This window comes from Leptodactylus fuscus, chromosome 7, assembly GCF_031893055.1.
Source record: "Leptodactylus fuscus isolate aLepFus1 chromosome 7, aLepFus1.hap2, whole genome shotgun sequence".
In the NCBI taxonomy this organism is placed as follows: Eukaryota; Metazoa; Chordata; class Amphibia; order Anura; family Leptodactylidae; genus Leptodactylus; species Leptodactylus fuscus.
The window spans coordinates 121,285,093-121,354,690 of record NC_134271.1 but is presented as its reverse complement, the minus strand read 5'-3'; the positions used below and the strand labels follow the sequence as shown (position 1 = coordinate 121,354,690).

General features: G+C 43.8%; 1 protein-coding gene across 1 annotated transcript; it reads left to right on the top strand.

Annotated features, from left to right (window-relative positions):
• Nucleotides 1-14,124: 14,124 nt before the first annotated feature.
• On the top strand, nucleotides 14,125-52,327 carry GPR176 (G protein-coupled receptor 176). The gene is made up of 3 exons (XM_075282996.1): nucleotides 14,125-14,759; nucleotides 45,035-45,287; nucleotides 50,418-52,327. Exons 1-3 carry the CDS (start codon nucleotides 14,564-14,566, stop codon nucleotides 51,526-51,528), a joined length of 1,560 nt encoding a protein of 519 aa, XP_075139097.1. The 5' UTR covers nucleotides 14,125-14,563; the 3' UTR covers nucleotides 51,529-52,327.
• Nucleotides 52,328-69,598: the final 17,271 nt, after the last annotated feature.

The window sequence follows — 69,598 nt, the reverse complement described above, 5'->3', positions numbered from 1 at the left end:
TCTTCATCCCAGACAAGACGTCAGGAGCTACAGCCTCTTCCGACCGCTCCTGTTCCGGCTGAACCTCTACCGATCCAGGCGGGATCGCAACACGGTGAGTACGCCTGCCGTTCGGCTTGGGCACCTCACTCCACACCTACACTCGCTCCAGGACAGGATATGTCTTCTTTTCTTAGGCAGTTATTAAGTGTCTCTGAAAGTTCTAAGGCTAGGAAGGATTCAGAGGTGGTTGCTGTACCTGGGGGGGTTGCTCCTGCCCCGGCCGTAGATGTAGCCTCAGCTTGTATGTTTAGGGATTCGATGTTTTGTGGCGTTGCTCCGCTGGGGACTCATGTCCCGGCGGAGACTCGTGATAAAATAGTCAAGGGTGAGTACGTGGATATATGGTCCTTGTTGTCGGCCGATCATATCGCCGTTGACAAGGAACGGAGTTTTGAGAAGGGACCGGAGCGTAGGCAAAAGGTGGCCAAGACTTTCGGCAATTGGCTGCAGGCCTTCGCCACCTTGGCTTACATCACTTGTCAGGCTTATCCGGCGAAGGGCCCTGAGCTCTTCGTTTACATGGATACAGTTTATAGTGCCCATAAATTGCACGGGGGCACAGCTTGGTGGCGATATGATGAGGAGTATCGTCGCCGCCTGGCTCTTTCCCCGTCAGTCGGTTGGGCCTCTAAGGCCACCGACGTATGGATCCAGCTGATCCTCTCCCAACGCCCTCAGCGGCCATTTCTGTCCGGGGCCGCCGGTGCGGGGCAGCAGCCCGCGGCGACCGCACCGAGACAAAGTGGATCGTGCTGGCTCTACAACGAGGGTCACTGCCGTTTCCATGCATCCTGTCGTTTCCGACACGAATGCTCTATCTGCGGAGGGGGACATTCGGCATTGCGATGCTTCCGCCGTAATTGGCAGGGTAGCAAGCTAGGTGTTGCCGGCTCCGCAGAGAACGCCAGTGAACGTACCGCTGTTGGGGCGGTGGCTCGCGTTGTATCCCAAGAGGCGGGAGGCAAGCCTGCTCCTTGAGGGATTTTCCGTAGGTTTTTATATTCCCCATGTCCCTTCTCCTGCTATGTTGCTTTCACCCAATTTAAAGTCGGTTAGGGATAACGAGGACGAGGCCTGGGAGAAGGTCATGAAGGAGGTGACTTTGCGCCGGATGGCTGGCCCTTTTCCGGACCCTCCTTTACCGAACTTGAGGGTATCACCTTTGGGTTTGGTTCCTAAGAAGGAGGTGGGCAAGTTCCGGCTCATACATCACCTCTCGTACCCTCCCGGGTCCTCTGTTAATGACGGCATCTCAAAGGAGGATGCGGCAGTGTCGTACACCTCCTTTGACAAGGCTGTGTTGTTGGTAAGACAGGCGGGTCCGGGTGCTCTCCTAGCTAAATCCGACATTGAGTCGGCTTTTCGTTTGCTTCCAGTGCACCCGGATTGTTTTCATTTGTTGGGCTGTAGGGTTAGGGATAGTTATTTTGTCGATATGTGCCTGCCCATGGGTTGCTCCACCTCTTGTTATTATTTCGAATTGTTTAGTTCTTTGTTGGAGTGGTTATTGAGATATGAGACGGGCATCCCATCGGTGATACACTATCTCGACGATTTCCTGTTTGTTGGCCCGGGTGGTTCAAGCGTCTGTGCTTATTTATTGTCTACTTTTCGGTCTTTGATGTCCCGCCTAGGTGTTCCCCTCTCAGCCGAGAAGACGGAGGGCCCCTCTACTCGGCTGTCATTCCTGGGTATTGAGATAGACTCGGTCGAGATGGTGTTCAGGCTTCCGCCTGACAAGCTTGACCGTCTCCTATGCTTGGTGAGGGATTTTCTTGTAGCTAAAAAAGTTACGCTGCATCAGATGCAGAGTCTCCTTGGCCTTCTGACATTTGCCTGCAGAGTCTTGCCCATGGGTCGTGCCTTTTGTCGTCGGCTGTCGCTGGCGACAAAAGTTACGGTCGGATCACTTTATCAGAGTGACGCGTCCTCTTAAGGAGGATCTCCGAGTTTGGCTGTCTTTTCTTTCCAATTTTAACGGTTTGCCAGAAGGCCGAGGTGTCAAATGCAGAGCTTTCCCTATTCACGGACGCAGCGGGTGGCGACGGCTTCGCGGCCATATTCGGGGATGATTGGTGTAGGGGGTCCTGGCCGCTGATGTGGTCAGAGTCAGGGTTGGTTAAGAACTTGGCCCTGCTGGAGCTATTCCCGATTGTGGCCGCTGTCGTGCTTTGGGGTGATAGGATGTCCAACCATAGAATTATTTTTTGGTGCGATAATTTGTCGGTAGTGCAGGTTATCAACAGCCAGTCCTCTTCCTCCCCCCGGTGCTGGCGCTGCTTAGACATTTGGTTTTAGTTTGTTTGCAATACAACATTTGGTTCAGGGTGCATCATGTCCCGGGGGTGCGTAATAGGATGGCTGATGCTTTGTCCCGCTCGCGTTTACAGGACTTCCGTGCCCTGCATCCGTCGGCGAGACCGGAGGGATGGAGTTGCCCCGTTTCATTGTGGGACCTGGTAGGGAACAGCTTCTAGAGCTTATCCGAGGATCGGTTTCCGCGGCTACCTGGAAGAGCCACTACAATGCCTGGGTCCTTTGGCTATCCGTGTCTGGCGGCATTGTACCCGCGGACGTACATGGCTTGTTGGATGTATCCTTGGAGTTTTTAGCTAAATTGCGCAGTCAGGGGTTGTCGTATTGTGTTGTCGCTAAAAAGGTAGCGGGTGTTGCTTTTATGCTTAAGCTCTTTGGTAGGTTTGATGTCACTAAACATTTCGCGGTTAGACAGGTTTTGAAGGGGTGGAAGAAGGAGAGGGGTCCTGGGGATCGGCGTCGGCCGGTCTCGGCGAGCTTGTTGGAACGTTTGTTGCGGGTGTTAGCCGTGGTTTGTGTGGATGGCTATGAGTTGGTTTTGTTGAGGGCCGCTTTTGTTTTAGCCTTTTTTGCGGCCCTCCGGGTGGGGGAGTTAGTCAGCCCCAGCAAATCTAGGCCCGGGGGTCTTGGTGCGGGTGATGTGGTGGCCTCTGACGATGAGATCAGGATTTGTATTCGCCGCTCGAAAACGGATGTTTTCGGGCGGGGAGCTTGGGTGACTATCAGGCGCACTGGGTCTGAGTTCTGCCCGGTGGACTTGGTTAGGGGTTATATTGCTCGGCGATCTACGGGCGATGTTTTCTTGCTGCATGAGGCGGGAGCGCCTCTGACCCGTTTTCAGTTTTTGTCTGTTTTCAGAACCTGTTTAGTGGAATTAGGTCTGGAGCCTCGGGACTTCGGCACCCATTCGTTTCGCATTGGGGCCGCCACAACGGCTGATGCGTGCGGTTTGGGCAAAGAGGCGGTGAAGCGCTTGGGGCGCTGGAGGTCCGACTGCTTCAGGTCTTATATTAGGCCCGACCTGATGACTCCCTGATCCTTGGCGTCCGCTGAGTGTGATGGGGTGCTGATTCGGGCACTTAGACCGTATTTTGTTTTTTGCGCCCTCTCCTGTTTTGCTATGTTTTTCTTCCTTTGTTTTCTTTTGTTTCTAGATGGCGGTCCGGTTGTTGTATGGCTGATTGGGCATTCCTTCCTGTATTGGGCGGAGAAGAGGGCGGAGGTTCGGCCTGGCAGTCGGCATTTTGGCTTGGAGGGCGTGGATGTTCGCTGGCGTGGCTCTCGCGGGCTCCGTTGGCGGCAAGTCTTGCCGGATATAGTGGCAGCTAGTCGTTTGACACCCGGCCCGGCGGTGGTGATAGTCCATGCCGGGGGAAACGACCTGGGTCACGTCAAGTTGGCGGAGCTTATCACCATGATAAAACAGGACCTTCGCCGGGTATATGACTTCTTCGGCCAAGTAGTACTTGTCTGGTCGGAGATTGTGCCTCACATTTGTTGGCGGGGTGCTCGCGACCTAGCCGCTATCAAACGGGCCAGGAGAGTGCTGAACATTAGAGTCTCTAAATTTGTCAAGTCTTTGGGGGGTGTGACGGTGCGCCACTTGGAGTTGGAAGGGGAAAATCAGAAGTTGCTTCTGAAAGACGGGGTGCACCTCAACGCTATTGGTACCGATATATTTCTAGCAGGTATTCGGGATGGTTTGGAAAGGGCGCTAGTGCTGTTGGGTGGGGGGGCCAACAGGCAGGTGTAGGGTGGGGGCGGTACACTGCCTGTTTGGATGGCGGGAGGGTCCATGCCCAGATACAGGAAACATTGGCCTACATGCTCGCTGGATCGCAGCGGAGCATCCAGGAGGAAGAGGAAGAGGTACTCGGAGGAGGGGCATGGACACACACATTTACATATGTTTGTTTATTTTTCTGGTTTATTATTCAAATAAAGCTGTGGCCTACCCCACTTATACCACAGATACGTTTTTGGTCATTCTTTGGTATTAAGGAGTAAAGTCACCAAGCTTAAGGTTTTACATTCATATAATTATATACGGGTCCAATGAGTCGAAATAGCCCTAAACTGAATAAGGAAAGGGCTGCTGACTCATTGGCTAAGATTTTGTATATTTGATAAATATGGTGACGTTTTGGTAAGTCCATATATAATAGAGGGCACGTAGGCGGGAAACTCACCTTCTACCAGCGCTGGTGAGAGGAACACCCACCCACCCTGCCCTTCTGGTTTTTGTCATGGACCGGTTTCTGGTTTTGTTTTTATGTCTTGCAGGTTCGTTGTCACAGCTGGCGGGAGGGTCCATGCCCAGATACAGGAAACATTGGCCTACATGCTCGCTGGATCGCAGCGGAGCATCCAGGAGGAAGAGGAAGAGGTACTCGGAGGAGGGGCATGGACACACACATTTACATATGTTTGTTTATTTTTCTGGTTTATTATTCAAATAAAGCTGTGGCCTACCCCACTTATACCACAGATACGTTTTTGGTCATTCTTTGGTATTAAGGAGTAAAGTCACCAAGCTTAAGGTTTTACATTCATATAATTATATACGGGTCCAATGAGTCACTTTGCTCCCCGGAGCTTCCTCTCCTCCTCAGGGCTGCAGACGGCAGGAGCTCCTCGTCACGTGTAGCAGCAGGTCCAGGGAGCCCTTATCCTGTGCAGTGAGAGGCTCACCTCTGATTGGTGGCAGGGAGAGAAGGGGGCGTGTCCTACACAGCAGCTCTACCAGAGCACTGAAGGGACGCTCTCTCTATCTCTCTCTCTCTCTCTCTCTCTCAATTTAGTGTATGAAGGATGCGGGCTGGCTGCCGTGCCAGCAAAATATGCCTCGCGTGCCACTCTTGGCACGCGTGCCAGGGGTTGCCGACCCCTGGAGTCTATAGGAATCATATATAAGACCAGGCTGATATCTACAGTCTGCAGGAATCATATACAGACCTGGCTGCCCATAAGCAGTTAAATAGAAAGTTTTTTTCTTTCCAACACTGAACTGAAAGTGTCAGTAATTGCAATAAACTTAGGTGACTCATTTAGCTCTTCACAAGAGCATGAAATGTACTGAATGTGTCACCCACTGGGAGAGTCTGACATTGCTTACAATATTCAGGCCACTGTTCAGCAAAGAACATGAACAGAAAGTGTAGACTGTAAATTTTCTCTAAAATTCAGACAGTGAATGTTTTTGACTCTATGGAGTGTAGGAAACTTGTTAAGTAGTATATAGGTGGGGGGATATACTGACCTACCTACACCAGTTTTCTGCAAGTGCAGTGCATCTTTAGCACATGGCCTTTTTTATTGCACCAAAGATATTCAACATTTTTTCTTCTGCGCCTCTTTTGCTGCTTAAAGGGGTTGTCCCATAACAAGGATCCCATCTATACTGCTAGTTTATGTGGATATAAGACTTTTTCTAAATACATTGCTTTATCAAAACTGCTTTGTTTGGCCGCTATCTTAATTTATTCACTTCATTGTTTACATGCATTTCTTTGACCACGGCCCCGGACCACGGGCTTATCTGCTCAGTCCCCAAGTGACGTAGCTGCCTGCTCTCAGGGGGGGGAGGGGCTGAGTGCTAGGAGCAGCTCTGAGCTGTGTATGTCTCTGCCACAGAAAAGTAACGGAGCTCCTCAGATAGGGGAGGGGGGAGGTGAGAGCTCCAGGATTTCTGAGCTCTTATCTCCTGCTCTTCCACTTATCAGTTGGTTTAATTGAATTTGGCTGATAAGGGCTGATATAGGGAGTCTGGTACCTCTGTATGTATTACAAACTGACTCAAATCCAGCTCTGCTACATCAGCCTCTACATCAGCTTCATACTGTGGTAATTTATTTACAACCAATCCCTCATTACTGACTGCAAACATAGCAGATAGCAGAGCAAGTGAAACCCCGTCCACCAATGTACCGAGAAAACCAGGAAGTGAAGAGAGCACACAGCATGCAGGTTGGTGAACAAGCGTGATGGGAATACCCCCTTAATGTTTGCTGGGTAACTTGTTCTTCATAATGCTACCATTTATTATTCTGTACAATGTACTTGGAAGCTGGAAAAAAAATCAGAATGTTGTAGAAATGGAGAAAAAGTGCATTTGTGCGACTTTCTTATGGGCTTCCTTTTTACGGCATTCACTGTGCAGCCAAAATGACATGTTCCCTGTATTCTATGTTTCTGTACGATTCCGGGGATACCAAATGTATATGGTTTTATTTGCATTTTAACCCCTTAATAAAAATCCAAAACTTTAAAGTCACCATAGTCCAACACCTGTAACTTTTTTATATTTCCATGCATAAGGAGACTTTTTTTGTGGAACCCGGTGTACTTTTTAGTTATACGATTTTGGTTGAATGTCTATTGCTTTCATCACTTTTCATTCAAATTTTTATCTAAGGCAAAACTGTGAAAAAACTATAGTTCAGCACTATAGTTCACCATACGGGGAAAATATTTTTATAAGTTTGCAGACACAGAATACCTAATGTGTTGGTGTTTCACAGTATTGAAGTACTGTTATATGTTTTCTAGGGAAAGTGGGGTGTTTTGAATTTTTCATGTTTTTTTTTAAATATTGCATTTATTAGACCCCTAGGGGTCTTGAACGCCAGGGGATCTGATCAATTCTCTACAATGCCTATGTATTACAATGCATTGCAAAATATCAGCATTTGTATGACAGGCAGCATAGAGCAGCCTGTTATACAAATCATAGCCAGACAACCCAATCGTGTCAACAGATTGCTGGCCCTGGATCTTGGGAAAATGGCACCAGGGGCTTTAGTGCATTAGCACCGGGTCTCAGCTTTATAATACGCCATATTTCGATCATATTATGATCAAAGTTGGAAAAGTGTTATCTGGTTTCTAGTATTGATGGGAACACCTGCAGACCACCACAGCGGCCAAATGTAGGTACTGCAGCACTTTCTCATAGACTTCAATGGAACAGAGCTGCAGTATCTACACTTACCGCTATAGTTTGTACAGCGACTGAGTAGCCCATCTTGCAGTAGGTTAATATTACTGAGGGCCATGATGTCTCAGTAGAGGTGATCTGCGGGTGTCCTGGGTGAAGACCCCCACAGATCTAATATTGATGCTAGAGACTGGATAACCCAGAGCTTATTAATAATTCAGTAATAGCTGCTGTATTTTTCTCAGCAGTATTTCTTTCCCTATATAGGGAAACCACTTGCTGCATTTTTCAAAATGCGTAAAAAATGCATCGTTTTACAGTACCAGCAAAGTGAATGAGATTTTGGCTAATCGATTCCCATATTGCAGAAACAAAATGCTGTAGAAAATGCAGAATCCCACTTATACTAGCAAAAAAACACTCACATTTCCCTTATAGGTTTAATAAGGGAAGAAAATCTGCAGAGAAAAACATATCAAAAAAGCAATGAAAAACGCTGTGGGTAAATACACAATGCATTTCTGAAGCATTTTTTTCCGCAACATTTTTGGGGTATAACAGTCCGTAGAGTCTCATCTTCCTCTTAGTTGGTGGCCGCTATATGGGGAGGTGGGGGGTGGTTTGGGGTATAACAGTCCGTGGAGTCTCATCTTTCTCTTGTTTGGTGACAGCTGGACACGTATTGGGCAGCGATCTCCACAGTGGCCTCTTCTTCTCCCAGTAGGATGTAGAGTTTCCTCTTCTCGTCTGCAGATATGAAGTCTGGGATGTGGGCAGAGAGTCTTTGGTAGTAGACGGCCCTCACAGCTGAGTATTTGGTGCAATGTAGCAGGAAGTGGGTCTCGTCTTCTAGGGCCCCCTGGTCACAGTGCTGGCACAGTCTATTCTCCCATGGTTTGTACGTCTGCCTGTGTCACCCCATCTCCAGGTTGTGGGCGCTCAGTCTATACCGGCTCAGGGTCTGTCTGTGTTTAGGGTGGCGTATTCTCTCCAGGTAGGTGGCCATGGTGTAGTCCCTTTGCAGTGACTGGTACACAGTGAGTTTCTTTTAGTTATTTATTGCGCTTCTCCATTCCTCGATGTACCGCTCTTTGTCTCTCTCAATGACTCCTTTTATTTGAGCCTTGTTCAGGGCATGTTGGGGGTTTTGGCTTGGCAGATGGCTGATGCTTGGTTGGGGGGTATCAGTTTTTCTCAGGGCTCTGTGGCTCAGCCAGGCTTGGTGGTGGTAAGAGCCAAGACTGCTGCCTGTGTGTCCAGAATGATAGCGCCCTCTTCTGCATGGTGAGCCATAGGGGGAGTCTGCCTAGCTCTGCCCTGCAGGCCATGTTGGAGGTGCTGCGATGGATATGGAGCAGGTACTTGCAGAACTCCAGGTGGAAGGTCTCTATTTGGCTGGAATCCCACTTTGACTGGTCTGGGTAGGTCGCTGGGCCCCAAACCTCGCTGCCATAAAGAAGGATCGGGGAGATGACAGCGTCAAATATCTTCAGCCAGACCCTCACCGGTGGTTTGAGGTGGTACAGCCGTCTTCTAGTGGCGTAGAAGGTTCTGCAGGCTTTTGCTTTCAGGGTTTCTATTGCTGCTTTGAAGCTTCCTGATTGGCTGAGCTCCAGCCCCAGGTAGGTGTAGCTGTTGGTTTTCTCCAGTGTGGAGCCATTCAGTATGAATTGTGGGGTGGGGGCTTTGTTGTGGCCCTTCTTCTGAAATACCATGACTTTGGTCTTCTTGTGGTTGATGGGTAGAGCCCATGTGGTGCTGAATTTTTCCAGCACTGACAGGCTTTCTTGGAGGTCTTTCTCGGTGGGGGACAGGAGTAGGAGGTCATCGGCGTATAGCAGGAACTTCACCTCCCTTTCATGAGGCAGATTCTGTGGCTGATTCAGCCGTGGACGTCCACGGCGCAACACTCCCTCCCGACTAGGCCCATTCATTTGGGCCTAATCCAGAGCAGAATGCCGCGACTGGATGCCGTTGCACCGGCACCCAGTCGCGGCTAGCCGTTTCTTGGACCGCATCAAAATCCAGTCCAAAAAACCCTTGTGTGAACTTGGCTTTACAGTCACTGGTCCTGATCATGTGCCAGAGGAGATGGAGAAGATGAGCAACTTGTGCAATGGATGTGAATGCTTGATCTTCAGCATCAAGCAGGGTCCTGCTCAAGGGGTGTTTGCATAGAGCATTTTTTGAAATCGGAAATCTGCATGCGTTTATGAACAATGTATGCTGTTTTTAACCCCTTCCTACATTAGCCATTTTTCACTCGAAACTACACGACTCCCAAATACCATAAAATACTATCAGACAAAACCTATTATTCACCATTAAGTACAAATCCGTCTGCACGACATCTACTTGAGTATAATCATCTTATAGAAGAAGCTTTCTCCAAGAATATAATTACCAAACATGAAAAAGCATTTTTAACCATTACACACCCTTCAGTAGCCTTGTTTTATCATATTCCGAAAATACACAAAGATCCACTAAAATCACCAGGGAGACCCATTATTTGGGGCATTCATGCACTTACATGCAACTTATCGCAGTATATTGATACTCTGTTGCAAAAATATGTGGTAGAACTTCCTACGTACCTAAGGGATTCTTCTGATGTCATTAGTAATGTACTAGCCATGGAGTGGAAGGCTGGATATAGATGGGCGACACTTGATGTAAGTGCTTTGTATAGCAATATTGAACATGAATTGGGAATTGCAGCTATTAGGGCTACCCTTGAAAAGGATAGCCTCATACCTGATATCCAGAAGGATTTCATTTTAAAGGGGATTCGTTTTATTCTGACTCATAATTTATTTGAATTTGAATCTAAGCTATATCTTCAGACCCGCGGTACCGCTATGGGTACACGGTTTGCGCCAGCCTATGCGAATCTCTTTATGGGCATGTTCGAAAATACATATATCCTCAGTAATCATCCTTGGCGCAAGCAAATTATATATTTTAAAAGGTACATTGATGATTTATTATTTGTGTGGGAGGGAGATGATTATAGTTTTGTGGAATTCAAAGAGTATTTAAATATGAATCAGATGGGAATTCAATTAACGGGAAAATCCGCAGCTCACGAAATTGATTTCCTAGATTTGGTCCTGATGGCCCATGACAACATTATAACAACAAAGACACATTTCAAATCGGTAGACTGCAATAGCTTCTTAGATTTCAATAGCTTGCATTATCCCAAATGGAAATCAAATGTACCTTATGGCCAATTTAGACGGGTAAGGAAAAACTGTACCCATCTTAAAGATTATCAGGATCAAAGCAAATTATTGGCCCAAAGATTTTATGATCGTCACTATCCTAAGGACCTTGTAAACTCAGCACAGATTAAAGCGGGTTTATTGTCCCAAACAGAGTGTCTTCAGTCAAAAGTAAAAGCTAATGATGACTGTCACCATTTGAATTTCATTACTTCTTATAGTTCCTTACATGGCTCAATTAGGCAAATACTTAATAAACATTGGCCAGTAGTCCAGAATGATCCGGTACTAAAGGGGGTGTTACCATCCAAACCAAACATTACATTTAGGAGGGCGCAATCTTTAAAGACCATTATTGCACCAAGCAGACTGAGATCTGTTAATAAATTTCCCAAAATGTGTCCCAATAAACCGATTCTGGGAAGTTTTAAATGTAATCATCCAAAATGTAAATGTTAATGATACTATTAAGAATCGATGTAATACTTTTAAAAGTAATGTAACTGGAGAAACATTCCATTTGAAGCATTTTTTAAATTGTTCCTCAAGTTATGTTATATATCTAATGGAGTGCAGTTGTGGTTTACAGTACATCGGACGCGCCATAATGTCCCTTAGGGAACGTATTAATAAACATAGGTCAAACGTAACTAATGGATATTTAAAACACAGTGTGTCCAGACATGCCACACAGTTTCATTCTTGTAAATTAAGTGAATTCATGGTGACCCCGATTGATCAGATACCTGAAACCACACCCAATCGGTACGGAAGCCTGATTAAACGTGAGATATTTTGGATCTATAAGATCAACACTTTGACCCCTTTAGGCCTCAATGAAGCCTTAGAGGATATAACGTACTTATATTTTAAAAAATAAATCTATTGGAAGGCTATAAGCTGATCATTGGTCTTGTGCGCACTTTTCCCTATACCTCCACGCCTGATTGGGTTAAGACCCTGAGGGACTCTATTTTTCCACTACTGCTGTGTGCCTTGGTTCACAAGAAGGGAGACAGGTGCTGCCATTACGGTCAATATCATTGGTTTAATTTGATGTTGTGACATCTCACAACGTGAGAAGGTAAGAGGCCAATCGGTCTTCTGCACGAAAAAAAATTTCCACGTGTGAGAATACTACACTATATTTGGCGCTCGGTGTTTCTCTTTCTGTTTTCGTTCCAAATACCATAACTTTTTTATTTTTCCATTCACAGAGCTGTATGAGCGCTTAATTTTTGTGGGACAAATTGTGCTTTGTAAGGGCACCATTTAATATTCCATATGATGTGCTGGAAATCTTTAATAAAATTAGAATTGGAGAAAAACTATGTTTGTGTGACTTTCTTACAGGCTTTGTTTTTACTGCATTCACTGCGCAGCCAAAATGACATGTTACCCGTATTCTATGGCTTGGTATGACTCTGGAGATACCAAATTTATATATTCTTTTTTACCCCTTTAAAAAAAATTCAAAAATTTGCAAATTCAATGCACTATAATGCTAATCCATTGCAACTTTGTTGCAGATTTTGCTGCGTTTTTTGACCTAAAGCCAGGAGTGGAGGTAGAAGTATAAGAGCTTCCTATATATTTTCCATTCCTTTTGTAGCCATTCTTGACTTTGGCTTAAAAATATGCAGCAAAATCTGTAGCAAAAACAACAAAAAAAGCTGCGTTTCCACAATGTGGGGCCTTAGCCTTACTCAGTTCTGCCACTACAGAGATTTCTACATGCTCCTCCATTCTCTGTGTAACAGTTACAAAGAGCTAGTTGATGGGGGTTGTGGGTGTTAGACCTCCACAAATCTGATATAAGTGATCTGAGCTGGGATTCAAGTTTTTTAATAGGTTCTAGGTGGGAGGGTGTTGTACAAAGTGCAGTATTCGCATTTTTGCTGGGCAGGGTGTGTGCACAGCAATGCACGAAAATTTCTAAAGGGAGGAAGAAGGGGGAGCATTCAGCACATACACTTGCTAACACAAAATCATGCCCCCTTCTGGAGCCTAGACAGTGCCTCCTGTCACTCAGTGTTCTCTACCCCACTTATATAAAGTATGCTCTCGTCTATGAAATGGCTTATCCACCTTTGTAATATTGGTGGCCTATCCTTAGGATACGCCATCAATATTACATCGGTGGGTGTTGAACAGCCAGGACCTCTAAACAAGAAGGCTACCAATAATTTTAATGTGAAGGGAACCGTGCTGCTCATCCGCCATACAATCCGCAATGCTTCTGGGCCTCCACTTATTATACTCTGGAGACACCAGAGTATAATAATAGCTTGTGAGTGGTGAACCCCCCAAAAATTGTATGGGCCACTATACTGTGTTGAGGGACCAATATGGGACATTGTAGTATGTGAATGGGCCACTGTGGATTATTATACTGTGCAGAGGGGCCACTATGGGACATTCTAGTATTTGTAGGGGCCACTATGCGACATTATAGTATTTGTAGGGGCCACTATGGGACAGTATAGTATTTGTAGGGGCCACTATGCGACATTATACTTTGTCAAGGTGTCGAGGAACCACTGTGAATCATTACACTGTATGAAGGCCATTATGGGACATTATATTGTGTGCTCTATGAAACATTATTCTTAAAGGTGTTTTCCAGGAATTGAATAAACTCTGAGGAGGCTGAGACAGGAATAACATAAAAAAAAAAACATACTCACCTATCCCTGGCACTCTGATGTCTGCCACTGGGCCTGTTCGGTCACGCACCTTGCCTCATTCCCCAGAAGCTCTGTACCTCACTTGTACCTGACTGCTGAGTTCGCTTATTGGCCTTAGCGGTCACATGGGGCACAGGGCTTCCAGGGACCGAGGCATGGTACGTGACCGAATGAGCTTTGGCGGCAGACACTGGAGTGCTGGAGGGAGGTGAGAATGTTTTTTTAAAAAAATGTTACACCTTCGCAACACGATTAATAAAGTTTCTGTTCTATTCAATTTTTAATGATTGGATCGGCAGAACCAGGGAGAACCGGCTCCATCCCATCCCTGTTAGTGACCTAACATTAAGAAAGGTCATCAGGATTTTTAGTCCAGAAAACTTTAAGATGGCTATAGATATGGTGATAAGTTTACTGCTATACAACACCACCAATGGTAACAATCTAGTTGTTCATGTAAGTGGATATTTATCCCGTCACTCCTGAAACTTTAGGGAATCCTTAAAACCTGATCTTCATCACTTCTCATCTGCAGGGTTATACCGCATACATTAGAAGATACATATAGCTACATATAGGATAATATATCTGACAGTGGACCATGTTCATAAACATGTCTGCCTTTAGTATAACATATAGAAGGCATGCAGAAACACTAAAGCTAATGGGTGACAGCTAGACGCTTCTTAGGGAAAACAACAAGGTCAGGATCTGATTTTGGCTTTCTGCTGAAAACTGACACATTGGATTTCTCGTGACTCCCAAGGCATTTTGGAATTGAGTCTCCTCATCATACAAGGCATAACAAAACTGTGGAATGGAAGCGTCTATCCCCATGAATTGGACCTAGATGTAGGCAGTCTGCATACTGTGTGTGCCTGCTCATGTGATCACTGCCTTGCTAGTCTAGGTGGAAAGAGACATCACATCAAGGATTCTCTGTCTTTGTTTGCCAGGAACAGTCTTTGTGACTGATTCCACTTTTCCTCTTTTCCATTCGGTATCACAGACTGTAAGAAGAAAATAGAGGTGGAGAGCTCGTGCCAGAGATTCACAGAGAGGGGCCAGAGAAGCAATGAGATTCAGGGTCAGCTCCCCCCCTCCTTTTTCACAGGCGTCTGACATGATCTTGTATTGGAGATGTTTGTTGGGGGTGAAGAGCAGAGAAAGAGGCTTGTGTTCTCCTTGTCATGCAAAGAGCCAGACAGGCTAAAGCAAGGATGCATCCTATGTGGACATGTCAGGTAATTATTCGGAGATGGGCGCACAGAGCCAGGGAACCTACAGAGCTCAGGGTTTCAGACCCTTGATTCCTAGAGGAGAGTCAGTGCAGCAAATGCAATAGGTGCATAAGAATGGCCATGGGTTATAATGGCAGCTTGATCTTCAGAAATAGGAGTGAAATCGGCTTCTTCCAGGCTGGAGCCTTTGAAATCAGGAATGTATCTCATTCACAAGTCCTATGGAGCAACCGCAGCAACAGTGATGGGCTGAGCTACAGACATTTTACCACAAGCGTCCAAGTTATCATTTTCATTGGGTCTCTGCTGGGTAAGTTCTGTGTTTAAAATATATATATTGCATCTGAATACATCCAGATCTATATACATCATGCAAACGGTGGCAAAAAATGCAAAAACAATTCTGCCTACCCGACCGTGATTTACGGAAATCTTAGTATTTGCATTCTTGTTCCAGTTGTTACCAATACAATCAAAGCAATAAACTCTATTTAAGTGAGAATTTGCAATGGAAGTACCTTATTTATTGCAGTGGGTTGTTACAGGACCAATGCTTATTACTGTATGATTATAAGATGATTCATCTGGTGGGGAGGGGGTTACATTTTTACCGGTATGCACACCTTTGATCTCCATGACCTGTTACATTTTTTTGGATTATTGCACAAGCATATGAATGTGATACTGGATTGCTGCAGTTTTATGTTTCTTGCCATCTCCGAATCCTACAAAATTGCTCTAGAGATTTCTGTAGATTGTATCCAGAGCTATTGTGAAGTCTAAATGTTCAGATTAAGCTTTAGAACAAAAACGGAATCAGTCCAATGTCATTTGTGGCACCAGCGCTTTGTCCCTAGACTGATCCTGTCTTTTGCCATCTGTTTGACTACTTGAGAATTTAACTGCATCTTTATTACACAGATCAAAAAGACTCTCTGTCTTTACAGAATTTAATCTTTCCAGGCTTAGAAGTGATCTCTTTCACATCTGACTTTACACATTAGATCAAAAGGGTTATCCCGCTGAAGCCGGCCATATACGGGATACGCCAAAGATCTGCAGATAAATATCTTATGTGTATGCCCACTGGACCACTGCGATCATGAGAATGAGTGAATTTACAAGTGACCCCGAGTACCCCATCTGAATGGAGCACATGCATGGCACCACTTTATTCACTTCTATGGGACTTCCATTATGGAGATTTCCAGCAGTCCCTTAAAAGTGACAGCAGTAGGACCGTACATCGAGACAGCAGTGCATACCGAAATACAAAAAGTACATGCAGAAAAAGTGCTCAACTTCTGTGATGGTGTACAAATTAGAGGTCTGAAGTATTTTTGGTAAGGATACAGCTACCTCAGTGCGGGGTCTCGGGTATAATTCAGATACCCTCAATGAAACAATAGATAAGTATAAAGTGTACAGGCTCAGCCCTAGTTGCTTGAGAAATGGACCGCATTCAGCCAGCCAGGTTATTCATTGTAGTAAAAATGGATGACCCTGTATGGGGAACCCATAGTACTAATGGAACATAATATAATATAGACTAGGCCCTAAAAATACCTCCACGTGCCTATTTTTAGTCTGGGGTATATGGAGGTAGAGTGTAGGGGCTGTAACAGCCTATGCACACCCATCACATACTTGCAAGTCAGACAGTGGGTTACAGTAAAACACCTGCTGTGGTTTTCCAAAATTTTAAAATTATTTCCAGGAATATTTTCTGCTATCTCCAATTCTGTAGGAACAGTCAAAGGATTAAGACAATTTTCTTTAATCCAGAGGTAATGGGGCTCATGGAGAAGAATTTATCAAGCCTTGTGCACTCGAATTCTGATATTATGAAATTGATAAATAAGGGAGTTTTGGGGCTTTTTGTGCAAAAATGTTGCCTGTCGAGCTGATTTATTCTGGATTTATTAAATATGAATTTTCAAGAATTTTCATATATTGTGCTTCAGTAGGGCAGTGGCATAGAACGTGGCCTTACAGAACTGCCAGAATTAAAAATGCATCAAATATCATGCAACTTGATAAATTTGGTGTAACTTACAGCAGCTCAGACTCCGACAAATTCTCCTCATGAGTAACCTCCCCATGTGGCTTCTTACGGTGACATGCATCCCTCCAGGTTCTTTGGTTCCGATGTTGTCTGCCGCTCAGTAGCAAAAAAAATTAAAATCTTCTACTGAAATATGCTGCATTATATTAAAATTCTGTTAGATACTTCATAGCAACAGACTACAAAACAAGTCCTTTATTTCTTAGCAGGAGAACACTGCAAATTGCTTATGTTCAGACGACATTAACATTGAGAAGTGAAAGGGGGCAGGCCCTTAACTTAAAAAAGGGGGGTAAGTAGCTGCATCCTGGCTTTAGTACCTAAGGGGGTTCAAAGGTCTTTTGAGGCCAAGGCTCCTTGTACTGGGCCGCAACAAAAAAGTGCTGTGGGAAAAACTACAGCAACAATGTATCACATCGCTTTTTGCAGGAAACCTCTGTGGAATTTCTGCTTCAATTATACCTATAGGGAAACTGCCATTGTTTCCGTAGGTATAATTGACATGCTGCGATTCTACGTGTCTGCGTTGTGTAGTTTTCTGTAGAGTTTGGAAGGGATTCGCTTTGCTATAACTATAAAATGCAGCGTTTTATTCTGCGGCGATTCCACCGAGGCCGAACCGTGGCATTTCCGCCACATGTGGCTTTGGCTTAAAGAAGTTTTCTGTCTCCAATGTCTTTTTTTAGACTAATGATATCTGATTGGTGTCACTCTGACGCCCAAACGCCGCACTAATCTGGATGCGTAGGATGGGGCCAGAAGTAGATCCGATCCTATCCAATTAACAGATGCAGAGCTGCAGTACCCCACCCCAGCACCAGAGGACTGGGCTGCACCTACAGAGATATATGCTTTATGTCCTCTGTGGCAGCAGAGTGTGCGCCTCAATTCCAAAGAGGCACACCCTCCACATAAATGAGGCACACCTCCACATAAATGAGGCACACACCTCCACATAAATGAGGCACACACCTCCACATAAATGAGGCACACACCTCCACATAAATGAGGCACACCTCCACATAAATGAGGCACACCCTCCACATAAATGAGGCACACCCTCCACATAAATGAGGCACACCCTCCACATAAATGAAGCACACCCTCCACCAGGCTGCACGTCTAGAATGAAATCTATGCCAACTCATAGCTAGCGTAGATTTCCAGAATTATTTCTCCAATTTTTGGTATAGATGATGATTAATCTGAAGGGATGATGGCCTCTCTCCTGCCACAACAAAATGCTGGTTGAGACAATTTATGCCAGAAAACTAGGGTAAAATAATAAATCCGACCCATTGAATAAGGAGGACTTATCTTTTCTGGTTCATTGTAAAGGAAGCAACATTCATCAAGTAGAGCCAACCTGGTTTGCCATACATAGCAGGGGTGTAACTACCCGGGTAGCAGCAGTAGCAGCTGCCACAGGGCCTGGGACATTAGGGGCCCGGCGACAGCCGCTACCACTGTGTTCTTTTTTTTTTTTTTTAATAGACCGTTACCGGTTGGAATTACTCCAGACGGTAAAGGGCCCCAATTATTTACAGATCCTGGTAGGGGCCAGGATCGGTAAGTGACACCGCGGGCCCCACAAACACTGTTATTATACTCAGGGGTCTTTTCATACCCCCGAATATAATGATCGGAGGCACAGGAGAGGTAAGTGAACATAACAAACAGTGTTACTTACTTCTCTGGGCTCCAGACTAGCTTCAGCCCTACTTGTGTGATATCCCTGACGCAGGCTCCGGTCATGTGACATCCCAGATGTCATTGAAGATGGCCAAAACCACCGAGGGGTGCAGCGGAGCCAGGGAGAGGTAAGTAACTGTGTTTTTTTATGTTAGTATCCCGCCTCGGTCTGCGATTATTATACTCTGTGGCCAGAGTATAATAATTGTTCATGGGTGTCTACAGTGGGGCATAATACTTTGTCCGGGGCCACTATGGGGCATAATAGTGTGTGCAGCAGCCACTATGGAGCATAATTGTATGTGCAGGGGCCATTATGGGGACATAATACTGTGTGCAGGGGCCACTATGGGGCATTATACTGTGTGCAGGGGCCACTATGGAGCATAATAGTACGCGCAGGAATGCGGGGGAAGCAGGGGTCGGTCGGTCAGGGTTTTTGGCGTCGGTCAAAAGTTCGCCACAGGGCCCCACCATTCCTAGTGACGCCACTGATACATAGCTAGGATTATTAATTGGTTTATGGAAACATCCCTGTGGCCTAGGGCAGAGAAGAAGGTTATATACACCTTGTTACTTGTATATTGGGGTAAAAAACACCTTTGTAATAGGTTTTTATTTAATATAGAATGGCCTTGTTTGGCTCCTGCAGTCGCTATGTTTTATACTACACTGCCAGCAGCAGAATGGCATTTAGAAGCAAATCCATCAACCATTCTCCAGCCCCTCCTTCTCTTCTCTCCTACACCATCTTATAAACTGATTTATGACCAAACCGAGCTTGGACTTTCACTACCCACATTCAGCAGCATTATTATTATTATTATCTTTTTTTTTTGCTTTTTTAATAACAGAGTTAGATTTATGTCCCCTTTTTTTAATTCAATCGAACGTGAGACTTTACTTAAAGGTGTCAGAAGTTTTTTTAAAAATTGGATATGAACAGGAAACATTATGCATGTATTAAATGTCCTACCACTCTGACATTTCCACTCCGGTCAATGCCACTCCAGTCCTCACTGTTTCTGCAGCGATGACGCCATATAGAACATTTACATGCCTGCCTGCAGTCACTGGCCTCAGTAGTCACATGTTATGCATGCAACATTCCCCATTGAGGCCAGTGATGGACTGCAGCAGTGACATGAACTACACACATGACATAATTGCTATAGATATGGCAGACAATCCCTTTTAGATGTTGCCCAAATAAAGAACAGAGTTTAAGGCTACGTGCACATCTGCATCGGGATCTCTAACACTGTTTCTGCTGAAAATCAGTGGAGGATTTTAACTTACACTGGTTTCAGTTTAAAAACGATGGAACCCATTACAGTTACCCAGTACTTAAATTGGGAAACAAGTTTAGGGGGAACTCTGGAATAATTAATCCTCCTCCTCGACCGACCAAGCATTCCCCACCAACTGACAACACCCCCGAAGACCCCGACCAACCAACCCCCCCCTGCACACATTATTATGCCCCATAGTGGCCCCCACACACACTATTATGCCCCATAGTGGCCCCTGCACACAGTATTATGACCAATAGTGGCCCCTGCACACAGTATTATGCCCCATAGTGGCCCCTGCACACAGTATTATGACCAATAGTGGCCCCTGCACACAGTATTATACCCCATAGTGGCCCCTGCACACAGTAATATGCCCCATAGTGGCCCCTGCACACAGTATTATGTCCCACAGTGGCCCCTGCACACAGTATTATGCCCCATAGTGGCCCCTGCACACAGTATTATGCCCCATCTTTTCAGACCTCAGAGTATAATAATCGGAGCCCCAGGGGAGGATACAAACAATAAAAACAATTAAAAAACAATGTTACTTACCTCTCCTGGGCTCTGGCGCACTCCCAGCTGATGTCGGCCATCTTCAGTGATGGAAGAAATGTCACTTAAGCTGGGCTTGCGTCGCGACGTATAAGGACGCAAGCCCGGCCCATGTGACATCACCAAATAGGTCCAAAGCCTTCTGGAGCCAGGAGAAGTAAGTAACAGTGTTTTTTATGTTCCCTCACCTCTCCTAGCCCTCCAATCATTATACTGAGGGGTGTGAAAAGACCTCCAGGTATAATGATAGCAGTATTTGTGTGGTTCTTTATACCGGAACGCTGAAAGACAGTTTGTCTTTATGCCAGAACTGAGTTCCGGCGTGCCCAATTTAAGCACAGAATTAATCTCATTATATGTAGCTGCTCTTATAGTGGTCTGCCTTCCTGTTGTTTGGGTCCCCCGAAGACCCAAGCAGAGAAGTGATGCTAGTGTGAACTTAGCGTAAGGTGTCAGATGTAACTCCTGTGCTGGTTTCCAGCTTTTGGATAACTGCAACAAAATGCCATGTGCACCCTAGTCCTTAGGACACTTTCACACAGAAAGTTACACTTCGTTCACATCTGTGCTCAGCAGGACGTTTCTCTCCATATTTTGCAAGCAGAAACCCGGCGGACCCATTATAGTCTATGGTATCCATAGGTAACCACTTTTAAAGCGGATTGAGTTTTCGTTTTTCGGGCCCCAAGCAGACCTGAAGAACGGAAACTTAAGCACAGATGTGAATCCAGACTAATGGGCCCCTTCACATGGAGTAAACGCATGTGTATTTTGGCAAAATACACGTGTAAAAATCAGACTCCCATTGACTTCAATGGCATTTTCTTTTACACGTGTAAAATAACACATCAAAATACTCGTCAAAATACACATCAAAATACATGTCAAAATACACGTGTAAAATGTCATTGAAGTCAATGGGAGTCTGATTTTTACACGTGTATTTTGCCAAAATACACGCGCGTTTACTCCCTGTGAAGGGGCCCTTAAGACAGCACTACTGGTTCATAATACAGTTTAAGGGTGCATTCACACTGAGTAAACGCTAGCTTATTTTGTAGAGTAAAATTACACTTGTAAATTTTGCTATCCCATTGACTTCAATGATATTTTTTTACAAGTGTAAAAATACGCCTGTAAAAAATACGCCTGTAAAAAATACGCCTGTAAAAATACGCCTGTAAAATGTCATTGAAGTCAATGGGATAGCAAAATTTACAAGTGTAATTTTACTCTACAAAATAAGCTAGCGTTTACTCAGTGTGAATGCACCCTTAGGGTGCATTCACACTGAGTAAACGCTAGCTTATTTTGTAGAGTAAAATTACACTTGTAAATTTTGCTATCCCATTGACTTCAATTACATTTTACAGGCGTATTTTTACAGGCGTATTTTTTACAGGCGTATTTTTTACAGGCGTATTTTTACACTTGTAAAAAAATATCATTAAAGTCAATGGGATAGCAAAATTTACAAGTGTAATTTTACTCTACAAAATAAGCTAGCGTTTACTCAGTGTGAATGCACCCTTAGAGCCCAGATATTTAGAAGTAACATAAGGCAGTGTATATGCCCCAAAGCAATTACCCAAGACTCTTAGGACCAGCAGTGAAACAACATGTGCAGATGGTGATCTATTTTTAATCAAAAGCTTTAAGGAAACTTTTCATGTATTTTTACTTATAGGGTTTCTTAAAGCCCTTGATCAAAAATAAATCACCAACTACAAATGTTTCTTCACTGATGGGTGTAAACATGGCCCTAAGACTCTTTTATAAATCCTCAGGGGGGTAAATATTCTACAGCAACAACCACAAGTGTATGATGTGAAGATTAAGACATACTTATTAAATGCTACTGATCTTCTCAGAACTATGGACTGGACTCCTCAGAGCACAACATTTACACGATTCAGATGAAAAAAAAACCGTCAAGATAGATCTGATTTCTTCTAACCTGGCAATTACTTATTTTTTCCTAATGGTGTTTTAGATACTTCGTTTTCCGTGATGGACACACTATAGTGGTACAGACTTTTCAGTTCCATCCAGACCTCATGGCCACTCACCTGTCTTATAGGTTACTAGCAGTTACCCGCAACTTCGTCTACGGGTTGGCGGTGGCAGTGAACTGCTTATATTTCTTGTTCCCCCATCTCTGCCCTCAGTTTGTTGTCCCCTCCTACCCGTGACTTCCTCCGCAGCCCCCCTGACCCTGGCGCGAACCACCTGCAGCTGTGGCGGTCCCCTCCTACAGGATGGTGGGTCGGGAGGCAACGGCCTTGCTGCTGCGCCTCGGCCCCCCTCTTTCCCGCTACCTGCGTCCCCGGCCCTGCCCTTACCCACCACCCACTCCCCCGGCCCCCTACCCCCATATAGAGACTACAGTGACCTCCTACATCTCCCCCTTCCCCCCAGCACCAGCCACCCGTGACTCCGGTGACCGTAACCCCCCCTCCCTTCCACATGTGCAATCTGGGCCCACCCCCTCTACGCACCCTCGGCCCTGTGGTACCATTTCCCCCCCAGCAGAACCTCTAACTAACCGCTACCACCTCCCCCCCCATTACACACCACCTGTTGTAACCCCCCGCCTCCGCTAGGCAACCTGCCGATCAGTGTCCCCACAACACTTACCATGATGATGCCGGGGAGCTGTGTGTGTCGCGGCTGCAGCTTCAGCAGTCATGCGTGGTGTTACCCGATGCGTCTGTGTTCCCAGCCGCAGAGTACGGGGGTTACGTGCGGCTGGCCATGTTCGGCCGGGTTCCGCTGCTGTATGTTATGCTGGCCTGGGGCAATGTGTGGCGGCCGGCATATGAGTGACGTATGGAACCATGCGGCCAGCCGCCATGTTCGTGACAGTGTGTGAAGAGAGTGGAGTAGTGTGGTGGGCGGAGCCGCGGATCCTTCCAGTGGTGGCGGTCGGTAAAGATGGCTGAGCCGGAGAGTGAAACAGGTCGGCTCCTGCAGGATGGTGAAGGTGAGTGTGAAAGTGCTGAAGTATATGTGAATGTGATTGTGTGTGGTTAGGGGCTAGGTTGTAGGATGTAATGTGAAGTTTAGGGGCTTGCTATGGGCCAAAGTGTGTGATTTTGCAGAGATGGTGATGTGAGTTGGATGTTTGTGTGGGTTGTGGGAAAAACGTATGTGCGTTATTTTGACGAAAAGTAGCCTATTGCGCAATCCTGTGTATTAGCTATGTTTGTGGAAAATTTGAGCCAAATCGGTGGAGCGGTTTTTCCGTGATTGAGGAACAAACATCCAAACTATAGGATTATCCCATACTGTGTCTTACATTATTCATTCTGTATTATCCTTCTTACCATACACTCGGTTTATTTTTCATCTTTTCCACATTATTCCATTACTATGACATCACTGTGTGCAATACGTTTTTACTATGACTTCAGTCCATGTACCATGACCTGTGTATTACTGTGCAGTATGAAATCATTGGTTGTGCCTTATCCTTGTATTATGATGTTGTGCTAGTTATCTCTGGGCTATGACATCACTATGTTTGTTATTCCTGTTTTGTCAGTGACATCACTGTTTGCATTTTTCCTGTATAGTGATACAATGTGACGTAGATAGTTGTGCGCATCATTCCTGCACTGTGACATCATAGTGACTATTTTTCTTGTATTTGAAATCTTTCACTTCTATCATTATTCTCAATGTGATTATTATTCCTGTCTAGAAATATCATCCTTTTAACCTGTCATATGCCTGTATTTATACCTGTACTATCACATCACATATTATCCCTGTACTGTACTTATTACCCCTTTACATCCTGGCTGTAGTTACATCAGGTGCACAGGTCGCATCTGCTCCTATGCTCAGGGGGCCCAGAAGATACCTGTGCCCTATAGAAGGAGACTAGTAGTATACAGCAAATGATACATCACAGATTTTAGATCAGGTTCTACTTATGAATCCCTGTGATTGTTGTATCTATGGTGGGATATCATTGTGTGTAGTCATGTTCTGTGTCATAGCCATGGGAATTATTTTGGTGCAGTGACTATTTACTATGACTAATCTGGCGTAAGCTAAGCACATCTTGGATGCAATGTGGTGCATCTTTGGCCGGGGGGATGCAGCCAATTCCCCAATTCCTCTGATTCGGATGTTAAAAATACAACTCGATTGCAGGACTGGAAAGAAGAGGATCTCCAACCAGGAAGCCATGGCCAATGATGGGGCCACTATTCTGTATGGTTGCAGTTTTGGAGGCAATTATACTGCATGGGGGCAATGATGGGGGCCAATATTCAATGGGAAGGTATTAAATTGTGTACAGTATTAGGAGGCAATATTAAAGGGGTTATCCACCTATATAATATTTATACATCAGCTGTTCTAGGATAGCATGGTGACCAGTAATGTTAGCATGCTGAGAGCCACACTGCTCACTTGCCATACAATATGTAGTGGTGGATTTAGGTACTACAGGAGCACATATTGTGTGGTGGGTGAGCAGCTCCCGGCATGTTAACATTATTTATTGCTAGGTGTCCAACAACAGATTCTGGCTTTTGGACCCCAGCAGATGTAATATTGATGGCCATGAAAATGCTCAATACCCTGGAAACCTCATCCCCCTGAACCACAGTCCGGTTGGGTTGTCATGGCGGTCCAAAGGGAAGAGACAGGAAATGTGGGAAGATGTCTCCTGTAAGTAACAAAATATTACTGCACTGTATTCACTGGACACACACCTTCCCCCGCTACCTGATGTGGACAAACCAAAGAAAAACCTAATTTCACCGCCCCCCTCCCCCCCCAATAACTCTGACCCCCCTTCCCCCTATCTTCTTTTGATCGTCCACCTCAGGCTCACAGAGGGGCTAGGTTCACCACTGGCTGAGTGTCTTATAACTTCAAGTTTTGCCTTTTATAGTGGACCTGTCACTTGACCTGAGATGTCTCTTTTAGTACGTACTTGCATTCTTCCTATAATAACAATTCTGTCTTTTTTTATCATTTTCGTTGGCAGATGAAGCAGTGAAAAAACAGACAGCAATTCAGCCTTTGATATTTTTTCCTGCTGTGGAAATAACCGTACAGGATAAATATTTTTATATTTTAAAGCAGGGTTCACACTACCGTTAGATTCCGTTCAGAAGGTGTCCGTTAAAAAAGACCCAAAACAGACACCTAACATAATGGACACAAAAGGACAGTGGCTGATGGATATCAGTATATATATATGGCCATCAGTTACTGTCCGTTATATGTCCGCTGCCCATAGACCTCAATGTTAAAAAAACCACAGACACTTACTGTCCATTTTATCAAACGGTCAGAAAAGTCCTGCAAGTTGGATTTTTTTGTCCGCTTGAAAAAACGGACATGGTTGTAAACGGAGACTAAAGGACACAAGATAAAATCTTATTGAAATGAATGGAAATTGCAAACAGACCAGCTAGTGTCCATTGCTAAAATCTTGTACGGACAATAGCCACGGACACTGCTGAGCAGACCCCAATGGTAGTGTGAATGCCCCCTTATTTAGATCTTTTTTATATGTAGTCTAGGAAAGGGGGTGATTTTAATTTTTACATTTTTCTATGTTATTTTTTCACTTTTTCTGCCCTTCCTTTAGGGGAATGGAACCCGCTATCATTAGATTTCATAGACCATAGACTGAAATACTTTGGTATCTTTGGTATACTGAGGCATTTGCTAAGCACTTTTTACACTTTTATTGACAAATTCAGTTCTGTTGTTTGTCCACCAACTTTTTCAGGATTAAACACAGATTCTAAACGAGATTGGGATGTTGGGAGTTTCGTGGCCATGGAACCAACATTTTAATGTTTTGTTGATTGCGCCATTTTCCTTGTGGCGTGATGCTCCGTCATGCTATAAAGAGCATTGTTCATGACCATTCTGGATGGTTGGGAGAAGTTGTTCTTCAAAGATGTTTAGATACCATTCTTTATTCATGGCAGTGTTCTTGGGCAAAATTGTCAGTAAGCCCACTCCCCTAGAGCAATCCTAAAAGAATGGTCTCAGGATGCTTTACTGTTGGAATGACACAGGATTCATGGTAGTGCTCACCTTTTCTTCTCCAATCAGACTGACATTCTTCATGAAGTAGAGGGATTAAACTGCAGAGGACTGGGGTACAGTTATGTTATCTGTTTGGGACATCAAGAAGATGAATTTTTTTTTATCAGGATTTGGTCCTGAAGCTGATAATAAGGGTCAGCACTGACTGTGCTCTTAAATTATTTATATGAACAAGGCTGTTTTAACATGCCTCCACCACATGGTATAATGTACCTTACGCTGCCTACACAAAATATATTGCCCCCTTAGTGGCCCCTGCACAATATAATGCCCTCAACAAAGTATAATAATAATGTGGCTGTTGTGCAGTATAATGCCTCATTTAAAGGCCCATCAAATAGTAAAATGCCCCTGCAGTGGCTCCATACAATAATGATGTCCCTCAGTGGCCCCATACAATAATGATGTCCCTCAGTGGCCCCATACAATAATGATGTGCCTCAGTGGCCCCATACAATAAAGATGTCCCTCAGTGGCCCCATACAATAATGATGTGCCTCAGTGGCCCCATACAATAATGATGTCCCTCAGTGGCCTCATACAATATAATGTCCCTCAGTGGCCCCATACAATAATGATGTGCCTCAGCGGCCCCATACAATAATGATGTGCCTCAGTGGCCCCATACAATAATGATGTGCCTCAGTGGCCCCATACAATAATGATGTCCCTCAGTGGCTCCATACAATAATGATGTGCCTCAGTGGCCCCATACAATATAATGCCTCTGCAGTGGCTCCATACAATAATGATGTGCCTCAGTGGCCTCATTCAATATAATTCCCCTGCAGTGCCTCCATACAATAATGATGTCCCTCAGTGGCTCCATACAATAAAGATGTCCCTCAGTGGCCCCATACAATAATGATGTGCCTCAGTGGTCCCATACAATAAAGATGTCCCTCAGTGGCCCCATACAATAATGATGTGCCTCAGTGACCCCATTCAATATAATTCCCCTGCAGTGCCCTCTTACAATAATGATGTCACTCAGTGGCCCCATACAATATAATGTCCATCAGTGGCCCCATACAATAATGATGTAACTCAGTGGCCCCATACCATAATGATGTCCCTCAGTGGCTCCATACAATAATTATGTGCCTCAGTGGCCCCATACAATATAATGTCTCTGCAGTGGCCCCATACAATAATGATGTCCCTCAGTGGCCCCATACAATATAATGTCTCTGCAGTGGCCCCATACAATAATGATGTGCCTCAGTGGCCCCATACAATATAATGTCTCTGCAGTGGCCCCATACAATAATGATGTCCCTCAGTGGCCTCATACAATATAATGTCTCTGCAGTGGCCCCATACAATAATGATTTCCCTCAGTGGCCCCATACAATATAATGCCTCTGCAGTGGTCCCATACAATAATGATGTCCCTCAGTGGCTCCATACAGTATAATGCCTCTTAAGTGACCACATATAATATAATATGCTCTGTGCTCCACCACTGCATATAACAAGTAGAGTTGAAATTGGGACCCACTGCCACGGTCGCACTGAGAGTGGGGTCCCTGCTGAGTTTAGTGGGAGGGGGGGGGTCTGTAATGAAATAGGGAAACGGAACAAGTGTGTATTGAAATAGAGCAAGGAGAGAGCGCTAGAAATTGAGGAGTGGATCTGTAATGAAATAAGGAGGGTTTCTATATTGAAATAGGAGGAGGGGGTCTGTAATGAAATGGAATTCTGACATGAAATAGGTAATGGGCAAGTATTAAAATGGGGGAAGAGGGTTTGTATTGAAATAAAGCAAATAAGAGACGTACACTTTCATGAAAATCATCTCTCCGACTTGTAACGTTGTTGGGCTACTCAATCACCACCATAAGCAAAGTAGTAAGACTCTGCCAGAGGTGGAGACTTATAGATTTGCTTTCATGTATTAAAGTATAATACATTGCAAAATAAAGTATTAAATACAAAATAAAAAAAACAAACATAAACAACCTTTTTTAAAAAAAAAAATTTAAAAAAATGTTGCAAAAATACCTATATTTTCTATTGATAGCTTTTTATATTATGGGTTGCTATCTTACACGGATGACCTAGATAAAAATAAACAGCAACAAAATACTTACCCACCCTCATCTCTTTTGGGCCCTCTCTTGGGTTCCTCGATGACATAATGATATCGGTTTTCCCATGTCACCAAGTGGCCTGCAAGCTGGATTTTTCTCTCTGCATTTTTCATGCAGAAACCCGGCCGACCCCATTTTAGTATTTGGGGTGCGCGTCTTTCCATGGGTAACCGCTTTTTAAGCAGATTGGGTTTCCGTTTTTCGGGTCACCAAATGGATGTGAAGAACAGAAACCCAAGTGAACCTACAGTCAACTTTATGTATGTGAATGTAATGATGTAAGTGATATTACAATATTAGAGCAAAAAAGAACATTTCCACCACCGACTTTATAAACTTTATTCAGCTGTGCAGGCAGTATAATGACATTTCTGGTCACACTTCATCAACAGGTCATTTTGTGCAGACACGCTTCCACTGGCTGATGATGCAGCGACATCAGAGAACATCAGTAAAAAGTCTCCCCTGATGACAACCCCATAACAAAACCAAATATGCCAATGTACCAATGCTGAAAAAGCCAACAATCGGGGGAAGTATAACAAACAGCCAGAAGGGAATGCTACCTCTGTATAAGACTAGCCAATGCAATAATCATAGACTTGTATACATGGAATCCCCTGCCATAGTGATCAAAACCTCCCATAAATCACACTTTGCATTCCGCGTGTGAACACTTCTGTGCGGCTAGCCTCGATGAGATGCTGGTGTTCTGTCGCGCCATTCCACTCTGGATTACGCTCGAAGAATGAGGCTAATCGGGAGGCAGCCTCGCACCGTGGAATCAGCTGCAAGATAGCGCAGCTCACTTCTTTTTTCCACTACTAGCTAGCAGAAAAAAGATGCAAGCGGCTTCCATTGAAGTCAATGGGACCCGTTTTTGGAGCCAGATTTTGAGGTGGATTCTGCGTGAACATACCCTAAGCCTTCTGCCACATAGACCTCTTACAGTCATACTAATATAAAATCACTGGTAAGTACAATATTATTATTGTGCTTTATACGCCAGATTTATTATCCATTATTTCTGTATAATATCTGGCATAATTGATGCTGGAAATATATGCCACAGATTTCTCCCCATGGACACAGCGTTGCGGATATGGGTACGCCTCATTTATGAGGAGGCATGCTTCTAGTCATAAATGAGGTGCATCCTCCACCACCTCAGAGGTTGTGAAGACAATCGCTATCCATTTTATTACATAAACAAAATACTTGGTGTTATAATTAAAAAACTGGTTGACTTCCCAATGTACTCCTCCATTAGGCTAAAACCCAACATAACAAGCCGCAGCCAAAAAAGTAGAGACAAAAACCGAGAACAGCACCGAGCTGTATATGGTGATGTACCATAGGGTCTGTGTGGTTATAAGTGAAATGAAAGCTTCTCACCTTGTGTAGTTGTGGGAACCACAACTACTTTAGTGCTTATGAACCACTTTCAGGGGCGGTTCCTCCCAGGTGTTAGAGCTGCAGGATCTGTGCCACCCTTGGTGTCGATACTGTGCCGGTAGGACCAGAGAAGGAAGATCACTGCGCTTCACCTTACGTTGATAATCGTTTTTTATTTTTGCCCAAGTAAAAAAACACTATCTGCCCTTTTTCTATGTAAAACTGATCTATTGCAGCTGATCTACATGAAGCTTCATGTAGATCAGCTGCAATAGATCAGTTTTTGGGTGCATTCACACTGAGTAAACGCTAGCTTATTTTGTAGAGTAAAATTACACTTGTAAATTTTGCTATCCCATTGACTTCAATGATATTTTTTTACAAGTGTAAAAATACGCCTGTAAAAAATACGCCTGTAAAAAATACGCCTGTAAAATTACGCCTGTAAAATGTCATTGAAGTCAATGGGATAGCAAAATTTACAAGTGGAATTTTACTCTACAGAATAAGCTAGCGTTTACTCAGTGTGAATGCACCCTTACACTTGAAAAAGGGCAGATAGCCCGAAATGCGTAGTGTATTTTTTTACTTGGGCAAAAATAAAAAACAATTATTAACGTAAGGTGAAGTGCAGTAATCTTTCTTCTCTGGTCCTACTGGCGCAGCCAAAAAAGTAGCTGCATTGGAAAGCAGTGTTGGGATGCCGATGCAGAATCGAGGGTGGAAAACTAAGAGGAATCCAAGGCAGATGTCTGCATCAAATTCCTCTTCCTTGTCCATTGTGTGAACTTAGAGTTCTAGTTAAATATGTTGCCCATTTCTGGATTTGATTTTTATAATATGCCAGTTATTTAGAATAGCCAAGTATACAGTTCCGGCAAGAAGGTTACTGTATATACTTGAGTATAAGCCGAATTTTTCAGCCCAATTTTTGAGCTGAAAAAGCCCCCTTCGGCTTATACTCGAGTCAACAAAAAAAAATAAAAAAATTATTATTATTTTTTTTTTAGGGGGGGTCTATGACCAGCCACAATATCAATGTATAGAATCTCCCATAAAATGGTGCAAAAAAATAAAAATAAAATAAAAGTTGTAAATCCCTCCTTTCCCTAGAATAGACACAAAAGTAGAAAATGACTGTGAAACACAAACACATTAGGTATGCCTGTGTCTGAAAGTGCCCAGTCTACTGAATATAGGGGATCTGCAGTGCTCCTGTTCCGTCGGGAAGGGGTTAATAGGAGCACTGCAGATCATCTATATTCAGCCAGACCGAATTCCAAGTGGGGGAAGAAAAAACAGTCCTCAAGCTCAGGGAAGGGACAGACAGACAACCAAAACACCCCCTCCCCTTTCACAGCACCCAGCAACTACTGCACCCAAAACTCCGACCATTTTAATTTTTGAAATTTTCCAGTAGCTGCTGCATTTCCCCCCCTCGGCTTATATTCGAGTCAATAAGTTTTCCCAGTTTTTTGTGATAAAATTAGGGGCCTCGGCTTATATTCGGGTCGGCTTATACTTGAGTATATACGGTATATTGAAGTGAGAAAACAAACCTGGCTCTATCCTTATCCTTCCATCTTTTATTAATGTTCCCCAATTGGTCAGTCTGACTCAAGGCTGATGATCTCTCTAGGGCTGCATCTTACATACTTAAAGGGTATTCTCTCCATTATAATCTACACTTCAATTCCTGAGCCTGTGCCTAGAAAATCATTATTAATCCTTCTTAAACTGACAAGTTGACCATAAGGGATAGCTGCCTTAACATGATGAAGACGTGAACATCCATAATGCAGCAATGAGTTGTTGCTGACGGTTTTCTAAAAGCTTTTGCAATCATGTGGCCAGCCTCCACCTTAAGTGTGACGTCCAAAAAATCCAGATATGTATAGTTTTTTTGTTTTTAATTATTATAAAGGGGAATTCTGTGTATTCACATATTGGATGATTGTTGAATCCGCCACATTACTATTGGCTTGTTTGATACGGAATGTAGTATTCATTGTTTGTTAAGCTTATCCCGGTTGTTAAGGTGATGATACTGACTTTTCCAGCATCGTTGCGTTGAAATTACTCGGTTTTGTTGTGAGGTTGCCTTGGTGATGTCGTCGGGGGGTGCTGTCTATTAATGCTCCCTGACATTGCTGCGTCATCAGCCAGTAGGTGTGTGTCTGTGCAAAAGAACCCATTGCTAAAGTGTGACGTCAATGTCGCCATGTAGCCGTAGCCTAACCTGAGACTTAGACATTTGCTGAAGGTATAATCGCCTATGTAGTTACTGATTATATGGCCTGGTAATTTATCCACCGGGAACTTGAGAGGGCAGTGACAAAGGTTATTACCTTTTGGAATAGGAAAGGAGAAGTCTATTGGGGAAATTTGTACAATTGAAAATGGCTTTACCACTCTGTTAGGCTGCTTCTAACTTAGATACAAAATGAGATATTGTTGCAAGTGAAGGCATAAAGGTTCTCCATGGTATCCTGCGACACATTTGCCCAGAGCGCTTTGTTTTTTGTTTAATTGTTCACATATATTGAAGCTGGGAATGTAAGCTAATATACAGTGTTGGCCAAAAGTATTGGCACCCCTGCAATTCTGTCAGATAATACTCATTTTCTTCCAGAAAATGATTGCAATCACAAATTCTTTGGTATTAATATCTTCATTTAATTTGTCTTCAATGGAAAACCACAAAAAGAATTGTCAAAAAGCCAAATTGGATATAATTCCACAGCAAACATAAAAAAGGGGGTGGACAAAAGTATTGGCACTGTTTGAAAAATCATGTGATGCTTCTCTAATTTGTGTAATTAACAGCACCTGTTACTTACCTGAGGCACCTAACAGGTGGTGGCAATAACTAAATCACACTTGCAGCCAGTTTAAATGGATTCAAGTTGACTCAACCTCTGTCCTGTGTCCTTGTGTGTACCACATTGAGCATGGAGAAAAGAAAGAAGACCAAAGAACTGTCTGAGGACTTGAGAAGCAAAATTGTGAGGAAGCATGAGCAATCTCAAGGCTACAAGTCCATCTCCAAAGACCTGAATGTTCCTGTGTCTACCGTGTGCAGTGTCATCAAGAAGTATAAAGCCCATGGCACTGTGGCTAACCTCCCTAGATGTGGACGGAAAAGAAAAATTGACGAGAGATTTCAACGCAAGATTGTGTGGATGGTGGATAAAGAATCTCGAGTAACATCCAAACAAGTTCAAGCTGCCCTGCAGTCCGAGCGTACAACAGTCTCAACCCGTACTATCCGTCGGCATCTGAATGAGAAGGGACTGTATGGTAGGAGACCCAGGAAGACCCCACTTCTTACCCAGAGACATAAAAAAGCCAGGCTGGAGTTTGCCAAAACTTACCTGAGAAAGCCAAAAACGTTTTGGAAGAATGTTCTCTGGTCAGATGAGACAAAGGTAGAGCTTTATGGGAAAAGACATCAACATAGAGTTTACAGGGGAAAAAAAGCCCATTATAGTCTGTGGGGTCTGTGTGCTTTCATTACTCTCATTTCGTTGCTCTCCCCCTATCCAGGATTACCATATAGCTGCCATATAACAGCTGCATGTATATTTCCATAAAGGACAGATTGCTGCATCGTGTAGGAGGCCATGCTTAACATGTCACAACCAGCAGGGCCCTGAGGTTGTGGTAAAGCAGAGGCAGCTTCTGGTCTGGGTGTGCTATTGAATGGGAGTTTAGTGGAGTAAATGTAACAAGATAGACTAAAGGAAAAACACTTCCAAATTATACACGACAGCAGGGGGATGTGTGAAAAGACATGGTAACCAAGGCAACTGAGCCAGGGATAGTGACAGACTCAGGGGAGAGGAGTGCAAGGCGAGCGAGAGCGGATTTATATTTAGCTGCCGCTATACGCGGTAATTAGACACGGCAGAAGGTTATATTTAGAAAGAGCCCTAATAATATATACGATTATAGGAAACACACAAAGGAAGGAAGCACAATCATTATTTGCCGTATCGATCCATGACGCCTATGAGGCTCACAGACTAGCATGTTTGCTTCCTGCATCCTCCAACGTCTCATGCTACTGTTCGGAGACTCAATTGGGAATGGCTTCCTTTTGTAGTCACAAATTCTCTGTTCTGTCACTTCACTTCATAGCATATACAGGGAAATCTCTTTAAGACGACCAACCGCAAGTGCATTGAAAAGTGGTCTTCTCAAAGTAAACGGTCAAGTACGCACAGGGGTGTACACAAGTTGGTGGTTATATAGTTAAAACTGTCACCATGCAGTCCATGGCCTGTTACAGATCTTCTTCAAAATTCCGGCGCATAAGGAGAGTGGTGGTAGGCCTGTACTTGTAGGAGATCAATAAGGGGTCTGGAAGATGTGCAGTGCACTCTAAATAATCTCCAACAAGCTCCACCGCTCTCTTGTTTTGCTGGTACTTTCACCTTGACAATAACCTTTATTGGGCTATCTCACTGAGATTCTGTCTTCCTAATTACATCAGGGAAGACAGGCTTGCACATTCCAGTGAGCGCCCTCTATTGGTTTGCAACACTGAGGCACCTGACTTCCTAATTACATCATGGAAGACAGATTTGCATATTCTTCCCATGGTTCCTTGACAATAACCATCATAATGAAAGTCCGGGAGAGCAGCAGTGCTTTTATGAACCCCAGGGAGGGAGTTAAGGGGGATTAGAACTAGCAGCAGGTGGCAGATTGGGGAAGGGGGTGATATGGCAAAGAATCAGCAGTAGCCTTAGGGGCTGGATGGACCTCGCCTTGTTGGAGTGCCCCAGAGTACGCAATTATACGGTGGAAATGAAAATTTGTCATAGGAAATCTGGTCTGGATAAGAGGGTGGTCTTTTATAGCGTTTTCACTGTACATATCAAGGAAGAGATAAAGATTACATGCATAATTCAGTACTACTTATTTTTTCATGCTTTGTGATCATGAATTCTTCCTTCACTCCAGACTCATTTACATTTGGCTTTCACATGCTATACATTAAAAAGAATGAAATAAATAGCGGTACATTGATCTTCTTCTTATCTTGTCAATTCTACACCAGCAAACTACCGCGGACCACAAAAGCACTTGCTATGTATACAAAACAAATATGCAGCATCGTATATTATATCTGCATATGATAACTAGGCCACTATGTAACTATCTGTGGAAGGGTGACACTTGATTTAGATAGGGATTCAATTATTTTTCTTGCCGTTCACTGTATTCTCAATGGTTTTCTCAAATGAGTTGTCTGGTATAGACAGCCTACTTTAAAAAACCGTACTAGGCAATTTTTAGTGAATAGTGGGGTTCCCTCATCAGGACCCTTATCTTCAGGCGGAGCCGCAAACAGCTACAAAAAGCATCGCTCACCCTGGGGAGCCCACTACATACACAGACATCTCAGTGATTGACAAGGGAAACTTTGCAATGTTTTTTATTTTTCTCTTGTGGCGGTGCTGCAAGGGAATTGTGTATTTCTTGACAGTTTTCTACATACTTGAGCTATTCTAAATCTTGTTCATGCAGACGTAAAGTTGGAATTACATAGACAATGATGTCCAATGCCATAAAGAGATGATTCCATAAGTCTAAGTATTACTTAGTAATTACCCGTATCTTTTCCGTTCTCTAGAAATGTATAGCCCAATATATGAACAATATGGACTGTTCCTCTGTACATAGTATTATGGATATATTCTCAAGTAGAAACATTGCTTTAAGGAAGTATATGGGGGAAATGATCAAGACTGGCGCTGCCTATTCCAGTCTCCATAAAGGCCCTGACTATCATGGGGCACTCAAATACAACAAATACAAATGAGCTTTATTAGCATTGCCAAAGAATAAGACATTTGGTGTTGCCAAAGGAAAGGAGGTTGGGGGTGGTGGAGGGGGGTGGGTACGGGGTCTGTGGGTTGGGGGTTTGAGTATCCTCGCTCTTATTTGGGGCATGTGGGTGTCGGTGGATATCGAATAGACAGGTGATGGAGGGGGCTTAGGGGGGTTTAATAGTCCGTGAGGGATGGGTGGTTTGATAGTCCATGCGTCTCATCTTCCTCTTGTTTGGTGGCAGCTGGACACGTATTGGGCAGCGATCTCCACAGTGGCCTCCTCCTCTCCCAGTAGGATGTAGAGTTTCCTCTTCTCGTCTGCAGATATGAAGTCTGGGATGTGGGCAGAGAGTCTTTGGTAGTATACGGCCCTCACGGCTGAGTATTTGGTGCAGTATAGCAGGAAGTGGGTCTCATCTTCTAGGGCCCCTTGGTCGCAGTGTTGGTACAGTCTGTTCTCCCGTGGCTTGTATGTCTGCCTGTGCCGCCCTGTATCAATCTCTAGATTGTGGGCGCTCAGTCTGTACCGGCTCAGAGCTTGTCTGTGTTTGGGGTGGCGTATTTTCTCCAAGTAGGTGGCCATGGCACTCCTGAATTTTTCAGAGTCTTCGGGCTCTTAATAAACCAAACACACGCCTGTTCACCAGAATGGAAGTCAACAAATGTCAGAAACTGATGTAGATTTCTTGTGTAACACACGCTGGTGTGAAATATAATACATAAATTGGGTTAAGGCGTCCCTGGCCCACTCTCCACCCACTCCACCCAGTTTTACATCTTTGGAACACAGAAAGGCCCTGTCCCAAAGATGACCAACGTTATCTCCCATCTAAACCACAAAACTGGTGTAGATGAGATAATAAATTCCCCATTATATGTTTACACATTGATTCTGTGAGCCCTTTACAGGCTCCATGCACCATGCTTTCCATGCGCATGTACCATCATGTATTTTAGAATTTGAACAACCTAATATTGTACATTTAACAAGTAATTTTAGGTTCACACTAGCATTTGGCTCTCCGTCGTGCAGATCCGTACAGGGACCCAGAAGATGGAGAGTCTTTCTGCTAAATAAAGACACCTGCAGACCCCATAGACTATAATAGGGTTTGTCAGGTGACCGTCAGGTTTGCGCTGGTTTTATACTGAAAAGTCCTCCAAGCAGGATCTTTCTCTCGGCCATTTTTAAGTCAGAACCTGCAGAAAGACCCTAGGTGCCAAAGTTTCTACAGTATATCACAGCATGATCAGGGAATACTTGTACATGGATATAATTTAGTTATAGGTAAGTATATTCCAGGTTATTACAGAAGACACAAATTACAGCCCTTCTCATTTGCAACTATCGCTCTATGGAATTTAATGTGTTCTTAAGAATTCAAGTATGTCCTTGTCATGGAGTACGTGACAAGGCAAAGAAATAATCCAGGTTATGCATAGAGAAATACAGTAGACTCTTAGCAAGATGATGCCGTCTGTCCAGACCACAGCTGTGTATCTGCATTTATTCCTACAATTGGCAGTTAAAGTGTCATTGAAGTAACAGCTGTGATCAGAAACAGAACATCATGTAATGAAGTCAGGAGCCCAGGTACAGGCTGTGAGTTACAATGATGGGATTTTTGCTTCCTGGGTAAGAACCACTTCAGACTTTCAATGGAGGAGTCTAAATCGGTTTCTAATGAAGGGTACAAAAAGGACATATGTAGGAGGGGTAGTTGTAAGTTTTTGTAAGGCACTGAAAGGAATTCTATTGACTGTCTGCATTTTTGAAGAGTGAACCATGAAGGATTATATATGATTCAGGGGTGAGGGAATTAAAGGAAGTCTGCCAGTACCAAAATCTCCTCTAAATCACTTATATCATGTCATAAGGGCTGTTGCGTAAAAGGGTGACGTTTGGCCGGGCGCGTCGCTGCTGATATCAGATGTGGACCTGCCAACGGTCAGAACATATTACCGTTCCTCTCCCATCATAAAGCGGCTAAGTGCCGCAACGCTATTTTTTAGCCCCTGAAGATTCTAAAAAGGATGAAACGCGTAGGGATTTCTAAGTAAGGGAGGTGGTTGCTGTGGCTCATACAGAGGCTGATATCGTAGGGCTGGTTGCAGACTCCATTTCTGGTGTTCCTTTGTTGGTGTGACGATAGGTCAGTATCCTCAAGGGACCCAGGAGTAGGAGCTGCTCTGTTATTCCTAGCCTTTACAAGTATTTTTATCAGCCGAGCAACAGCAACACCCCGATCATTCTGGTTGAGGGAGATAGGACTTGTAAGGGACAGAGTCCTATGTGTATCCCTAATGACATATTTGCCATATAGGTAATTGTCTCAGAGTATACTGACCGTTACTCAGCGGTGCTTAGTCACTATATATGCCTTGGGAAATTTTTTTATATTTAACTTTTTTAATGAATCAATAAAGGTTATATTTTATATCCAATTGGATACTCTTTTGGGAAGATCAATATTAGGTCTTTTCAATCAGTGATGAAATAAGTTGGGTATCTTTAATATCTTGAAAGTTACAGTGAGCTCTATATACTATTCCTGCGCAAAAAGGATTGGATGTATTGGGATGGCAGGTTTTGTGTTTTCAGCAGTTCACAATGACAATCTGTTAAGTGAGGCACAGAGTGTCTTTTCTGAGGGCGAGTTACCAGCATCCATAGGAGTTAACATATCTCTGAAAAGTACCTTTAGGAACCTTACAAAATTGTACAAGGATTATTATCGTTGTTGGTGGGAGATACAGTCCCTGGAGAACTATATAAAACAACAAATTGTTCCGAGAGGTCTGCGTATCACCCTGACCCTGGCCCCTAGACTTAAGTCCCGGACCCTTCAAGAGAAGTGGGAGAAAGAAGCCACTAGCAGCTCCTTGCGATTTATGAATATACTGTTAGAGGAGGAGAAGGAGTTTCTCAAAAAGTTGGAGTCTGAGTTGAATGAGGAAAGAGAGAAAGCAAAATCTTTATCGGAGCAGACTGGTTTTGAGAATAGAGATAAACATCTTCAGCAGGTAGTGGAGAAATTTAATTTGCAAATTAAGGAGCGTAAGCATTACCAGTTCCAGAGGGATCTTCTGGAGTTTAGGGAAAAGAGGGCTTACGAGGTTGTATCTAGCCGGGAAGGGGCAAGGAGTAAAGAAGTATCTACATCGGAAGGTGAAACCACCAACTCGGAACAGGCCCCACAGAGAGGAAGGGATTTTGGACATAGTTCTAGAGCTGGGAATAGAAGCGTTTCCAGAAGCAGAAGGGGAAGGGGTAGAGCCACCAGCAACAAAAGAGAGGTTTTTTTAGAACAAAATCCTCCAATTTCCAAATATCTCCTGAGAGGAAGGAAAGAGAACTAAAAATGTGTATAATTTCTAAGAATGTTCCAAAAAGCCGTGGGCAATTCAATTTGGGGGGATATCAATCTGATCCTGATGGAGATAAGGTTCAAGTTATTAACCTCTCATCTCATAGTTTTACTCAGGCAGAGCTTTCTCTTTTGGAGAGGGGTCTGTCTTTTGTGCCAACTACGAGATTCAGTGCATTTGAATGGACAAAGGACATTAACCTCTTTGCCAGAAAGTTTAAATGGAGGAAATTCCATAAAAAAATCAAAAAGGGTGAAGTGGAGTCCGTGGGATTGGAGAAATCGGACTATGAGGGATTGAGAGTGTTAGAAGAACTGTTGGAAGAATCTGAAGGTGGGGAGAGTTTAAGACCATTCACTTCATTAAGACCCATCAACAGAAAGCATCCCCCGATAGGAGATTATACCCACACTGAGCTTTTTGTTCAAATGGTGACGCAGGAACTTCGTAGGTTGGAACAGGAGGGAGATCTGAGGATTCCTTGCAATATGAGTTGGGAAGAGATGCAGGCACTGCTATCACTAGAAAAGAACTGTAATTTAATTGTGAAACCCGCCGATAAGGGGGGGAACATAGTGGTGATGGACAGGCAACAATATAGAGATATGTGCTGGCAGATCTGGGGCGACGTGGCTTGTTACAAGATTGTGACTAGGGAGGAAGTGGCAAGGTTCAAAATGGAACTGAAATGTATCTTGGATAACGCTCTTAATAATGGGATCATTGGCAAAAACGAATACGAATATATGATTCCCCACTGTCCAGTACATCCTTCCTTTTACACGTTACCTAAGATACATAAAGGCCTGTACCCGTTGAGGGGCAGGCCGATTGTATCCCAAATAGGCAGTTTAACACAGAGGAGTAGTGTGTATTTGGACAATGTTTTAAGACCATTTGTCCTGGGGCTCTCCTCTTACACGCGTGACACCATAGATATTTTACAGAAAATTGAGGGAGTGGTGTTAGAGGAAGAGACTATATTTGTCAGCCTGGACGTGGAGGCGTTATATTCTTCCATCCCGCATGCGGTGGGCTATGAAGCCATAAAGTACTATCTCAGATCGAGGAGGGTGGAGCTTCAGGCGCATAATGAATTTATTTTGGAGCTCTTGTCTTTTGTGCTGGAGCACAATGTTTTTCTCTTTGAGGGGCGGTCCTTCCGCCAGCTGAGGGGCACAGCGATGGGGTCCCCTGTGGCCCCTACATACGCTAACTTGTTCCTCGGCTGGTGGGAGGAGACCGTGGTCTTTACTGAGGAGAAAACAAGATATACTGGTCACATTGAAATGTGGGCCAGATATATAGACGATATTTTTATGTTATGGAACGGGTCTAAAGAATTGCTATTGGAATTTGTGAGGGGTCTGAATACCAATGCCATCGGTCTCAGATTCACCTTTGAAGTAAGTCCAGACACACTTACTTTCCTTGATTTGAAGCTCAGCAGGATGCGGGATGGGAGAATAGGGTCCACTGTCTACCGAAAGCCAACGGCCACAAATAGTCTCCTGCACTGGGAAAGTTGGCACCCAGAACCATTGAGAAGAGGGATTCCCACGGGCCAGTTCCTAAGGGTAATGAGAAACTGTTCTAGTTACGGAGGGTTTCTCCAGCAATCCAGGGAACTTTCCGGGCGGTTCTCCAGGAGGCAATTCCCTGATTCAGTTATCAAAAAGGCGTTTAGAAGGGCAAGAGATACCAATAGAAGCACGCTATTGACACCTAAAAATATACGGTCCAAGGACGACACCACTGGGGTCATAGGGACATATGATCATCAACATGGACGAGTGAGACAGATTCTTCAGAAGTATTGGGACATTTTAAGAGCGCATCCTGAAATTGGGGAAACCTTGTGTATGGGTCCTGCCATCACATTCAGAAGAGGGAGGAATTTAAGAGACAGGCTGGTACATACTTACTTGCCACAGGAAACAAATAAATCTACGTGGTTGTCCGCTGGGAAACCAGTGGGCACCTTTAGCTGTAGCAGATGTACGGCGTGTCCGTTCATTGATCGCAGGAAGAAGTTTGAGGATGTCTCCATGGGCAGGGAGTATACTTGTAGGGACTTTGCCAGCTGTCTCACAATGGGGGTGGTCTATCTCCTGAGTTGTCCTTGTCCCCTCAAATATGTGGGTAAGACAAAAAGGCAACTCAGGAGGAGAATTAGGGACCATGTGTGTGACACTGAGAATGGTAGGGATACTCCCGTAGCCAGACATTTCTGTACACATCACTCTGGTTCCACGGATGGCCTGAAATTTCAAGTGGTGGAGGTGATCAGACCCTCAGTGAGAGGAGGGGATCTTGACAACCGGCTGCTTAGGAAAGAAACGCAGTGGATATACAGATTGGAAACGATGAGCCTGTTGGGGCTTAATGAACATCTGGATTTTTCTTGTTTTATAGAATAAAACCTGCAGGAGGTAGGGGTATGCCTATGTGTTTATCCATTTTAGTATATCCTGCATTTATGAGCGATTGTGGGTATCCGGTTTAAGCTCTGTTGATATTAGCTGCATAAGGGGTTGATCCAGCCATTATGTGAGACTTAGGATGGATGGTGGTGGCTTATTCTAGGATTGGGCATATTGTGTACGTGATACATTGGTGGTATCACTGCTAGGAAGCAATTCCTGTTTGGGTCATAAGCAGGGTGACTGATCATCCCGCTTAAACATGTTCATCATAACACATATTTAGTCACTTTCAACTAGTGATAGAAATGGAACCTTTCCCCTAGAGAGATAGCCTCCCCGTCTTGAACTATAGCGATGCTGCTTTACTATAGGAGAAAATTCACATGGTGCGGTACTGCAGCTGACATGTGTTGATTGAAATTGCAGGTGTGCAGGCAGGTTTACGGGACCAGTTGGTAATGGTGTCCTGTTGCCTGTTATGTGGGATGCAGATATCGGCCAGATATATACCTGAGACATGCCCATGCTTTCCAAAGCAGCCATTTACACTATGGTCACTTTATGCCAGGGTGCAGCATTCCGTGGTAAAAGTTCTGTTCTGGCAGAAGTGGTCACGCCATGGGTGCACCAAACAGCTCATTTGAATGCAGATTAAAATTGATTTTCTCAGCATCAACATTGCACTTTGACACAAGAAAGGTATGTTGACCATGTCACTAACAGCCCATACCAAAGCATATAAGGGTTTTAAAAGTGGTGGTAGACTCCCTTTAATAAGCATTTAGAACGGTGATTTCATGTAAAGAGTAATGTTAAATAGTAAGCCAAATACTGAGACCACATATAGGTATCTGTTGTCATTTATGTCACAACGTGGTGCAGATGATACTGTATCCAGTGTTACCAGTGACCCTGCACCTTGTCCTGCCTACTTTCTGAAGAATGACACAAAAACTCCACTTGTGACTATTTTAAACATAGGGCTTAAATTGGTTTAAAATAGTAAATGTAGTGTTACTCACCCAGCTGCTGTTACTACAACATTGTAATTTCTCTGTTGGGAATTAAAGGGGTATTCTGGTAACAACAAGTTAGCATGTATGGCATATATATATATACTTGAGAAAGGTTCCAGTGAGAACCGACACGTGGTGTACTGCTTTTCCAATAAAAGGAAATTTTCCATGTACATAAGGCAGATTGGATTGTTTCATTCATATATATATATATATATATATATATATATATATATATATATACATACAGTACAGACCAAAAGTTTGGACACACCTTCTCATTCAAAGAGTTTTCTGTATTTTCATGACTATGAAAATTGTAGATTCACACTGAAGGCATCAAAACTATGAATTATTACATGTGGAATTATATACTTAACAAAAAAAGTGTGAAACAACTGAAAATCTGTCTCATATTCTAGGTTCTTCAAAGTAGCCACCTTTTGCTTTGATTCCTGCTTTACACACTCTTGGCATTCTCTTTATTAGCTTCAAGAGGTAGTCAAATGAAATGGTCTTCCAACAATCTTGAAGGAGTTCCCAGAGATGCTTAGTACTTGTTGGTCCCTTTTGCCTTCACTCTGCGGTCCAGCTCACCCCAAACCATCTCGATTGGGTTCAGGTCTGGTGACTGTGGAGGCCAGGTCATCTAGCGTAGCACCCTATCACTCTCCTTCTTGGTCAGATAGCCCTTACACAGCCTGGAGGTGTGTTTGGGGTCATTGTCCTGTTGAAAAATAAATGATGGTCCAACTAAACGCAAATCGGATGGAATAGTAAGCCGCTGCAAGATGCTGTAGTAGCCATGCTGGTTCAGTATGACTTCCATTTTGAATAAATCCCCAACAGTGTCACCAGCAAAGCACCCCCCACACTATCACACCTCCTCCTCCATGCTTCATAGTGGGAACCAGGCATGTAGAGTCCATCCGTTCACCTTTTCTGCATTGCACAAAGACACGGTGGTTGGAACCAAAGATCTCAAATTTGGACTCATCAGACCAAAGCGCAGATTTCCACTGGTCTAATGTCCATTCTTTGTGTTCTTTGGTACAAACAAGTCTCTTCTGCTTGTTGCCTGTTCTTAGCAGTGGTTTTCTAGCAGCTATTTTACCATGAAGGCCTGCTGTACAAAGTCTCCTCTTAACAGTTGTTGTAGAGATGTGTCTTCTGCTAGAACTCTATGTGGCATTGACCTGGTCTCTAATCTGAGCTGCTGTTAACCATCAATTTCTGAGGCTGGTGACTCGGATGAACTTATCCTCCGCAGCAGAGGTGACTCTTGGTCTTCCTTTCCTGGGGCGGTCCTCATGTGAACCAGTTTCTTTGTAGCGCTTGATGGTTTTTTCAACTGCACTTGGGGACACTTTCAAAGATTTCCCAATTTTTTGGACTGACTGACCTTCATTTCTTAAAGTAATGATGGCCACTCGTTTTTCTTTACTTAGCTGCTTTTTTCTTGCCATAATACAGATTCTATCAGTCTATTCAGTAGGACTATCAGCTGTGTATCCACCTGACTTCTGTACAACACAACTGATGGTCCCAACCCCATTTATAAGGCAAGAAATCCCACTTATTAAACCTGACAGGGCACACCTGTGAAGTGAAAAGCATTTCAGGTGACTACCTCTGGAAGCTAATCAAGAGAATGCCAAGAGTGTGCAAAGCAGTATTCAAAGCAAAAGGTGGCTTTCACACTTTTTTGTTAAGTATATAATTCCACATGTGTTAATTCATAGTTTTGATTCTTTCAGTGTGAATCTACAATTTGCATAGTCATGAAAATACAGAAAACTCTTTGAATGAGAAGGTGTGTCCAAACTTTTGGTCTGTACTGTATATACTGTGTGTTTGTGCTGTTGGACCGCTGGATGCCCAGGAGAGGTGAGTATAAGGTATAAGGAAAGCCCAGAGTATATTGGAGTTTGATTCAAGCCCCAAATTTTTGGAAAATTTTGGTTGAATCTGTAAGTGCCCCTTCATTAGTACTCAATGGCACTGATATCAGTGAATAATAATGAAGCAGCTCTGTTAGGCCATTGCTGCTCTTCTGTACTGCGGTGAGAAGGCTTCTATTAGAAAGGGGCCCATAGGCATATAAACACATATCATTATGTCAGGCGGCCAGCCCCTGTCCAATGGCAATGTGGTTGGGCCCAGCCTGTGCCCACCAGAGGATCTTCCAATACTCAGATGGGCTAGTCCGACACCGAATGCAAGAATCTCATTTTTTATGTCCAGAGGGGTTTTCAGCCATAGGACCCCCAGTGATCAGACTGATTAGAATAAATTGTAGGTGATGATTCTAACATAAACCCTTTAAATATTTATGGTGAATCTTCTAGGTGGGAACAGTGGGTTCCCAAATTCCCTGAGCCCTTGGGCAATGCTCTCTTCTTTAATGCACATCAGAAGGTATTTTCTTGTTACACAGTGATTTGAGGACAATTCTAGGCAGCACAGTGACTATATAATAGAAGCATGCTGATCCAGCTGTCATCACCATTGCCCCCAGGCCCAGCCTCCAGGCTGTCAGCATCATCAGCACCATAAACAAATTGATACTATTGCTTCCCATTGTCTTTGCATCTTTCTCCCAGCCGTGGGCATGTAGACTTTTCTATGACCATAGGCACTGGGCAACTACCCGTTTTAACCTGGTCAGGAATGAGGTTCACAGAAAACTATGAATGAGATGGAAACAGACACAACCTATCTAAAATGTAATATACTTTTCACTTTTATCTTTTAGGGAACATCATTGTACTTTGGTCGACCTGCAGAACAACTGTCCTGAAATCTGTGACCAACCGCTTCATGAAGAATCTTGCTTGCTCTGGTATCTGTGCCAGCTTAGTGTGTGTGCCTTTTGACATTGTGCTCAGTGCCAGCCCACAGTGTTGCTGGTGGATTTATACTCTACTCTTCTGTAAGACCATCAAATTCTTGCACAAAGTCTTCTGTTCTGTGACCATCCTCAGCTTTGCTGCCATCGCTTTAGATAGGTAAATAATCTGTATAATCTGCAAAGAAACTTTTATTAATTATTATTATATATTCTGCTTTGACATTAAAAATGAAACTCATGCTTGGATACTAAATAGTTATTCTTGTCCATCCAGTGGTATAGGTAGCTCACAATACTCCCTTATAGCACTAGTCTATAAGCAGGGATTGCTGTCTATATGATATGTTTATATTAGGCATTATAATATATTATACAGTTCCTTGCCATAATCTTAATGCTGTTACAAGTGTGCTCTGTGTTTGCCAGTATACTGCCCTTCATAGAAGACCTAGCTTACTGGCTACCTCTATGTTTTGTTCTTGCTCCTGTTTCTTTATCTCTTAGTGTTGCACCTGCTTACTTCCTCCTACCTATCCCTATGTGTCTGCATCTATATGTGTGTATTTTTTAGTCTCTCTTTGGGTGAGCAATGTGTATGTTGTGTTACAAGTCCAAGTCTTTTACTGTTCCTGTATACCTGTAGCCATGTGCCTTTTGCAACCCATGGCTGTGATATCCTGTCCTGATCCCTGTTTTTTGCACATTCTGTTCCAGTCCCATTTTCCTTTCTTAATTTAGAATGTACACCTGTCCTTCCAGCGTTTTCTCTTAGTACACATTAAGTGTTTTATACTGTTTCTTTGGTGCTCTGGACTTGAGTTCTGACCTTCCTGGTCAGCTGCTAGCAAACCAGCACCACCTCCAAAGGTAATGGCCTGGTGGATTCTCAACAGTAAAGACCATATGTGGGTTAAATGGGTAAAACTGGGGAGTCTCCTGAAAAAACAACCTTAGAGGTGTTCCAAGCCAAACCGATTTGGAAACATGGTGGATCCAGGACCTGCTGCCTGCCTCCATATTACACATAAAAGAAAATTTGCCTGTACCTGCCTTATATGTATGTGATCCTCTCAACCCTCCCCCATTGCAAATGTTGAGGGAAGGAAGGACTGATTTGCTGGACTTCAACATGCCCAGTTTTCTTAAGTTAGATACTGTTGCCTGAGGTTTACTACCCTTTCCCAACACTAGTTTTTATGTGTAAGTGGTTTGTAGACTAAAGCTGTTGATTGAATGGGCATTCGGCCATGAGCTATCTGTGTATGATCATTCTTACTCTCCTCTTCTCAATGGCTGAGCATGCATTTATAGTCAGGAGGAGTACCTGTCAGACATCTATGATCTGATGACAGTCTCTGCCACGATGAAGAATATGTCATTTACCTTCATTATGGGATCAGTCCTGGAGTAAAGAGAGTGATTCCAAAAATAACCTCAGGAAACGGAATTGCTTTTCATTCACCTCTACAAGTATTGTTATAAGTGGCTCCAAACAATATATATATAGGACATTGTCTACTGTATCCAGCATATACAGTACAGTCTATTCAAAGAGTTTTCTGTATTTTCATGACTATGAAAATTGTAGATTCACACTGAAGGCATCAAAACTATGAAGTAACACATGTGGAATTGTATACTTAACAAAAAAGTGTGAAACAACTGAAAATCTGTCTTATATTCTAGGTTCTTCAAAGTAGCCACCTTTTGCTTTGATTACTGCTTTGCACACTCTTGGCATTCTCTTGATGAGCTTCAAGAGGTAGTCACCGGAAATGGTTTTCACTTCACAGGTGTGCCCTGTCAGGTTTAATAAGTTGGATTTCTTGCCTTATAAATGGGGTTGGGACCATCAGTTGTGTTGTGCAGAAGTCATGTGGATACACAGCTGATAGTCCTACTGAATAGACTGGTAGAATTTGTATTATGGCAAGAAAAAAGCAGCTAAGTAAAGAAAAACGACTGGCCATCATTACTTTAGGAAATGAAGGTCAGTCAGTCAGTCCGAAAAATTGGGAAAACTTTGAAAGTGTCCCCAAGGGCAGTTGCAAAAACCATCAAGCACTACAAAGAAACTGGCTCACATGAGGACCGCCCCAGGAAAGGAAGACCAAGAGTCACCTCTGCTGCAGAGGATAAGTTCATCCGAGTCACCAGCCTTAGAAATCGCAGGTTAACAGCAGCTCAGATTAGAGACCAGGTCAATACCACACAGAGTTCTAGCAGCAGACACATCTCTACAACAACTGTTAAGAGGAGACTTTGTGCAGCAGGCCTTCATGGTAAAATAGCTGCTAGAAAACCACTGCTAAGGACAGGCAACAAGTAGAAGAGACTTGTTTGGGCTAAAGAACACAAGGAATGGACATTAGACCAGTGGAAATCTGTGCTTTGGTCTGATGAGTCCAAATTTGAGATCTTTGGTTCCAACCACCGTGTCTTTGTGCGACGCAGAAAAGGTGAACAGATGGACTCTACATGCCTGGTTTCCACCATGAAGCATGGGGGAGGGTGTGGGTGTGGGGGTGCTTGCTGTTGACACTGTTGGGGATTTATTCAAAATTGAAGGCATACTGAACCAGCATGGCAACCACAGCATCTTGCAGCGGCATGCTATTCCATCCGGTTTGCGTTTAGTTGGACCATCATTTAGTTTTCAACAGAACAATGACCCCAAACACACCTCCAGGTTGTGTAATGGCTATTTGACCAAGAAGGAGAGTGATGGGGTGCTACACCAGATGATCTGGCCTCCACAGTCACCAGACCTGAACCCAATCGAGATGGTTTGGGATGAGCTGGACCGCAGAGTGAAGGCAAAAGGGCCAACAAGTGCTAAGCATCTCTGGGAACTCCTTCCTTCAAGACTGTTGAAAGACCATTTCAGGTGACTACCTCTTGAAGCTCATCTAGAGAATGCCAAGAGTGTGCAAAGCAGTAAGCAAAGCAAAAGGTGGCTACTTGGAAGAATCTAGAAGATAAGACAGATTTTCAGTTGTTTCACACTTTTTTGTTAAGTCTATAATTCCACATGTGTTAATTCATAGTTTTGATGCCTTCGGTGTGAATCTACAATTTTCATAGTCGTGAAAATATAGAAAACTCTTTGAATGAGAAGGTGTGTCCAAACTTTTGATCTGTACTGTATATACATCTAACACATATTTATTATGTTATCTTCCTCGAAAAATCTCAATCGGTTATCTAGTGAAGAATCCTCTTTCATGTGAACATTTTTTGTTCCTTTTTATAATATTTGATAAAGAATTCAAGGCACATACTAAGAAAGAACATAGAAAACAAAGATAAACCTTGTACTTCACAGGGTAAATCCTAGGTAAGATGGATGCGAGAAGAGGCTATAACAAGTGCTCTTGATTTTATGCCCAGCTTCATAGCTTGTACTGAATGCCCTTAACCCTACACGATCTTCTGTCTTGCTGTAGGGAGGCTGTAAACAAGTGGCCATATACATTAGATTAATGTTGGAGAAACCTGCGGATTTCGGTGGACTAGCCAACCATCCCATGTGCATTGACTTGTCCCAACTTTCCCCTAAATGGTAGATGTCAGGGAGATAAAGGATCAAGCTGCTGGATTTCCCATTTGTTCTATGGGAGTCTATGGAGTCTGGCAGCAATGTATTTCCTTCTGCTTACTGAGAACACATGTAGTTCCCCAGGCCATGAATGTCTTGTTCATACAAGCCACACAGTAATATAGGAAACTACCAGTAGCTAGCTAGAAGTCCCTGCACTGTTCAGTCTGCAAGCAAGAGCTGCCGTACAAATGTTTGCTGGTCATACTTCTAGAATTATGGTTATTGGCAAGTTATTCTGATTTACTGACTACTGTACACTCCAATCAATTCTTGAACGTTTCATTGTGTTCTGACTAGTACCCAAGTTCCTCAGTTCTCATTAGGACTCATTTTAATTGGTCACAGACACGGGGGTCCTGGCAAATATAAATATTAATTTCTAGAATTCCAAATGAGTCATATATGGCTTCCTGAGCTTATAAATATGAATAGGAATTAGTAAAGTTCCCTTCCCCACAATTTGATAGTGTAAGGTAGGCCATACAATTTAGATACTTTGGTTGTCGGATGAATACTTATTTTGCCGACGGTTATTCCTCTTGACTTTCCATACACGTGTATGCTTGGCATCACAAAGCATGCATGTGTTTTTAATACGTAGAGAGGAGTAAGACGTTGCCACACAACTTATCTTTCTTGAGAACAAAAGGATACGGTAAGTTGAAATCAACAAGCAAATCATTAATCTCCCAACATCCCATGGTTGGATATTCCTTTCAAAATCAGTAGGTTTGCCCACGTTAATGTTTATAGCCAACATAAGAGTTTGGATAGCAATGGTTATATCATAGTATTACCAAACTTGTGTCTTCCAACTCATCACAATATCATTCTTTGCCTACACCAGATAGAACTGTAATACTGACCAATAGTAGTTATCCAGCTTTCCCAGAAACAGATATACAGTAAGCAGTGCTGCTTTAACCATAGAGTAAACAGTGCACTTACATTGGGCCGTATGGTAGTGAGACCCCCTTGAGACAGAGGGAAAACCCAGCGCTGTCCTGCTGTTCCAAGCAGTAGGTCCGGGCCACTCCTATACGTCGAGACTCCAATTTATTTTCGCTGTGCTCCACCATTTGGCCCCTTTTCCTCTGCAGAGCAGTAGGTGCAATGTGGTAATGTCTTTTACATTACACTTGTTGCTCACTGAAGCCTTGAGGAGAGAAACAGAAGGGAATGGGGAAAGCTGAGTACTTTATACTGTGGGGGCAACTGGATGGGAACACTATAAGATAATACATGTGGGGCCACTGGAGGGGGGGGGGGGGGGTTAATGTCTCTTGGCCACTAAGGGAGAGTTTAATACATGTGATGGGCCATTATATTATATGAGGGGCATTAGATTTTATGGTGTGACTAAGGACATATTATATTATGTGGGGGCCACTATAATTTGTGATGGTCAGGTACGTATAATTGGTAGTGATGGGGCCCACTTATAAAACCTTTGCACTGAGAACATCATTGTGTTAAAATTGCCCTGACAGTAAGAAATTGCCAGACTGCAATTTTGACAACTTCAAAAGGAAAATGGTGACATAAGGACATTTTTATAGCTACTGAGATAGATAGATAGATATTGAGACAGTAGGACATTGCGTATTTAAGACTATAATATTATTTAGTAGCCTAACAAAAGTGTCTGTCTCTTAAAGATTAATCTGTCTTTTGATGTCATTGCAGGTATTACTCTGTGCTGTATCCTCTTGAAAGGAAGATATCAGATTCCAAGGCTAGAGACTTGCTAATCTACATATGGGCTCACGCAGTTGTTGCCAGTGTCCCTGTTTTTGCTGTGACTAATGTGACTGACATTTATGCTATGTCCACCTGCTCCCAGTCCTGGGGCTACTCTCTGGGTCACTTGGTATATGTCCTGGTGTATAATGTCACCACTGTTTTAATACCTGTTGCTGTGGTTTTCTTATTTATGCTACTCATACGCAGAGCACTGAGTGCAAGTCAGAAAAAAAAGGTGATCATAGCAGCTTTAAGGACCCCACAGAACTCCATATCTATCCCATATGTTTCGCAAAAGGAGGCGGAGTTGCATGCTATGCTGCTATCCATGGTCCTTATATTTATTCTCTGCAGCGTTCCCTACTTGACAATGGTTGTTTACCGCACTGTGCTCAATGTATCTCATATCTCAGACTTTTTAATGCTTACTGCCATTTGGTTGCCTAAAGTTTCACTTGTCACCAATCCTCTCCTGTTCTTGACCGTAAACAAGTCTGTCCGCAAGTGTGTGTTGGGTACCATTGTGCAACTTCATCGACGGTACAGTCGTAGGAATGTGGTCAACCTGGGATCGGTGGCAGAGGTGAATTTGGAGCCCAGCGTTCGCTCAGGAAGCCAGCTTCTGGAGATGTTCCATATTGGACAGCAACAAATTTTTAAGTCTGTTGAGGACGAGGAGGATAATGAAGTCAAGTCAGAGGGATCCAGAAGCTACAAACTTAAAGAAACAATGGCCAGTACCAGTCAAGAGGTAGAACAAACTTTGGTTCAAAAGTTACTTCCTCAGAGCACAGAATCAGCATCACAAGTGGCCCCTGTGATGCCTGGTGAAGCTGAACTGCTTAATGATAAGTACTCCATGCAATTTGGATATGGGCCCTTTGAGTTGCCCCCACAGTGGCTGTCTGATAAGAGAAACAGCAAAAAGCGTCTCCTGCCTCCTCTCGGAAACACCCCCGAGGAGCTCATTCAGACCAAACAGCCTAAATGTAAAGCTGAACGCAAAATAAGCCGGAACAATAAAGTTTGTATTTTCCCAAAAGTGGATTCCTAGCACAGCCTAGTTAACTATCCCCAAAAAAGATCCTATGGATCTGAGCTCCGGTCTTGTTACATATGCCAAATAGTGTACACGACAGGAAGGAGATGCACAATCAAAGTGTTCCTTATATGATGGCCAGTGTGCTGTGGTGAATTCTTCTTGTGCGCTCTCTGTGCATCTGTGACATTCTGTGACAAGAGATGGCTTCAGACTCCTATGGTGCTGGAAGCGAGTGCCGGTTACTCAGTATCAGATATGCTGACCCTTCTCGCCCTCATTTCATCAACACTTGACATGACCAATAAGAGGACTTGTGTAATACTTGCCCAATGTATAAGTTGTCATCTCACAACACAGTAGCGCCTCAGGTTAATTTCCATGTGATCCAAGAAACTATGACTTATGACTGTAGCTTGCGGTAACATATGAGCGGTGTTTAGAATTGCTGTCACTCTGTTTTCTGCTTAGCTATATCAGTCCTCAACATATCTGTAGAAATAGGTCATCTCACATTGACAGATTTACTACTGTTTGCATATACATCAACACAGTATACAGAGCAGTACAGATTGTTATCCTCATGGGGTACTGATTCTCCTTGCAGAGATGCCAACTGGCATAGGGAGTCTTACAAGTATTGCTACCTGGGAAAATGTATGCAAATTAGCTTTATTCCACCAGGAAGAAAACCATCTCTAGTGCCACCTATAGGCATCTACCCGGTAAGTCAATGTCCGACCCATTATAGAGCTTTGGAATATGATTTGGAATATCAGCCAAACCAGAGTCTCTTTGAACGGGAAGAGTCTCCCATCTGCAATTTTTGCTTCTTATCGTTACAAAACAGGGTTGTCTGGATGCCTTTAATATTATATAGATGGCTTTAGAGCAGTCTTTCTCAAAGTGGGCGATAATGCCCCCTTGTGGGCGCTGGAGGCCTATAGGGGGGGCAGTAAAGGGCACAGAGAAGATTGGGGGGCGTTGAAGCAGTTTAGGGGGGGCGATGGCTAATTTAAAGGGGTGGTATCATAACAATGATTCTATCTATACTGCTTGTTAATGTGGATTTAAGACTTTTCCTAAATACATTGCTTCAGCAAAACTGCTTTGTTTGTCCACTATCTTACTTTATTCACTTCATTATGGACGCTAGCACCTGGCCCCCTGCTCATTGCTGAGGGAGCCACATGACGCAGCTCCCTGCTGTGTGTGTGTGGGGGGGGGGGGGGCTGAGTGTATGGAGCCAGCCTGTGTCTGCACCACACATACACATCACATACACATCACCTAGCTCCCTGCTGTCAGATAGAGGGGGGTGTGTGGAATAAGTGCTGCTTTCTTATATAAAGCAGTCTAAATCCTACTGGGCTAAAGGACCTGGTCTCTCTGTTCACTAGGATAAAGCTTTATTATATAGAGCAGGCTGCTAGTGGGCAGAGGAGCCAGGTCCTTTAGGAAACTCCGTACAAGGTAAATCCAAGTCTACAGGACCTTTTGATGACATCACAGGCCCTTCAGTCATCCCATAGGATCACGCTATGTGGTGGGCGGAGCTACACACTAATTTGGGGGCGGGGCTAATTGACACGAGCAAACAGGAAGAAAGAAGATTTTTAGGCAGCTTAGAAGGCAGATCAAGCTTCATGAGGCTACCCCTTTAAAATTGTTTTTTTGCTTTTAACACAAACTTTACCGCTCCTTTACGCTTAACGCGCGTTTCCTCGTGTAACGCCATCTAGGGGACTAGACAGTAACTATTTCCTGTCCAAAAGTTGTCAAACTGTACCATAGATGGCGGTAAGCTCCAATGCGAAGCGAGAAGTTTCTAGTCCATTCTCGAAAGTACTAGGCCCACTCGCTGCCTCATATAAAAGCGCACGCGCCATCATGTCACAGCCAGTCATGTCATTCGATGATATTACGAAAACAAGTGAATTTAGCCGCTAAAAATTTTTTTTTTTTGGGGGGGGCGCTAGAAAATAATTAATTCTCGAAGTGGGCGGTAGACAAAATAAGTTTGAGAACCTCTGCTTTAGAGAGATAGTTTCTTCCTTCTGGAGGAGATCTAATTTGCAGATTGTTGCCCTTCACATTGATACCCAGTAATGACACGGCTTACTATATAATTTCCTTTTTGGTAAATATATGAATCTATTAGTATATTTTTATTTTGTGTGTGTTGAAACCAGAATACCTGAAAGAAGCGCACTAAAACATGGAGAGAAGATATTTACTCCATGCTGATATTGACATTGGTTGGATTCACACTGTAGACCAGAGCGTTGCAAGGCTACATGACTTCATACCTAATTGCAATTTGAAAATGTTAAAGGGATTTTCCTGAATTTTCAATTCTTATTTAAAATGGCAGTACCAGACACGATCACATTAGTATGTGCAGTATTCTACAACAGCTTTAGGGAGGTATGGAAAATTGCTGCTAAGTAAGAAAGCTTTCAGAAATAGTGTTAATGGTATATCTTTATCAATTAACAAGACAACAGAGAAATCTAAATCAATATTTGTTGTGACCGCCCTTTGGAGGAGGAGTCCTGGATGTGATGATCCGGCCCCCACAGAGCCCTGACCTCATCATCATCCAGTCTGCCTGGGATTACATGAAGAGACAGAAGGATTGGAGAAAGCTACACCCACAGAGGATCTGTGCTTAGTTCTCCAAGATTTTGGAATAACCTCCCTGCCGAATTTCTCCCAAAACTGTATGCAAGTGTACCGAGAAGAATCGATGGGAAATAAAGGGAGGACACATCAAATATTGATGGGATTATTATTTATCTTTTTTTTTCATTCACATAATTTTGTTACCATTAACAAAAATAAACTATTAACACTTCTAATTTTGAAAGATTTTTTTTTTACTTTACAGTATTTTTTCCACACCTGCCTCAAACCATTGCACCGTACTATATGTTGCTGTACTCAAATAAACAATACCATGATGCTCCAATGAGTGACAATCTCCTTGATTTAATCATTACTGAGCACATAGTAAAGGGAGTCTGTCAGCAGGAAAAGTTTTAGAAGACTAATGACAATATCTTGAAGGCTGGCTTCCACACTTTCCAAAGATGCCATTCATATTCTGCATTGCAGCTCCATTTTCATGACAGATCAGCATTTTATTCTTATGCAGATTAGCTGAAAAGGGCTTTGGGGCTGTGCCTTCTTTTACTGGGGTTTCACTCACTGATCTTGATAACCAGATCTGGCAGGAGAAGACGCGCCTCTAAAACCCTTTTCCATGAATGTACATAAGAATAAATGCTGAGTTTCATGAAAAAGGAGATGCAATGCAAAATGAGAAAGACATCTGTGGAAAGTGTTGAATGTGCACTACAGGGTACAGTCATTAGTTTCCTGCCGACAGACTCACTTGACCTATTAAAAATGCTATTGCTTAAAAATTCAGTAAAAGCTTTACATTAAACAGTTGCAAATGATCAATATGCTACTATAGTTAGCATACCGCTAAGCCATACCCCAAAACATACGTGATCAAATCAATCCTGTATAAACAAATAGAATCATTTATTTTTATGCACTCTCAAGTAAGATACAGAACCCGCTTACACAGGGAAGCATTGGCAATGATGAGTAAGCCGTCCCCTCCTTTTCACTGCTGATAAGGGGTTTCCTGACTGTCAAAAATGATGTCAAATGCTTTACATTCATTACATGCAGTAAGATTAGTTGCTTAGTAATGTACTGTCTGTGGCTGAGATGCCTCCGAAACCAGTCTTATATGCTTCTGGTGTTTATCTACCATACACTAAACATGTAGTTATCCCCCCTCTTACCCCCTGATTAAAAGAATGTCACATATCATATTCTCTTCTGTTTCTTTATGTCTCTGGAAGAGTCTTATTTCTCATATTGAGGAGCAGACCAGTTTCTCAGTAGCAGAGCAGCAATGTGTGTGAAGACGGTGAATAATTATAGGACTAAAGAGGGTCATAGAGGCAATGTCTGAGACAGGGAAGGGGCATCACAAGAACTCTAGTCCTTTACATGCTCATTTGTTCTCCTAGTGCAAGCCCTGGCAGCATCAAAACAAAGTTGCAGCACAGAACTGAGCAAGATAGTGAAAAAAATAACCTCTTCTGATTTATGGTTATTCTGACCATATAGAATTTTCTCCATTGTCTATTTTTTCTTAGCTCAGAAAACGTAGAGGGTTCTAAATGTATAAAGGGTTACTATGGCAATATTAAAAGCCAGGGAGCTGCTACATGTAGCTGTATGTTCATAGGGGTAGGAGAAAAACATGTTTTACTGTTTATTATTAGGATCTTGAACATTTTCAGTTCAGCTAATGTAATATGCGTACCTGTAAAACAAAAAATAACATATTACAATATCACCATAAGTTATTTGAAAGGATAATCTCAATTCTGTTAAATCTAAGATGTATCTTAATATAGTAGTGAGAAAATTACTTACTGCCAAACCCCTTCTATGCCCTTATTGCAAAGACAATTCTGAGCTATGACCTATGTCAGATTGGTTATGAAGGTCTTGCACTGCCTGGCGAAGTATGTACATCCATTGCAACTAGACGGTCTCCGTTGATGTAGCTGCTTAGCGTAAAAATATATTGGCACCGTGTTGATGGGAAAAGCTACTGGGATGCAGTCAAGACAATGGAATACGTAATATTGGAAAAGTAAGCAGTGCCTTAAACAATTGGTTAAATTGAACAAATAGAAAGGACTTTCTGCTAGCACCAAAAAATGGAATGGATACCATAAAAAGTAATGTATTGCTTCCCAAATGCTTTCTGCTTCTGAGATGCTTTCCTATGTTTAGTAACAATTGAGTATTAGGAGTAATAGTCATTGTCTAGAACAGGGGTAGGCAACCTCCAGTTCTCCAGCTGTTGTAAAGCTACAACTCCCAGCATGCATACTTGCTCTGCTGTTCTTGGAACTCCCATGGAAGTGAATGGAGAATATTGGAAGTTTTAGTTTCACAGCAGCTGGAGTGCCGAAGGTTGCCAACCACTGATGACGATTGAGCCTTGAAGACGATGGCTGCACATTTTTTACTGAAACCATAAAATTAACATCTGTCCCAACATAAAGCATAAGCATTACATTAGATATAGGTGAGACTAAGGAGGTTTCATCCCAGCCTTCCTATAGGACCTTGCTAAGCAATATTTATTGGTATCAATGACAGTAGAATCTGGAAAGAACGTTCACATTGTAACCAGTGGTGATATCTAGGCACATGAGAAGCGACAAATCACATGAAGCAACCTGAAAACAAGCACTTCTAAAAAAAAAAAGTAGACTCTTCATATGAAGGTTGAGGTTTGAGCCTTTGTAGAAAGTGATCCCAATTCTGTTCTGTGTAATCTGAGATTAGGAGAACTGGCCTAAGGGTCATTGAAAGAGTATGGAGGGGGAGACAGACACCAACCCCTTCTATCCTAGGTGGCAAATCCTAGCACTACAGTGATGGTCCATTGGAGTACCCTCTCTTCTGTGTTAATTGATCTTGATGGGTGCATCTGTCCCTTATATTCTTAGAAGACATGCTTGAGAAGCATTGAGGTACTGGTATGGGGGCAAAGGCACATTACAGAGAAGCCATCAGCTCTCCTGATAAGCCTGTCTTAGAAATAATTACATTTAACATAAAAAATATCTTGTACCATCCTTCCTTATATCTTTACGTCATGTTGTTCCTCTGTTATTTCTGTTATGAATATGTTGACAAGGTATTTTACCATTTGGTATAGAGAATCCACCATCCTTATAAATTTTATGGAGGAATCATAGAAGAACAACACCATACAACACAGGAAAACTATTGCAGAATTTTTATCACATAAGGATTGCAGGTATTTACTAAAACGCTTGTCAGGAGAGGCGACAGGTTGTTTTTAAGCTCAACCCCAGGATAACACTATTGTCCATATAGTCCTTCATCCCGTGCAAGTGATCGCATTGTTACATGTACTTATCATAAGGCAGCTTTTAACTCTTGCTAACATGAAACTAATTTAGATGACGTTTTTGCAAGAAACATGTATATTGTGAAAAATGATGGCTTTTAAGATGTGCTCTTATTTGCTATTATACTGTTATAAGTGGAATGTATGTGACGGGTATGAATGAATATATGTAAGAAAACAATGTCCCCCACCCGTAACAATGGTCCATGACGTGAGCATTCACGGACCTGATTTCAACAGTGACTGCATTACATCCCCAGTTACTAAAACCCAATTGTATTTTATTTTTCTATAACTTTCTGTTGTCTAGTTGCCATTTTTTACTGACTTACATAGTGCAAGAAGATTTTATTTTTAGAGGATCAGCACCAAAGCCAGTTTCATGAGGATTTCGATCCAGATATCAAATTTGTTGGATTTTTACTGTTAGATGTAAACGTGAGGTTTGTACATGTGTTACAGCGGATGCAAGAAAGAGTTCCGGGAATGTTTCCTAGAATTGTTCCTTTAGGCTGAGGATCCACATTGCGGAAACGCAGCTTTTTCTGTTGCAGATTTTGCTGCGCTTTTTTGAGCCAAAGCCAAAAGTGGACAAGTATGAGAGTTTCCTACATATTTCCCATTAGTTTTATATCCATACTTGGCTTTGGCTCAAAAAAAACGCAACAAAATCTGCAACAAAAAACGCTGTGTTTCTGCAACATAGGCTAAGGCCCCACGGGCCGTATACGTAGCACTAAAGCGCTGCGGGAAGAACCGCTGCGTGAACGCATTGCAGTTCTTTCCGCAGCACTTTTAAGAGAAAGTTCACAGAGTTTTCTGCTGCGGACTTTCTCTTAACATTATATCTATGGGAAAGCCGCCGACATTTCCGTAGATATAATTGACATGCTGCGATTTGCAAAGCCGCAACGGCTTTGTAAATTGCAGCGTGTCCGCACTGCGATCTTTACCGCAAAGTGGGGATGGGATTCGCATGAATCCCATCCACTTTGCCTGCACTGTACAACGTCACAATTTTTCCCGCAGTGTCTGCGCTGCGGGCAAATCGCGGCATTTCTGGTCCATGGGGCCCCGGCCTTAAAGTGTCTTCTATCACTGTACTCTCAAGGGGACGTTCCTCACCTTTCAGCGATGATGCCGAGCTGTAAGGCTGGCCCTCCTAATAGGACAGTGATATTGGTACCTGAAACTCCCTGCACTGATATCTCTGCAATGGGGGAAGATACTCACAAAACTAAAAGTGCACTGAATTCAGCACAAGGACAGCATTGTATCAGTAATGTGTTCAGTGATACAGGACATGAAGGGTCCTCTTTAGGTGAAAAACGCTCCATCTCCTTATATCAAAAACTATGTGCCAAATATTTGTGGTTTTTTGGTACCTTTTTGGTGCATTGGTGGTGCTTTTACCAACGACATCACTGTTGACCTTGATGGTCCTTGTGTGAATGAAGCATTATTTCTACCATCAGGACCTCTCCTGTTTGCTAAAACATGGTAACAGCATGACCACTTTTCCAATTTTTTAAGATCCTTTTAGAGGTGGGAGTGGGACAGTTTTCAAGCTGATGCCTTAGTGCTCTTATTTGTTATATGTCATATCTAATGTCATTATGTTCTGCACCAGCAATAGTAAAAATGTGTGATCGAAGACCCTTCTAATATAGATGTTTGCTGTATAAAGTCCAAACTGGTCCATTTTTACAAACAGATTGAGCTGAGAATCTTTTGTAATTCCTGACTTTTATTTTTGTATAAAAAGCAACATAACAGCGCTGGCACAGTTGCTCAGTTTATGTGTCATATGGATAGGTGGCACGGCATGGGGGTACATGGGGGTAGTAGTACCTGTATACTATCTAATGCTCATCAGCACTGTGACTCACTATGAGAAAGAGCATGAGGTGTGAGGAGGCATCTGAACCACGAAGACACTGACTGGTGTTTAGTGCATGCATGTAAAGGGAAGGCTTTTTACTATCACTGGTATCTTGATTTATATAAACCTGACTGTCTTTGGTTACTTCCATTGTAAAATGCACATTGAATAGTTGTCCCACGCTCTGTCTGCTGTATGTTGCAATAAACTTCAGTTGAATTACTTATTTATCATTGACTAGACAATGTTTTATATGTGTCATTGCTCAGTAATGTACTATCAGCGCCCATCACCCCCCCCCCCCACACACACACACACACACACAACTGGCTACACACAGATGTATTAATAATAATAATAATAATAATAATAATAATACATTTTATTTATATAGCGCCAACATATTCCCCATAGTGGCCCCTGCACACAGTACTATGCCCCATAGTCGTCCCTGCACACAGTATTATGCTCCATAGTGGCCCCTGCACACAGTATTATGCTCCATAGTGGCCCCTGCACACAGTACTATGCCCCATAGTGGCCCCTGCGCACAGTACTATGCCCCATAGTGGCCCCTGCACACAGTATTATGCTCCATAGTAGCCTCTGAACACAGTACTATGCCTCATAGTGGCCCCTGCACACAGTATTATGCCCCATAGTGGCCCCTGCAAACAGTACTATGCCTCATAGTGGCCCCTGCACACAGTATTATGCCCCATAGGGGCCCCTGCATGTAGTATTATGCCCCATAGTGGCCCCTGCAAACAGTATTATGCCCCATAGTAGCCCCTGCACACAGTATTATCCCCCATTGAGGACCACTCATAAACAATTATTATACTCTGGGGTCTTTTCAGGATTGGATACAAACAATAAAAAACACTGTTACTACCTCTCCATGGCTTCGGCGCACTCCCTGCTACTTTCAGCCATCTTCAATGTTGGACTAGACGTCATGTGAGTCAGGCCGACACTGGCCTGACCCACGTGGTGTTTGAGATATCAACAAACAGGCCCGAAGCCTGCCGGAGTAAAGAAGAGGTGAGTAATAGAGATGAGCGAACACTAAAATGTTCGAGGTTCGAAATTCGATTCGAACAGCCGCTCACTGTTCGAGTGTTCGAATGGGTTTCGAACCTCATTATAGTCTATGGGGAACATATACTCGTTAAGGGGGAAACCCAAATCTGTGTCTGGAGGGTCACCAAGTCCACTATGACACCCCAGGAAATGATACCAACACCCTGGAATGACACTGGGACAGCAGGGGAAGCATGTCTGGGGGCATAAAAGTCACTTTATTTCATGGAAATCCCTGTCAGTTTGCGATTTTCGCAAGCTAACTTTTCCCCATAGAAATGCATTGGCCAGCGCTGATTGGCCAGAGTACGGAACTCGACCAATCAGCGCTGGCTCTGCTGGAGGAGGCGGAGTTTAAGATCGCTCCACACCAGTCTCCATTCAGGTCCGACCTTAGACTCCGCCTCCTCCGGCAGAGCCAGCGCTGATTGGCCGAAGGCTGGCCAATGCATTCCTATGCGAATGCAGAGACTTAGCAGTGCTGAGCCAGTTCTGCTCAACTACACATCTGATGCACACTCGGCTCTGCTACATCTGATGCACACTCGGCTCTGCTACATCAGATGATGTACATCTGATGTAGCAGAGCCGAGGGTGCACTAGAACCCCTCTGCAAACTCAGCTCACGCTAATAGAATGCATTGGCCAGCGCTGATTGGCCAATGCATTCTATTAGCCCGATGAAGTAGAGCTGAATGTGTGTGCTAAGCACACACATTCAGCTCTACTTCATCTGGCTAATAGAATGCATTGGCCAGCGCTGATTGGCCAGAGTACGGAATTCGACCAATCAGCGCTGGCTCTGACGGAGGAGGCGGAGTCTAAGGTCGGACCTGAATGGAGACTGGTGTGGAGCGATCTTAGACTCCGCCTCCTCCAGCAGAGCCAGCGCTGATTGGTCGAATTCCGTACTCTGGCCAATCAGCGCTGGCCAATGCATTCTATTAGCCCGATGAAGTAGAGCTGAATGTGTGTGCTTAGCACACACATTCAGCTCTACTTCATCGGGCTAATAGAATGCATTGGCCAATCAGCGCTGGCCAATGCATTCTATTAGCGTGAGCTGAGTTTGCACAGCGGTTCTAGTGCACCCTCGGCTCTGCTACATCAGATGTACATCATCTGATGTAGCAGAGCCGAGTGTGCATCAGATGTAGCAGAGCCGAGTGTGCATCAGATGTGTAGTTGAGCAGAACTGGCTCAGCACTGCTAAGTCTCTGCATTCGCATAGGAATGCATTGGCCAGCCTTCGGCCAATCAGCGCTGGCTCTGCCGGAGGAGGCGGAGTCTAAGGTCGGACCTGAATGGAGACTGGTGTGGAGCGATCTTAGACTCCGCCCCCTCCAGCAGAGCCAGCGCTGATTGGTCGAGTTCCTTACTCTGGCCAATCAGCGCTGTCCAATGCATTCCTATTGGAAAAAGTTTATGTCACAAAAATCACAATTACACACCCGATAGAGCCCCAAAAAGTTATTTTTAATAACATTCCTACCTAAATAAAGGTTATCCCTAGCTATCCCTGCCTGTACAGCTATCCCTGTCTCTTAGTCACAAAGTTCACATTCTCATCACTTTGGGCTCCTGGTGTCATCATTGTGCGGCTAGTGACTAATAAGGGTCTTCTGCTGTCTCTCACTGACAGCTATATTGTGAAGCTAAGTGCCACCCTCTGAAGCACCGACTTCCTCTCTGCCCCTCTGATGCAAACCGTGTTTCCTGTATGACCAGTGGATCAATCTCACAATTCAAATCTATTAGATTTATTATTCCTTGATCTGACTTCCATAGACCTCCATTTCATACAGGAAACACTGGGAGGAATTTACTAACCCATCTGCACCAGTAGATGTGAATGTGGTCCATCTTGGGCACATGGCCCTTAGTGTCCATTCACACTGAGTTTTTTGGTGAGGATTTTGGTGCTGAATCCGTGTCAGAATCCACGTAGAAAAAACGCCTCCCCATAGAGTTCTATGAGTTCTGCTAGCTTTTTTTTCCGCTAGTGGAAAAAAAACTTCCTTCAGGCGGATTCCGCCTACAAAAACCAACACAGTGGGGGGGCGTGGCTAGCGCCTGGTGAGTGTGGACGCAGCATCTCTGAGCTCCCAGCACTGGTCCCAAAATTTGCTTTCTATAGCTTCTCTGGCTGCCACCCGCTGACTCAGCTACCCTGTGACCCTCCCCTGAGTCTCTGTGCGCCTACCGGAGGTGATATTGCACCGGATTATCCCTCTCCCGAGAGAGTTTGACTGTTGCGGCCTACATCTCCCCCTGTTCTTGCTGCCGGCCGCCATCTTAGCTCCAGTCTGCCTTCTGCTCCGGAGTCGGATGCCACGGGACTTTTCCTCCTCGGACGCCCTGCATGAGATCTCTGGGCCTGGAGGCCCCTCCGGTGCCATTCCTGCCGATTCTAACTGGTCCTGCTCTTCTCCAGCCTGAGGGACTGTCCCTGCAAGCCGCCATTTTGTTTTTGCGGCCTACATCTTCGCTACACAGCCGCAGCTCATAGCCATGGTTAAGATAGGACGGGGTAGATCCGATGAACCCCCTGATTCGAGGGATCGACCGAATCAGTCAGCAGGGATGCAGAAGTTTCTCAAGAAGCAGCTGTCGGGCTCTCCTGCACTCCCGAAGAAAATAGCTCCTGAGGATGCAGCTCGCTTGAGGGATGGGACACCTGACTCTGATGGGGATAGCTCCCTACAGGACAACCCTCCGGCGCCCATCTCCAAAGGGTATTTCAAGAAAACTCTTTCTCAGACTCTCTCCCAAGCCCTTGCTCCTGTATTGAGCGAACTATCTGCGCTGCGTGCTGACTTTGCTACTGTCACTGGCCGTGTGGATTTGTTAGAGTCCCACCGGGGAGAGGTCTTGCAAGCTGCCTCATCTATGTCGGAGCGCCTGGACACCCATACTGCACATTTCAATTACACCTATTTGGCGATGGAGGATTTGGACAACCGGTCCCGCCGTCGAAACCTTCGCATTAGAGGTCTACCGGAGACCTACTTGCCGGAACAGCTCCCTCTCATTGTTGCTGAAGTCTTTGTCTCCCTGGTGGGCGAAGATGCTGCCTCCATGATGTCCCTGGAGAGGGTCCATAGGTCAGTTCGTCCAAAGCCTAGCCCTGAGGACCCGCCGCATGATGTGGTGTGTGCCCTCCTATCTTCCGCACACACTATGGACCTTCTCCGAGCGGCCAGAGATAGGGCAGACTTGGCCTATGAGGGGAACCTACTGAGACTCTATGAAGACCTAGCGCCTTCCACTCTCCAAAAACGTAGGCTACTTAAGCCCCTTCTGGATCACCTGAAAGCTAAGGGCCTCCGATACGCTTGGCTGTTCCCCTTTGGGATAGCGATCCTGCATAAAGGCAAGAGGTATGCTGTACACTCGCCACAAGACCTAGATCGCCTATGGGAGGTCCTGGACATTCCCCCGATTTCTGTCCCCTCGTGGATGCCGGTCCAGGAGGAGTCCATAAGGATCCCCGCACTGCCAACTATTGCCCCGGATCCCTCTAGTTCTTCGGGGAGAAACAAGTCGCCGAAGGCCCGAAAATCCTTGTTGGCTCAGACGGAATCTGCGACTGCTGCGACCACCTCTATGGAGGATTAATGGTGTCACTTGGTTCACATTTTTTGACAGGGACTTTGTCAGACTGTTTCCCCCTCTCCCCTCGTACGTTATGATCGCCTTGACTCTCTGATGCCACCCATGTGCCAAAAAGGTGGCATGGGTTATACCTGAAATGTATGCCAATTACCGACTGGAATTAATTTAGATTCTGTCGCACGGAAGTGAGGTTATAATACTAACCATGCCAGTTTTCTCATGTAAAAAAGGTGCAAATTTTTCAACGCAGCTACATCTCTTCAAATGTTTCCATCACTCATGAAAAATTTGGTAGGGCATGGGCACGACCACCGGGGCTCAGCAAAATTTACAATAGCTTACACCAAAAATACTAGTGTGAATTTATAGCTGATATCTGTCCCAGCTCCTAATACAGAGGGGCTCAAGATGAAGTTTATTTGTTAAAGGGAGTCTATCAGCTCCCCCAGTAACTGTAAACCACTGGTATGGTAATGTACATAATAGGAATACAATTCCAACCATAACTTTCATATGCCAATGAGCCACCGAGATGCCTGTAAAAATCTGTTGTAAGAGATATGTAAATTGGCTTCATGGAGCACAGGGGACATTGCCTTTAGACCCCGTGCACAGCTGCATCATCAATAAATACGCCCATTCAGGGCTCTTGTTCAGCCCCCCTGGACATTAGAAGAGCAGCATCATCAACCCTGCTATCATTGAGCGCTGCACCGAAATACCACGCAATTGCATTATGTTGCTGTAGTACTACAGGAGCATACTACACATGCTCAGGTTTTTACAGACATTATCGAAATCCTGCACATGTGCAGTACGTTCCTGTAGTACTGTACGTTACCACCATGCAGCAACCCAAGCAATTTCATGGGACCTCAGCGGGAGGGGGCGCCTCTGCTGACCATATACTAACCAGCAGTTTGTTTTTTAAATCTGCTGTGATATTGTGAAGGGGGCAGTATAGTGTGTGGGGGTACCAAAGGGGCATTATATTGTGTGTGGAGGTACATAGGGGCAGTATATTATGTGGTGGGGTAATATTGAGGGGACCCCATATATACCCTTGATGTCCCTATAATATGGCATATGATAGAAGATGCCATAAAACCACTATTTGCTTCTATAATAAATCAGTGATACAGAGAAGGATATCATGGATCCTTAGCAGGATCTGTATTACGGACGGTACGACATTGATCGATATAACATTGCCCTGTACAATATATAGCTGTCAATAAATGGAATTTATGTCTGAACTGTCTATCCTATTTATGCCAATGTAAAAAAAAAAGTGCATTTACATTGACATGGGTCTACAATGGACTATTAGAAATAAGCCGGGGGTTGGGAAGGAGAAGAGAGAAATGATTTGGGGCTGCTAGTGATGGATGAAAAAATATTGACCAGCCCACGCATATAATGTTATTATCTTATATGCCAGTATTATTGGAAATGCCGTCTGTAACTGCAGGAAGGTTCCTTAGATCTGCCACAACGTGAGGGATGAACATCTACAACCCCTTTCAGCCATCTGCAATGCTTGTGCAGCTAAACAAACACAATCTAATAACATTACCCCAGGGAACGGCTTCTTATGCAATTCTATCATTTATTATTTAAAGGCTTAGCTACGCTTATTTAATGTAAACCTAGAAGAATTGTTTGCACAGTCTGTTAACACCACCTAGTGGAGAATATGGAGACTACGTAATTTCAGCGCCATGACAAAACTAACTGTAATTTATTTTGTTAATGCCAAGCACCCTCTAAACAAAGCCAGGTCTGGATTACAAGAAAGGTCGGACACCGATATAAAGGGATCTTTCTGTGTGTCCATGTCATATTCAAGAACCGCAAATTATGAAGCATTCCCTATTTTTAGCTGCATTTGTGGAAGAGACCAGTGCAACGAATCGTAAAAGGCCTCGTTCACATCTGCGATTGCATTCTGTCCGGGGGAGTCCGCATGAAGACCCCCCCCCCGCCGAATGGAATACCGAACCCAACTGCAAGCGGTGTGCTAGTAAGGCACACGGACCCCATAGACTATAATGGGGTCCGTGTGCTTGCCAGATCTCTGCAGGGATCATGCGGACAGGAAAGTGGTTCACAATCTACTTTCCTACCTGCAGGATTCGTGTGGGCAGCGCGCGGCAAGCACACGGATCCCATTATAGTCTATGGGATCCGTGTGCCTTTTCTGCACAGCGCTTGCAGTTGCGTTCGGTATTCTGTTTGGGGGATACCTCATGCGGATTCCCCGAACGGAATACTGAACGCAGATGTGAACGAAAGGTAAGACTGTTTGCAGATGCATGATTGTGGATGAAATGAGGACATGTTTTTTGCAGATTATGGATCAGTATTTGAGGAGAGTAACAACCACCATGGTGTCACGAAGGAGGTCTTATTCATGCTTAAGGGTAAGGCCTCAGCAAAAAAGCGCTGCAGGAAAAACCGCATCAACAATGCATTGCGGATTTTCCTGCAGCGCTTTTCAAAGAAAGTTCCCAGAGCTTCCCTCTGCAGACTTTCTGATTCCATTATACCTATAGGAAGACCACCATTGTTTTCATAGGTATAATTGACATGATGCAATTTTCAAAGCCGCAACGTATTTTTCATGCACTCATGCACTGCTAGTAGTGAAAAATACAGACTTTATACAGGCGTATCGAGGTCAAGCCCCTGATTCAGATCAAAAATGGATATAGATAAAAAGAAAAAATATATATCCTTGTACCGTGTTAGCCAGTGGATATGAAATGAAAGAAATTTTCTGAGAGAAGTCCTCAGTAGTTGATACCTTTTTTAATGGCTAACTCAAAAAGTTTTTTGATGACATATTTCGAGCTTTCGGGACTACTATAAAGGTCCCTTCATCAGGATGGTATAACACAATGTCTGAAGGTAGGCATATATATACAGAGAAATGGAGTGTTAGATGCAAAATAGATGTTTTCCATCTATTTTGCATCTAACACTCCATTTCTCTGTATATATATGCCTACCTTCAGACATTGTGTTATACCATCCTGATGAAGGGACCTTTATAGTAGTCCCGAAAGCTCGAAATATGTCATCAAAAAACTTTTTGAGTTAGCCATTAAAAAAGGTATCAACTATAGATAAAAAGAACAAATATAAGATCTGTATGTCTGGTATTCTTTTTGAATGTGTCTTTTGCTATACTATTACACTTTGTAAAAAAATAAACAAAATTAACAAAAATAAACAAAGATTTTTCAATAGGTTTTTCTCTGTTTATGAGGCCTGCCTAATGGCTTGGTCTGTAGCTCTTATCTCTGTTCTTCTGAGAACTTAAAAATGCTCATTTAAGCTAAATTCAAGTTTGATCATACATCAGTTTAAATGGGATTTTATGAGCCCTTAGGAAAGCGCAGCGCCCACAGCCGAGCCATCAGACAAGCGCTCTGACAGATTTCATGCTGAATTGGTTAGAGCAGGCTGCAATGTTTGTGAAAACATCCGTGCTGTTAACCCCTTACTAACATATGAAGCTAATGGATAGCAAAAGTTGGAACTTTAACCCCTTCCTGGCACAGGCATATCTTTTATATTTATTAAACTGTCATTTTTATTGAAAAGTCTTTCCATAACAAAGTAGGGGGCTGTCCTCCAAATCCTCCAGTAAGCGGAAATCAAATAGACTATTTAAATAACAGTAAAATAAGGGACAACCACAAAAGACAGGGAGAAAACAAAGGGAATGAAATGGGGAAGGAGGTAAATCAGGAATCAGAGCCCTTACAATGTACAGTACGAGTCCCAGGGAGTCCAGACAGATCTGAAGCCATCCAAGTGTTATTTAGGCTAGCAGCAGAGGCGTAACTTGAGGGGGTGCAGAGGGTTCAGGGGCTCAGGAGCCTTAGGGGGCCCATAAGCACTGGCATCAGTATTGAGTTTGCAGCTTCCATCTGGCCCATAAACCAAAGAGACCCACAGATTACCCTAACCACACTAAGGTAGATTAAACTCCTTAGCACCCATAACCATCACTATTGAGAATTCACTGTAGGGATGAGGTAGGGGATCCTGGACAAAAGATTGCACCGAGGCCCACAAGACTTTAGTTACGCCACTGGCTAGCAGTCGCTCAGGACCAGAAGGAGGATTCACACTCTTCCAGTCTCTAGCAATGAGGGTCTTCGCAGCAGTACATAGATACAAGAAGAGCCTGGATGCCTTGCTGCCCAGATGTCTAGGAGGGAGGTTCAGGAGATAGACAAGAGGGTCCAGAGGGACGCCCTGCAGGAAGTTGTAAAGTAGTGTGGTGGGGTCTCGGGTTGCCCACTGTGGGATAGGGTCCCAATTCGTATAATCTACGTTAAAGAAGATCCCACTGAGACTAAAAAGTCTGCTTCAAGGTAAGTTTAATCAAAGGTGAAATACAGTACACACTTTTGTGTAAATTTTATAAACATTTTCGGCCTTACTTGGCCTTCATCAGACTCAGTTCAAGATGTTCACAACACATGAGATTGTAAAATCGCCCAAGAGACGGCTTAAAGAGGACCTTTCATCAGATCGGGCACATGCAGTTCTATATATTGCTGGAAAGCTGACAGTGCGCTGAATTCAGCGCACTGTCGGCTTTCCCGATCTGTGCCCGGTGTAAAGCGCTATCGGTCCCAGTAAAGTAGTGTTTTACAGTCAGAAGGGCGTTTCTGACACTTAGCCAGGGACACCCTTCTGCCCAGCAGCGCCTATTGCGCTGTGCTCTAAGACAGGGGAGGAACTCCCCCCCCCTCCTGATAACACTCGTCTATGGATGAGCACTGTGAGCAGAGGGAGGGGGACGTTCCTCCCCGCTCACACTGTACAGCGCGATAGGTGCTGCTGGGCAGAAGGGCGTCCCTAGCTAACTGTCAGAAACGCCCTTCTGACTGTAAAGCCCTACGGTCCTGGGACCGATAGCGCTTTACACCGGGCACAGATCGGGAAAGCAACAGTGCGCTTAACTCCTAAGTGTGCCGCTTAGGAAAATCGTCACATTGGTGGTGCCCTGCAGGAAGAGGTCATCCGTTAAAGGGAACCTATCATTCAGACACAATTTTTTCTAAGTAACACGTTGGAATAGCCTTAAGAAAGGCTATTCTTCTCCTACTATTCGTTGTCTTCTCCGTACTGCTGTTCGCCTACAATCCCGGTTCTTGTCGGTATGCAAATTAGCTCTCTCGCAGCACTGGGGGCGGGCCCTAGCGCTCAGACAGCGCCGCCCCCATCTTCTTCAGCAGCGTTATCTTCAGCCTCTTCTTCCGGCGGTGGCTTGTAACTATTAGGCCTCGGGCCTTGGGCAGTGCAGACTGTGCATGACTACAGGCCACGAGAAAATGGCCGCTTACAATACTGTGCAAGTGGCCATTTTCTCGTGGTGCTGGAGAGAGTTCTCTCGCAGCATTGGGGACGCCCCCAGTGCTGGCTGAAGAATTGGGGTTGTAGGCGAACAGAGAAGACGACGAAAGATAAGAGAGGAATAGCCTTTCTTAAGGCTATTCCGA

What these genes read in the sequence shown, in the direction of transcription:
- GPR176 (XM_075282996.1), top strand. Translation starts at nt 14,564, where the DNA reads ATGGCCATGGGTTATAATGGCAGCTTGATCTTCAGAAATAGGAGTGAA. An exon ending in TTTCATTGGGTCTCTGCTGG is followed by an intron (nt 14,760 to 45,034) that starts GTAAGTTCTGTG and finishes TTTATCTTTTAG; the next exon opens with GGAACATCATTGTACTTTGG. An exon ending in GCTGCCATCGCTTTAGATAG is followed by an intron (nt 45,288 to 50,417) that starts GTAAATAATCTG and finishes ATGTCATTGCAG; the next exon opens with GTATTACTCTGTGCTGTATC.